Below are 72,089 nucleotides of genomic sequence, written 5' to 3'. Positions count from 1 at the left end.
AGGCTGGAAAACAATTCTACAGGCAAACGGCTCCAATAAAAAAGCTGGGGTAGCCATCCTTATATCAGACCACATCGATTTCAGAGTGAGGAAGGTCATAAGAGACAGTGAAGGCCATTTCTTATTGATCAGAGGATCTGTACAACAGGAAGAACTTACAATAATAAATGTATATGCACCTAATGAGAGACCAGCAAAGTACTTAAAATAACTACTCATAGATTTGGAAAAAGACATCAATAGCAACACAATACTAGTGGGAGACTTCAACACTGCTTTGTCACCTCTTGATAGATCAACCAGACTCAAGCTTAGCAAGGACATACTTCATTTGAGGGAAACAATGGAAGAAAGGGACTTAGTAGATATATACAGGACACTTCATCCACAAAAAGCTGAATACACATTCTTCTCAAGCGTACATGGAACATTCTCCAAGATAGACCACATGCTGAGCCACAAAACATGCCTCCATAAAATTAAGAAGGTAGAGATTGTATCAACAATCTTCTCAGACCATAATGCGCTGAAATTAGAAGTAAATCACACACAAAAACAGAAAACTAAATCAAACACCTGGAAATTAAACAGTGCACTATTGAACAACGAGTGGATTAGACAGGAAATCAAAGAGGAAATCAAAAGATTCCTAGAAACGAATGAAAATGAGAACACGAGTTACCAAAACTTATGGGACACAGCAAAGGCTGTGTTAAGAGGAAAGTTTATAGCTCTACAAGCATTCCTTAGGAAGGAGGAGCGAGCACACATAAGTAACCTAACCTCACAGCTTAAGAACTTGGAGAAGGACCAAAAAAAGGAGCACAACCCGGACAGGAGAAAGGAAATAATAAAACTCAGAGCAGAGATTAACGAGATGGAAACCCATAAAACAATCCGAAAGATCAATGAAACCAAGAGCTGGTTCTTTGAGAAAATTAACAAGATCGATAAGCCTCTAGCAAAACTCACAAAGAAAGGGAGAGAGAAAACCCTAATAAACCGAATCAGAAATGAAAAGGGGGTCATTACAACAGAAACCACAGAAATTCAGAGGATCCTCAGGGAGTACTTTGAGAAGATTTATGCCACGGAACATCAAAACCTCGAGGAAATGGATAAATTCCTAGACTCCTACAGACTCCCAAGGCTGAACCAAGAAGACCTGGAATACCTGAACAGACCTATCACCATCAAGGAAATTGAAATCGTAATAAAAAGTCTCCCCAAGCACAAAAGTCCTGGCCCGGATGGATTCACTAGTGAATTCTTCCAAATCTTTAAAGAGGACTTACTCCCAATGCTCTTTAAGCTTTTCCACGAAATTGAAATATCAAAAACACTTCCAAACAGTTTCTACGAAGCAAATATCACACTGATACCAAAAGCAGACAGAGATTCCACAAAGAAAGAGAATTACAGGCCGATATCCCTGATGAACACAGATGCAAAGATCCTCAACAAACTACTAGCAAATAGAATCCAACTACTCATTAAAAAGATCATACACCATGACCAAGTAGGATTCGTCCCAGGGATGCAAGGATGGTTTAACATTCGGAAATCAATCAACATAATCCACCATATTAACAAAAGAAAAGATAAAAAGCATATGATCATATCAATAGATGCAGAGAAAGCATTTGATAAGATCCAGCACCCCTTTATGATGAAAACCTTAGCCAAAATGGGTATAGAGGGGACCTTCCTCAACATAATTAAAGCCATCTACCACAAGCCTACAGCAAGCATCATCCTCAATGGGGAAAAACTGAGAGCCTTCCCTCTAAGATCAGGGACGAGACAGGGATGCCCACTCTCTCCACTGCTGTTCAATATAGTACTGGAAGTACTTGCAATAGCGATTAGGCAGGAAAAAGATATTAAGGGCATTCAGGTAGGAAAGGAAGAAATCAAGCTCTCACTATTCGCAGATGATATGATACTCTACTTAGAGAACCCAATAACTTCCACCAAAAAACTCCTAGAAACAATAGACTCGTATAGTAAAGTTGCAGGTTATAAAATCAATACCCAAAAGTCCATGGCTTTCCTATACGCAAACAGTGAGAGAGAAGAAAGCAACATGAAAAAAACAATCCCATTCACAATTGTGCCCCAGAAAATCAAGTACCTAGGAATCAGCTTAACTAAGGAAGTAAAGGACCTGTACAAAGAAAACTACAAAACGCTACTTCAGGAAATAAAAGAGGACATGAGGAAATGGAAAGATATCCCCTGCTCATGGGTCGGGAGACTTAACATTGTCAAAATGGCAATACTACCGAAAGCATTGTATAAATTCAATGCAATCCCTATAAGGATACCCATGACATTCTTCAAAGAAATGGAGCAAACACTCTTGAAATTTATATGGAACAATAAGCCCCCACGAATAGCTAAAGCAATTCTTGGGAAAAAGAAAATGGGAGGAATCAACCTCCCGAACTTCAAACTGTACTACAAAGCAGTAATAATTAAAACAGCATGGTACTGGAACAAAGGCAGAACTGCAGACCAATGGAACAGGGTTGAATACACTGACATCTCTCCTCAATCATATGCTCATCTAATCTTTGATAAAGGTGCAAGTAATGTGAAGTGGAGTAAGGAAAGCCTCTTTAATAAATTGTGTTGGCATCACTGGACGGCTACATGCAAAAAAATAGGCTCAGAACTCTGCCTAACACCATGTACAAAAGTAAGATCAAAATGGATTAAAGACCTCAACATCAGACCAGAAACCATAAGGTACATTGAAGATAAAGTTGGCAAAACCCTCCATGACATTGAAGCTAATGGTATCTTCAAAGATGCCACGCCACTGGCCGAGCAAGTGAAAACAGAGATAGATAAATGGGACTATCTTAAACTAAGAAGCTTCTGCACCTCCAAAGAAACAGTGACCAAAATACAAAGACAGTCTACAGAATGGGAAAGGATATTCGCCGAATACACATCTGACAAGGGGTTGATATCCAGGATATACAAAATACTGGTTAAACTCCACAAGAAGAAAACATCCAACCCCATCCAAAAATGGGGCAATGAAATGAACAGAAACTTTCTCAAAGAAGAAATCCGAATGGCAAAAAAGCACATGAGAAAATGCTCTACATCATTAATCATCAGGGAGATGCAGATCAAAACCACAATGAGATACCATCTCACACCTCAGAGACTGGCCCACATTCAAAAGAACAAAAGCAACCGATGCTGGCGTGGATGTGGCGAGAAAGGGACACTCCTTCACTGTTGGTGGGAATGTCCATTGGTTCAGCCCTTCTGGAAAACAGTATGGACGATTCTTAAAAAATTAGAAATTGAGCTCCCATTTGAGCCAGCAATACCACTCCTAGGAATATATCCCAGAGAGGCAAAAATGTATAGTCGAAGTGACATCTGCACTTGTTTGTTCATTGCAGCACTCTTTACAATAGCCAGAAACTGGAAGAAACCTGAATGCCCAAGAACAGATGACTGGTTAAAGAAACTTTGGTACATCTACACAATGGAGTACTATGTAGCTCTTAGAAAAGATGAAGTCATGAAATTTGCATACAAGTGGTACAATATGGAAAGTATCATGCTAAGTGAAATGAGTCAGAAAGAGAGGGATAGACATAGAAAGATTGCATTCATCTGGGGGATATAAAGTAACAAAGTATGAGATTAATACCCAAGAATAGCTGAGATCAGCACCAGGAGGATTACTCCATAACTTAGAGGCCAGCCGGGTATCCTAGAGGAAAGGGCAGTTCAGATAGAGAAGGGAGCACCAAATAAAGGGTGTTTGGAGGATCCTCCCAGGAGGGGAGATGCATGTCGAAAGTAGACTATGGACTGAACATGTTTGCCACTCAATGCCTCTTTTGCAGACCACAACACCCAAAAGGAGAGAGAGAACACAGGGGATTGCCCTGCCACAGAGACAGTGGGGAGGGAGGGATGGGGGTGGGAGGGATATTATCCATGGTGGTGGAAAATGGGCACTGGTGGAGGGATGGGTATCTGATCATTGTATAATTGAATCCAAAGCACAAAAAATTGTAAACCTACAACTTTAAAAAAAATAAAATAAAGGGGAAAAAAAAAAAGAATGAACCCAAGGAAAACTTGAAAAAAAAAATGATTCTGTGGGGATTTTAGAAAGAATAATCAACTGATATAATAAAATACTTATAACATTTTTTCAAAAAAAAATCTAGCATTGTTTTCTGTTATACTTTTATCACAACAATTCACCAAAATAAATAATTCCCCCAAACAAATAAAAAAAAAAAAAGAAAATAGAGATAGACAAATGGGACTATCTTAAACTAAGAACTTCAAAAGAAACAGTGACCAAAATACAAATACACTCTACAGAATGGGAAAGGATATTAGCCAATACACATCCAACATGGGTTTGATATCAAGGATATACAAAGTACTGGTTGAACTCCACAAGAAGAAAGCATCCAACCCCATCAAAAAAATGGGGCAATAAAATGAACAGAAACTTCCTCAAAGAAGAAATCCGAATGGCAAAAAGGCACATGAAAAAATGCTCTACATCATTAATCATCAGGCAGATGGAGATCAAAACCACAATGAGATATCATTTCACACCACAGAGACTGGCCCACATCCATAATAACAAAAGTAACCAGTGTTGGCACCAATGTGGCGAGAAAGGGACGCTCCTTCACTGCTGATGGGAATGCCAACATGTTAAACCCTTTTGGAAAACAGTGTGGACGATTCTCCAAAAACTAGAAATTGAGCTCCCATTTGACCCACCAGTACCATTCCTGGGAATATATCCCAGAGAGACAAAAAAGTATAGTCAAAGTGACATCTGCACTTGTTTGTTCATTGCAGCACTCTTTACAATAGCCAGAATCTGGAAAAAACCTGAGTGCCAGAAAACAGATGACTGGGTAAAGAAACTTTGGTACATCTACAGAGTGGAGTACTATGTAGCTTTTAGGAAAGATGAAGTCATAAAATTTACATACAAGTGTTACTCTATGGAAAGTATCATGCTAAGTGAAATAAGTGAGAAAGAGAGGGACAGGCATAGAAAGATTGCATTCATCTAGGGAACATAAAGAAACAAAATAGGAGACTAACATCCAAGAATAGCCGAGATGAGTACTAGGAGGTTTACTCCATAGTTGGAGCCCACCACACATGCTAGGGGAAAAGGCAGCTCAGATAGAGAAAGGAGCACCAAATAAAGGATGTTGGGAGGATCCTCCCAGGAAGGGAGATGCATGCTGAAAGTAGACTATAGACTGAACATGATTGCCACTCAATGCCTCTTTTGCAAAACACAGCACCCAAAAGGAGAGAGAACAAAAGAAAATGCCCTGCCACAGAGGCTGTGTGGGATGGGGGTGGGGGGGAGTTGGAAGGGATACTGGGATCCGTGAAGGTGGAAAATGGGCACTGGTGGAGGAATGAGTACTTTATCATTGAATAATTGAAACCCAAGCACAAAATTTTATAAGTCTACAATTATACCTCATGGTGTTTCACTATTAAAAATTTAAACAATTAATAAATAAAATTGGGGCTGGAGCAATAGCACAGTGGTAGGGCGTTTGCCTTGCACGCAGCCAACATGGCCGACCCAAGTTCGATTCCTCCGCCCCTCTCGGAGAGCCCGGCAAGCTACCGAGAGTATCTCACCCAGACGGCAGAGCCTGGCAAGCTACCCGTGATGTATTTGATATGCCAAACACAGTAACAATAAAGTCTCCAATGGAGACGTTACTGGGCCCGCTCGAGCAAATCAATGAACAAAGGGAGGACCGTGATCGTAATAAGTAAAATTACGAGAGCTGGAACAGAAGGGTTGTTGTACTTTTAATTAATTTAATACCTTTAATTTATTCTTAACCCAACTTTAAAATTTTGATATAATTTGCTGCTATACAACTCTAATAGTATAGACAATGACATTTCTTCATACAATACTTCTATTACCCATTAATTGGGCAGTGGGAAGTGAGCATTGAGTGTTGAGCATTCAGCAATGACTTTGCATACACAAGATATTAGAAAACATCTAATAACTTCTTAGATTCTTAGAGTGTCTCTCTCTTTCTCGCACACATTTAATCATGTAATTGAAGATTATTTTATTGCTTAAATTAAAAATTGATTCTAGTCTAATTGTTGTTTCTAGACCTAGAGAAATGTAGAATATTTTTTCGTCCTTAACTAGAATATGCTGAGGCTTTTCTTAGCCACCCTCTTTCTATCCATTCTGTAATAGTCATTCTAAGTTTATTTATTTTTCTTTGTATGCATTCCAAGCATATACACTATATATTTTTCTGTTTTATCTTTCAACCTCAAACTTTTCTCCTATTTTGTTGTCAGAATGCCAGTCTGGATATTATATGAATGTGAAACCCCTGTTGAATGCATTTATGTAAAGTAGAGTTATTTGAACACATTATATATTCATTTAAAACAAGACTTTCTTTGTCATTTATGATTGCAACAATATAGACTGAATAAAGTTTGGGTATTAAAATTTAGTTTTAAAATTTCTTATTTGCTAATAATTTTGTTGATATTTGATGACTGCTATATTCTTGCTCATATAAGTGAAAGCTTAGAGACCACAGTTTAAATTACAAAAAGATTTAAGTGTAATGATTCTAATAGCTTAAAACATAGTTATTCAGTATGTTATTTTTGTTAAAAAATTTAAAAACTTATTATTAATGATGGATGCATCCGATGACACCATAAAAATCACTTAACTTCCCGTTAGTCGTCGATTTGCTCAAGCGGGCGCCAGTAACGTCTCCATTTGTCCCTGTCACGTGCTAGTGTAGCCCAATGGCATCTCTTCGCTCCGGGAACATGGAGGGCCTCAAACCGATCGTTCATGATCTTGACAAAGAAGTCTGACCATCTGGTGGGTGGGCGGCCACGCGGTCTCTTGACATCCCGTGGAATCCAATCAGTAACAGCTCTAGTCCAACGGTCGTCTTTAAATCTCATTACGTGACCAGCCCATCTGATTTTTGACACCTTGGCAAATGAGACAGCGTCCCTGATCCTTGATCGTCGACGGATGTCAGAACTCCGGATTCGTTCTCTCATTTGAGTGAAACGTGATATTCCAAGCATAGCTCTTTCTATTCTTCTCTGGGAGACCTGAATGGCGTTCTCATCTTGTTTGCATAGGGCCCAGGTCTCTGAGGCATATGTTAATGCAGGAAGAACAGTGGAATCAAAGAGATGTGCCCGGAGCCGGAGGTTCTTCGTCCTCTTAGCTATTTCTTCGACGTTCTTGAAGGCGTTCCAAGCCGCTCTCTTCCTCCTGCGCAGCTCGGGTGCCAGGTCATTTGTCATGTTGACCTCTCGACCTAGGTACACATAGCTGTTGCATTCGGAGATGGTCGTTCCATTGAGAGCGAATGGGGCGTCAGGAACAAGGCTGTTTCTCATAAACATTGTCTTCGTAAGATTCAGCTGTAGTCCTACATTTCCACACTCACGGTCAAAGTCGGCCAGCATTTGTGCAGCTTGGCTGATGTTTGGTGTTATTAAAACAATGTCATCAGCAAAGCGGAGGTGGTGTAGTTGCCGACCATCTATCTTCACTCCCATTCCTTCCCATTCCAGTCGTCGCATGATGACACCATAAGTGCATTGAAAGTACAAACAATCATTTTTGTCCTTCTTCATTTTGGCAGACTAGTTCGGTCTTGAGATTTCATCAACCTCTCCTTTTTCATCCTTCTTAATGCTGCCATATTGGTGGCTCTTTCAGGGTCAGGGGAATTATACCCATTGTATTTATTGGATTTGGCATATGGAATATGCCACAAATAGCTTGCCAGTCTCTGCTGTGCAGGAGAAATATTCACGGCCGCATGCCAGGTTGTCCGAGAGGGATAGAGGTTTTTAGGGCGGCCTCGGATTGCCCTTGCAGGTTTTCCCATGGTTCAAGCCATATTTAACCCTATCAAATATGGTGCAATAATCTTGGAACATGGGTATTGAGTGTCTTATGATGTGTTGGTCTGGAAAGCATCAAGGAGCGTGGTGGCAACAGGGTAGAGGAGGTAGTGGGGGTAGTGGAGGTCTGCTGATGATCTATTTATCTGGTACCAGTAGGGTGAGTCTTCTGTGTGTAATCCCTGGTCACCAGAGGTTGGTGAAAGCACATAGTGCAGGGTAAGGTGGGGCTTCTGGTTTTAATCTCTTGGTCATTGGAGATGGTGGAGAAGGCAGAAGATCTCTGTTCCTGGGTCCATTGAGCCTGGAGTCCAAGGTCACAGAGTTCTGCTTACCTGTTCCTTGATGCATCCATTGAGGATGGTACAAGCAAGAAAGCTCAAGTATGACACCATTGTTCTGACTGAGGTGAGAAGGCATCAATCACATCATGCCATTTTCAACACTGGAGAAGAACTGTACCTCTGAACATGTGGCAAAAGAAGCATCAGTGATGGTGTCTTTGTCAACACGAACTTGGCCATAAAGATTTATCCATTCAAATGGCTAACAACCCGAATCAGATGATTACACTTGAATAGATGTGGCTCACTGCTGGAAAATTCTATCTTCATTGTGTATGTACCATCATCCAACTATGATCAAGGAGAAATTGAGAAGTTCTACATGGAGCTGGAGAAGTTCTATAAAAAGGCCACAACTTCTACAAGATCATTGTTGGTAATTTTAATGCCACGATAAGACCTAGAAGATCAGCCGAAGAACTCCATATCAGGACCCATGGCCTAGACTGGAACAAACAGGGTGAGAGACTGTCTGAGTTCATCCTGTCAACCAAGAACATCCATGGTAACTTACAGTTACAGAAGGCCGAATCTAAACGTTGGACATGGGAGTCTCCCAGTGGATGGTTCCACAATGAAATTGACAACATCATATTCAATGGATGGTTTTGCCTGACCGATGATACTGTTGTCCCAAAAATCCAAAGGGGATCAGAGCACCATCTCCTTCATGCAAAATTCTACTTCATGGAGTGGGGAGAAAGGGCTGCAAAGTTTAAGAAGAGAACTCCCAGAACGAGGACCAATTGGAAGCTCTTTGGCACTGTTACAACAAAGTGAGAAGATGCCATCATCGACAACATTGACAAGGGATACAATTGACTGGTTCAGCACCTCCATGATGGTGCAAGGACACCGAATGAGAAATAGCCACAAAAAGACACCATTCTTCAAAAACTCTCGAGCTCATTTGCAACATGGCTTGGCTCAAGCCTCAGGCAACTGCAAACGAACATTCGAGCTCACAAAGCAGTGCAGAGAAGTGGTAACAGAAGAACTTAACGAGAGAAGAGCAGCAGTGCTAGCAGATGTGGCAGAAGCCGGGAAAAACATTCGCAGCAACTGCCTGCCCTTCGCCAACTACTAGACCAAGATGACTGCCCTCCGACATCCTGATGGATCTTTTGTATCTTCGAGACTGGCAATGGAGAAGATTATCCATGACTTCTACTCAGATAGCTTCGATAACCATGTCCACAGTCCCACATACAAATTCCGCAGGATGGATATTTCAACCCCAACATTTTCCCTTCTGAAATCCAACATGCCATTTCATTGGGAGAGAAGTGAACAGCACCCGGCCCAGACAAGGTCAGACCCGAATACCTGAAGAACCTGCCATCAGTACTCAACACTGGCTCGGCAATTCACATGCTGTCTGAATGGAAGGTTCCTCCCCAATGGAAAACTAGCAGGAATCTACTACTGTATAGGGAGGGAGACATCCATGACTTTGGCAACTATCGCCTGATCTGTTTGTTCTCTGTTGTCTACAAACTATTCACACAAGTCATCCTGAATAGGATTAGTAGAACACTAGATGAAGGACAACCATCAGAGAAAGCCACGTTCCACAAAGGATTCAGCACTATCAACCATATGCAAACGATAACCAAGCTCATTGAGGTTGTTCGGGAGTTCACGATGCGGCTTTGTATAATGTTCAAGATTTAAAGAAGACCTTTGATTCTGTTGAGACTGAAGCGGTCATCAAAGCCCTAGCCAAACAGGGCATTCAAACACAATACAACAGGATTCTCTGAGAGATGTATTACGGATTCACTACCAGGAACTCACCATTCTATAAGGAAGTGATCATCCATGTCAAACAAGGGGTTCGTCATGGCAATACAATTTCACCTAAATACTCACTGCCACCCTCGAGAACATCATATGACAAATAAATGGGGAGAAATGAGAGTAAAGGTAGACTTTCAGCAACTACACCACCTCTGCTTCACTGATGACATCGTTCTAATAATACCAAACATTAGCCAAGCGGCACAAATGCTAACCGACTTCTACCATGAATGTGGAAAGTTCGGACTACAGCTGAATCTCACGAAGATAATGTTTATGATAAATGGTCTTATTCATGACATTCCATTCATTCTCAAAGGAATGAACATCTCTGAATGCAACAGTTATGTGTACCTAGGTCGAGAAGTCAGCATGACGAGTGACCTGGCACCCGACTTGTGCAGAAGGAAGAAAGCAGCTTGGAACACCTTCAAGAACATCAAAGAAATAGCTAAGAGGATGAAGAACCTCTGGCTCTGGGCACATCTCTTCGATTCCACCTTTCTTCCTGCATTAAGATATGCCTCAGAGACCTGGGTCCTCTGAAAACAAGATGAGAGAATCATTGGGGTCTCCCAAAGAAGAATCGAAAGAGCTATGCTTGGAGTATCATGCTTCACTCAAATGAGAAAGAGAATCTAGAGTTCTGACCTCCATTGAGGGTCAAGAATCAGGGACACTGTCTTGTTTGCCAATGTGTTGAAAATCAGATGCTGGACACGTAATGGTATTTGGAGACAACTGCTGGACTAGAGCCGTTACCGAGTTACCGACTGGATTCCACAGTATGTCAAAACTTCGCATGGCCACCTACTTACGAGATGGTCAGACTTCTTCTTCAAGACCCCTGAATGATTGTTTTGAAGCTCTTTGTGTTCCTGGAGTGAGCAGACGCCATTGGGCTACTCCATCATACAACAGGGACTAATGGAGACATTACTGGCGCCCACTCAAGCAAATCAATGAGTAGCAGGATGTCAAGTGATCAAGTCATCAAGTTGTTCATGAAATTACAATTTGCCACTTTTTTCCAGGGGACAAGAATATGAAGAAGCAACTACACAGAAAAGTAGAGACGACATTAGCATAGTAGTTATAGAAAGTAGAAGACGCCCTTGCATTGTGTTCCCTCTGACTCTGGCCATAGATCCAGTGTTTGGGCTGCAGTCTCAGAGGTTTATCTTACAAACCTTGAGAAAGCAGCCCTTTGCCTTCACTTAATAGAAATGGTTACAGATAAGGCATTTGAGAATTATTAAAAAGAAGAAAGTATAGGAGAATAACAGGAAGGGGAGTAAGAGGGAGGAAGGGAAGAAAAGAAGAAAGAAATAACAAAGAGCAAAGCGTGGAAGGTGAATATGAAAAAAATGTCAGTATCCTCATGGTTTTCAAATCTGTCAGAACATGCTGCTTAACTCTTATGTGAGTTAATTAATAACATATAGATATAACGTATAGACAACGTATAGATTTCAATCAAGGTTTGAAATCACAAAGAAGAGTAGAATGATTTCATGGGTGAAAGAAACAGGAACATTCAATTAGGCTAAGAATAGGGATGAGATTCTGCAGCTGAACCTCATATAAAAGACTCAGCAGATATTATAGAAAAAAATAATGCATAAATCTGGAGGACATTCTGATCTCGCATTTAGTGGTAGCACTGTAGTACTCTCCTCTGGTGTTCATCAATTTGTTCGAGCGGGCACCAGTAGCATCATACAACAAATTGTGAGACTTATTATTGTTTTGGCATATTGAATATGTCATGGGGAGCTTGCCAGGCTTTGCTATGAGGGCAAGATACTCTCGGTAGCTTGCCGAGAGGGGCAGAGAAATAGAACCTGTGTCGGTCACGTGTAAGGCAAATGCCCTAGCTTCTGTACTATTGCTCCCACCCAATTTAGTGGTATTTAAATATATATATATTTATATATACATATATAATTTCTGGATCAACAGGTAGTATCAGGGTTAAGGCGCTTGCCTTGCGTGTGCCCAAATGTGGTTCTATCCCCAAATAAACTGTGTGTGAACATTAGTGCACTATAACCAAATCTATGACCCCGGGTACCACAACAGCAACAATAAATAAATAATATACATGTAAATACTTATGGAAACTTCTTTCTGATTCTTTAACAGCCTGAAGTGCAATTTAGACATTCAGTTTTGAAATTGTTTATGAAACAAACTATTATGTAAACTGTATTGCAAATAGGAGTTCTACTCCACATAGCATATAATGATGTACTACTTAACCTATTTTATATTTTATATAGAAAATGGTAAATAATGACTTTTCTATTATTGTAAATTTTCTACTGATAGTATCACACTCTGACAAAATGTGCTCAACCCAAAAAAATCAAGAAAATTCTGGAAGTGCTTCTCTGGTAAACTTGTTGTAGATTTATACCCTTTAGTGGTAATGATATGGGAATGCTGAAATCACTTAGATTGAAAAGTATATTTAATGCTCGTAGTTAATTTTCTAAATTAAGGCTCAAATTCATAAATATAAATAGTGAAGTGCCTAGAGATACAGCGTAAAATGTTTTAAATGGAAGCACATCTTTTGGTCTCTATTTGCATTATGTTGTATATTTATGCATATATATTTAAATATAGCTTCATAATCAGAGACTCATTCCTTTTCTACTATTTTGCACTGAATTTATAGGTATAATTTCTCACTGCTATGGCTTTCAGAAAAGCATTAACTTCTTGCAGGCTGCTATTCAGTAATATCAGGAAGTCAAATCATTCTCAGTTAAATTTCCAGTAGAGGTAATCCTCCCTCATTTATCTGAGTAGTAAATTGGAAAGAAAAAAAATCCTATAACCTAACAGCATGAAGATGAAGTATAATGAAAATTTGCCAGACATTTGTATAAAATGACAAATGTTGGTTTTCAGATGCTTGGTTCCCATTAACTTTAATATAAATTACACAAGACAAATGGCAACATTTGGCATGTTTATCACTACAAATCGAGGAGTTTGGTGTGTCCTTATTCTAGAAAATTTTATTACTCTGGGTAGGACAAAAGTATTCTATTTACTCAATAAATTTTCTATTTCTAACAGGAAACATTAGCTTTCTTTCTGTACATGCTATTAATGAGACATTTTATTCTCGGGTCAAAATTTGGGGAGGAAATAATTCAAATTTTATTATTTCATGCACAGTTTATTTTTTATTTAGCAAATGGTATGAATAAAATTTAAATGGTTATAGAAAATTGTTCTAAATCTTTCTGTCATACCAAATTTTAAATGCATTAAACTGCCAAGAACACTGCAACAATTACATTTTCATGTGTTTGAAGTACACCTATATACCAGAAGCAATTAACAGAACATGCAAGAACAAATGTTCATAAATTTTAGTTCACATACATTTCAAATGTAACTTGAAATCTATGACATCAGTAATGCAGATTGCCATTTTAAATATTTTTAATTGAAATCATAATTTATAACTGTCACTGTCACTGTCCTCCCATTGTTCGTTGATTTGCTCGAGCGGGCCCAGTAATGTCTCTATTGTGACAATTGTTACTGTGTTTGGCATATTGACTATGTCACAGGTAGCTTGCCAGGCTCTGCCGTGAGGAGGAGATACTCTCGGTAGCTTGCCGGGCTCTCCGAGAGGGGCGGAGGAATCGAACTCGGGTCAGCCACATTGGCTGCATGTAAGGCAAACGCCCTTCCCACTGTGCTAACATTCCAGCCCAATTTATAACTGAATGCTTTTATAATATTAAAACAAATACTTTTCAAATATTGTCTGTAACAAATTATTACAACTATTTTTTCCTTATGCCTGGACAATCCAACTTCAGTATTCATTAAAAATTTGCCATAGTTTAATGATGACAGAAATCATTGGGATCTATTAAATATCAATATATTTCTCAAGTTTATAGTGGAATAGGAATATGTGTTCATATTCCATATTGCAGTTCTTATATGAGTTTAATCAGCGTTGTTTAGTAAATTGATGATTTAAAATACTCTCAGCTGGTGTTTTCGAAAAATATAACTTAATCATTGTAGCTACACAGGCTCTTCTTAGTCTTTTTCCTATGCCACTGTATCCTTTATATTCTAATATCTACAGTGAACTCTCCAAATTTGGGTGTTAAAATGTTATACTCAGTGAAGCTTTCCTAATGTACTAATCCCTTAATATATTTTATTTTACTTGAGATTTTACTCTAGTTCATAATCTAAACAGAGATGACACATAATAAAAATATAGCAACTCAAATACAACAGAAATGTATATGTTCATTCAACTGAAAGTATGAAAGCAAATGTAGCCTTTATGCTTAAAGAAATTTGAATTAGGGAGCCAGAGACATAGCACAGGGGGTTAAAGTATTTACCTTGAGCACTGGTTTACCTGGATTTAACCTTCAGCACTGAAATAAATCCCTTGATCACCACAAGGAGGATTACTGGGTAGTCTCACATATTAGCCAAAAGCCCAAATGTGTATTAATTTTAAAATAAAATAAAGTGAGCATAACTGAAATTTTGGAACTAGGGAAATCGATTCATAGAAAGAAGTGGTGGATTTGCTCTCTGTACCAAATGGTTTCCAAATAAGTTATAGAGAAAAACAAAGCAATGTAAAGGGAGTACCCCCGGGTACTTAGGTGTGTATCCTTTATATTCTAATATCTACATTTTTTATCTACAATAAAAAATGATAGAGAAAAGTTACATCTTATAGAACTACAGAAGTTCTAGTGAATTTGTCAATTGAAAAATGCTAATACAAAATTTAATTTATATATATAAAATATCATTTTTTAAACGTTGAAAATATGACAGTACCATTTAAAATTGCATTTAGAAAGTTAAAATTACTATACATGAAAACTGTAAGACTATATTAACACAATACGAGCAAAAGTAGACATTTTATGTTTATAAATTGAAAAATAAAACATTATTGAAATGTCCATCTTACCTAACACAAGCTGCAGATTCAATTTGAATGCCTATCAAAATACCAATGGCATTTGTTTCAAGGAGATAGAATAACAATTCCAGAAGGAGTATGGAAAACTAAGGAACTCTAAGAGCCAAATACAAACAACTGAGAACAGAACAAAATTGGAGACATCTTCTGCCAATGTCAATTATATGATGATGCAACAGAAAATATTATAGAATTAGAATTAATATATACTGACTAATGATATTTATTAGTTAGTCATAAGAAAATAGCATTAGATATGAATATTGATGTATATGGATTTCTAATATATGATAAAGAAAACAAGAGAGTATGATGAAGAAATTATTTTTAATAAATGATGTTTGGAATATATATTATTGCTTGCAAATAAAATAAATTTAGATATTTATTTTATACAGTTTATATCTATAGTTTAAATTTGAATGAATTAAAGAATCAGTTATTAGACTTGAAACCTTTAAACACAGAAGAAAATATCAGTGATATGCTAAAAGAACTCAACTTTAGACACATATTTGGACATATTTGGAACTCAACTCCAAATTCAAAGGAAACAAAACCAGTAACTAACAAATGAGCCTGCATAAAACAAAATGCTTTTCACCACAAAAGAAAAATACTAGTGAAACAAACACACAAACAAAAATTAGCCTAACAATTAGAAGACATCTGCATATCATACAACCAATAAAAGATCAGGAAATGTTAGAACTCACAAAGAGCAAGCACCCAATAAAACCATATAAAAGACGTGATTAAATATTTTTTTCTAATAAAAGGCATAGATGGTACAGAACTTATAAAATATTTACCTTTATTATTAAGGAGGTTCTAATCAAAATCACAATGAGATAACCTCATTACTGTCTAAGAGGCTAATAACAAGGAATGCTGGTAAGCCATAGATGGTAATGTAAAAGGGTATAGCCTTGATTCTAAATGTTATGGGAATTATTTAAGAAAAAATTGTAAATCCAATATCTCTCAATAATGTTTACCTTAAAAACATACAATCATAAATTTTAAAGTACACATATATCTTTATATTCATAGTAGTATAATTGCAATAAATCAAAGAAGCATTGTCAAATGAATTCTATTTTAAATTTTTATGGTCAGGGGGCCATCCAACTGAGCACAGGACTTACCCTTAGCTCTGTGCTCAGGGAGTTCTCTTGGTGGACCTCTGGGGATTATATGTGATACAAGGAATAGAATCAGGATTGGCCAGATTCTAGACAAACCCCCTACCCATTATGCTATCTCTATGACTCTTACGAATACATTTTAATTATATAATAGAAACCAATAACACAATAAATGTCCCTAAATAACTTTTCTGTCAAACCTTTGCTAACTGAAAAGGTATTGTAAACCAAGCTGCATAAAAATGAACAGATTTTCTCTTAAGTAGTAGTTACAGCCATTAAAAATGGCAGCATCAGTTTGAATGTGAGAACCATTCAATATCACACATTTACCTATGACTTATTTTCATATATGAAGTTAGTGATCCTATTAGCAGCAGTTTCAAGATATTTCCTAAACAAAAAAAAGTCTCAGAATAATGGTGAGAACAAAGTCAAACAGTCAACAGATGGTACTTTTTTCAAGCTGGAAACCAGCATCTTTCAGCTTTACCATAGTGCAGGGGGTTTGGTATCTGTTCAGAATCACTTTGAAGGTACTTATATGGCTTTTCACTTCTTCTACCATTACACATATCCCATCAAACAAACCTACAGAGCTGAAGCCCAAAGGAATCTGAACCCTTATATGAAGATTAACATCTGCTCATCTGGAAATTGGAACTTCGTGGCATGCTTTGAAATAGTTCTCCAGCAGTTATTACATGCTGACATCGACACTGACAAAAGCTCAGGAGGAAATTCAACTGGAGTTTGATTGATTTACAAGTGACACTGAGCTCTGATTTGAATGAGGCATAGGTCTTGTAACCATCTGTTCTTGGAATGTTAGACTTGCAACCATAAACCCACCACAATGACCTTTTGATACCTTAGTAGTGCTTTTATTAACATGCATTTTGTTACAGGGAAAGATCATCCAACTGTTGGTAGGAACGATAGTCTCCCAGGGAGTCCTCCTATCCCAAAGTTCCATTTAAAAGTTATTGTTAAATCATTTTATAATGTGTCCTACAACAAAAGCTCTCCAACAAGTTAAGATGTATTTTAGGACAGAGAGCTCCGAAGGGTGTGAGATATGACACCATTAAAGTATACGAAAACATATTTTTTTGTAGTCTATAAGGTTGTCAGATGAAAGTCTTTGAGTTAAAACTCCATTAAGGCTGAGTTTGGTGACAGCATTATCTGAGAGAACAGTTTAGATGCTGTGATCTGCTGTAGGATAGCTGAGTTCAATTTGAGAAGAAGAAATGGGCGCTCTGCAGGACAAGTCAAACACAAGCTGGGATGAGTTCTTCTAGCAGAGGCAACAGGCTAGACTAAAGCCTGGGCTTAGTGTGCAAAGTGGATGGTCTACTAGAAATGGAACATTTTAACCAGTTTATTCCTCAGCAGAGTAATATAGTCTTGGAAAAATTATTACTTCAATTTGAAATGGAACTGAAAGTATTAGCACCTTTTTTCTATTCTGCTATTGATATTCTGAGTTTCTCTTTTTTTCTCTCTCATTTCTATTTTTAGTAGTTCTCCTTGGGAATAAGTAAAATTAACCAAAAAATTACATATGCTATTTACGTTTACTAAGAGAAAGAGGTTTTTTAGCAATTGTGGTATAGTTTTACTCTAAAGACATAAATGGATGGAAAAAATGAATAAATGAGTCAATGAAAGCTTCCCAAAATTCTCATATTTGGGTTCTAAATCTGCTCTATTTATCACTCACTTTACTGATACACTACTTACAGTTTGACAGAGCAACTAATATTCTTCCCCAATGATATACACAGTAGGGAATTTTTGTGTAACAAGTGGTAAATCAATAAGTTTCGATAGGTTTTACAATACCTTTTTTTCTCATTTTATATATACTATTATTGAATGTGTCTTAGACAACACCCTTATGTCACTTTGCCACTCAATTAATCCTTTCTTAAATTTGGTTTACCTAAAGTTTTTATGTTTTTTCTTTCAACAGAGATGTAGTTATTAAAAGTTAAAACAACACTTTAAAATTTATATTGTCATTAAGAAGCATTTTGCTTATGACATAGAACTGTTCTGATAAATTTATATTCAATCAAAGTTAAAAGACAATTCTAAACACACTTGGACATTAATTTGCCTGTTTGTGAACTGTGAATTCCAGACTATTATATTGCTATTTACTCATTTTTTATTTATTTCTTTAGAGGGGCAATAGCCAGCACTAATTAATGCCTCAGTATAGATTTATGACTGGGAATATGCTACAGAGATTCACAACAGGATGAGACCCAGGTGCAGGGCAATGAATTGGCAGATTTCCTCCTGCCCTATATTGAACCTTCATCCTTCTTGTCCAAAAGGGGAGGCTAATAAATTGTAATAGCAGTGACAGTGACTTCTGTTCACTGCTAATCATGTCCTACATTGTTACCTTCTAGCCACATCTTAAAACAACCACATATTTCAAATCTTATAAAATACCAAACAATATACCTTTATTTTCTCCTATGTATTAATTATGACACTTAGAGCAACATTTATTGTGGAAGTGAGTATTATTTGAGTAACTCCAAAGCAGCATTCAATACCAAGATCTCTTCATCATTGACCCTGTCTAAAACTGACAGCTCAATATTCAACTTTAGTTAAGGAACTAAAGATTCAGTATAGGTGATATTGGAAAAGCTTATTATATGAGACATTATCAGTTCTCAATATCTACGCATGATTTATAAGCAAAGACATGTGAGTTTGAGAGGAATGTTAGAGATGAAACAGAGCTGGGCAGATTTCAGTTCTTTTTTTCAACTATTTGTACAATATTAGGGACAACAAGAGCAAATGCCAAATCTATAGTCTCTAAGACAAAAATAAAAGTTAAAGACAAAGTATTTTGAAAAACTATTCTGGGATTAAAATCAGATATCATATGTAAAATTTCTGAATCACAGTTTTCCCATCTATATCCAAAAATAAATTATTTGGTAACTATTGCTAGAGTGGTAGCGCAGTGGTAGAGCGTTTGCCTTGTGCACAGCTGGCTAGGCCGTGCCAGGTTCGATTCCTCCATCCCTCTCGGAGATCGCGGCAAGCTACCGAGAGTATCTAGCCCCATGGCAAAGCCTGGCAAGCTCCCCATGACGTATTTGATTTGCCAAACACAGTAACAACAAGTCTCATAATGGAGACGTTACTGGGCCCGCTAGAGAAAACTGATTAACAATGGGAGGACAGTGCTACAGTGCTATTGCAATTATTAAATAAGTTAATTTAAATGAAGCAGTTTGGAATGGTACAGTGTAAAAATAGAATATATTGGATTTTTATAATTTTTATAGCAATATAATGAAAAATTCAAACGTCCCCATCTTCAATGAATGCACTCTATGGTGTTCTTTTTATTAGTATAGGATTCAACTTTGAAAGTACAGACAGTCATTTTTGTCCTTCTTCATTTTGGCAGCCTACTTCGGCCGTGAGATTTTATCAGCATCTCCATCCTCATCCTTTTTAATGCTGCTGCATTGGTGGTTCTTTCAAGGTCAGGGGAATGAGATCCATTGTATTTACTGGTTCTGGCATATCTAATAAGCCATGGACTGCTTGCCAGGATCTGCAGTGCGGGCAGAACACTCTCAGTAGCTTGCCAGGCTCCTTGAGAGGGAAAAGGTTTTTACGATGGCCTCTAATCATCCTTGCAGGTGTTCTCATGGTACAAAGCATATTTCAAAACTATCAAATATGGTACAGTAATCTTGTATTAAGTGTCTTATGATGTGTCGCATGGCTGCTTTGTGGCCATAAGTTCTGAAAGCGTCCTGGAGCATGGCGTCCACTGGGCAGTGCAGATAGTGGAGGTAGTGAAGGTCTGCCGGGCTGCTGGAAGCAGGCAGAGGATCTCTGCTCCCGGGTCGGCTGAGCCTGGACTCCAAGGTCAGATTATTCCACTTTCCTGACTCTGTATGGCTTCACACATACACTGGGATCAGATACATCCATTGAGGACCTGATGGTGCACGTGCGAAAAATCAAGTACGACATCATTGGTCTAACTGAGATGAGAAGGCATTACTCACATCACATAGTTTTTGACATGGAGAAGAACTATTTCTCAGAACATGTGACAAAAGAGGCATCGGTGGTGTCAGTGCCCTTGTTGACACGAACATGGCCATAAACATTGATTCATTCAAATTGCTAACAACCAAATCAAATGATTACTGTTGGAAAGATGTGGGTCACTGCCGGCAGTTTCTATCTTCCTTGTCTATGCACCAACATCCGATTATGATCAAGGAGAAATTGAGAATTTCTACATGGAACAAAAGAAGTTCTATGAAGAAGACCACGGCTTCTACAAGCTCATTGTCGGTGATTTTAATGTCAAGATAGAACCGCGAAGATCAGCCGGAGAACTCCACATCGGGACCCATGGCTTTGAATGGAATAAACATGGTGAGAGACTGTCTGAGTTCATCATGTTGACCAAGACTATCCATGGTAACCTACAGTTTCACAAGGCTGATCTAAACATTGGACATGGAAGTATCCTGGTGTATGGTTCCACAACGAAATTGACCAAATCATGTTCAATTGAAGGTTTTTTCTGACCAATGACACCCTTGTCCCAAAATTCCAAAAGGAATCGGACCACTGTTTCCTTCGTGCAAAATTCTACTTCACGAAGTGGGGAGAATGGGCTGCAAAGTTTAAGAAGAGAATTCTCAGAATGACCATCAAGTGGGAGCTCTTTGGCACTGTTGCAGCAATATGGGAAGATGTTATCAGTGATAACATTGACGAGGAATACTATCGACTGGTTCAGCACCTCCATGGTTGTGGGAACAACAGAGAGAGAGACAGATAGCCACAAAAAGTGCCTGTCTGAAAAATCTCGAGCTTATTCGCGAATGTGGCTTGGCGCAAGCCTCAGGCAACTGGACGCGAATATCCGAGCTCGCAAAGCAGTGCAGTGAAGCGATAAAAGAAAACCTTAAAGAGAGAAGAGCAGCAGTGCTGGCAGATGTGGCAGAAGCATTTGCAATGCCCGCCTGTCCTTCGCCAACTGTAAGACAAAGATGACTTCCCTGTGACTTCCTGATGGATCGATTACATCTTCAAGAAGGGCATTGGAGAAGACTATACATGACTTATATTCGGATCTCTTCAATAATCGTGTCCACCTGCCCACATACCAATTTCCGCAGGATGGATATGTAATTCCCAACATTCTCCCTTCTGAAATCCAACATGCCATTTTGTCGGTAAAGGAGCAAACAGCACCCGGCACAAACAAGGTCAGACCCGAACACCTGAAGAACCTGCCATTAGTACACATCAATACACTGGCTCGGCTCTTCACATGCTACCTGTCTGCCTGTAAGGTTCTGTCCCGATGGAAATCCAGCCAGGACTGTACTACTGTACAAGAAGGGAGACATCCACAACATTGGTAACTATCGCCCGATCTGCCTGTTGTCTATCATCTACAAGCTGTTCACTTGAGTCATCCTAAATAGGATTGCCAGAACACTAGATGAAGGACAACCATGTGAGAAGCCAGTTTCCAAAAAAAAATTCAGCACAATTGACCATATCAACAGGATAACGAAGCTCATTGAGTTTTCTTGGGAGTTCAAGATGCTGTTCTTTCTAATGTTCATTGATTCAAAGAAGGCCTTTCATCCTGTTGAGATTGAAGCAGTCATTGAAGCCCTAGCCAATCAGGGCATTCAAACTCAATACATCGTGAGCTGTATTGTGGATTCACTACCAGGATCTCACCATTCTACAGGGAGATGATCATTGACTTCAAGAGAGTGGTTCAGCAGGGTGATACCATTTCACCAAAACTCCTCAGTACCACCCTCGAGAATGTCATGCAATGACTGAAATAGGAAGAACTGGGAGTGAAGATATATCGTCGGCAACTACACCACCTCTGCTTCATTGATGACATCATTCTAATAACACCAAACATTAACCAAGCGGCACAAATGCTGGTCGACTTCAACCATAAGTGTGGAGAGGTAAGACTACAGCTGAACCTCATGAAGACAATGTTTATGAGAAACACTCTTATTCCTGACATTTCATTTGCTCTCAACAGAATGAACATCTCTGAATGCAACAGTTATGTGTACCTAGGTAGAGAAGTCAACATGACAAATGAATTGGCTCTTGAGTTGCCCAGGAAGAAGAGAGCGGCTTGGAATGCCTTCAAGAGCGTCAAAGAAATAGCTAAGAGGACAAAGAACCTCCAGCTCCTTGCACATCTCTTCAATTCCACTGTTCTTCCTGCATTAACATATGCCTCAGAAACCTGGGCCCTACAAAAATAGGATGAGAATGCTATTTGTGTCTCCTAAAGAGGAATCGAAAGAGCTATGTTTGGAGTATCATTCTTCACTCAAATGAGAGAAAGAATCCAGAGTTCCAACCTCTGTCGACGATCAAGAATCAGGAACACTGTCTCATTTGCGAAGGCATTGAAAATCAGATGGGCTGAACAAGTAATGAGATTTGGAGACGACTGCTGATCTAGAGCCATTACCGACTGGATTCCACTGGATGTCAAAAGATCGCGCGGCCGCCCACCTATGAGATGGTCAGACTTCTTCATCAGGACCCTAAGTGATCGGTTTGAGAATGTTCGTGTTCCCATATGAGCAGACGCCATTGAGCTACACTAGCATGTGACAGGGACAAATGGAGACGTTGCTGGCGCCCACTAGAGTAAATCAATGAATAAAGGGATTTCAAGTGATCAAGTGATCAAGAATTGAACTTAGCTATATAAAATGCTTCTTTACAAAACAGAATCGCTTTGGTTTGGTAAATTATTTAATATTACTTAAATTAATATTATATGTATAAAAGTAAAAGGTAAAGGCCCTCCCGTTGATCGTCGATTTGCTCGAGTGGGCCCAGTAACGTCTCCATTGGAGACTTTGTTGTTACTGTCTTTGGCATATCGAATACTCTCGGTAGCTTGCCGGGCTCTCTGAGAGGGGCGGAGGAATCGAACTCGAGTCGGCCATGTTGGCCGCGTGTAAGGCGAACGCCCTACCCGCTGTGCTATCACTCTTATTAATTTTAAATATAAAATTTATATCCCTGTTCATTAAGAATAAAATCATATTTTAGTTCTCTCCAGTATTGGTAAAAATTAAATGCTTTTACCAAAAACACAGAAGCCCTAGTACTGTTCCCACTTACTTAAGGCTGATACTTTATTTTTCTTTGTATTCCCTTACTTTACTTTTAAGTAAAGACTTGTTCATTTTGGCCCTGTGATGACGATCAGTTCTCTTTGTTTTAGAAGACTGATTGTGTGCTTATGAGAATAGAATACATTTCCCCCATTTTGTGGGTGCCTGTTGTTTTAGCAAAGACTCCATGTAAAATTTAAAGAATCAAGGTATTATAAATAGCAAAAACATTCCAATAGCATGTGTTACTGTTGAAAGACTTTGGTATGGGTACAATTTGAAATCTCTCAATCATTCTTTATGGATAAAAAAGGCTAGGGTACTGCTAAAAATTAATCTAATACATCATCTAATTTATATTTCATTTCAAGTGTCATCCTGTTTGTAAATATAACTTACTCTAGAAATAAGATTTAACTAGTGTCTTGAGATTTTCCATTTGGGTGTTCACTGGAATACAGAACAGACTTTCCTGAGTGAGATACGTTGCACTAATTTACACAAAAATAATTCATCAAACTCTTATTCATGTAACAAATTATAGCTTTTTGTTTTTTAATGCATAGTACTATTTTGACATTTTTAGCATTAACACTTTTTTACACATATGTGCAACTCTATTTTTTCTGATAAGTAAGAACACAATCACTGTATCACTGTCCTCCCGTTGTTAATCGATTTGCTCAAGCAGGCAAGCCCAGTAACGTCTCCATCATGAGACTTGTTGTTACTGTGTTTGGCATATTGAATACGTCACGGGTAGCTTGCCAGGCTTTGCCTTGTGGGCGAGATACTCTCGGTAGCTTGCCAGGCTCTCCGAGAGGGGCAGAAAAATCGAACTCGGGTTGGCCATGTTAGACGCTTGCAAGGCAAATGTCCTACCTGCTGTGCTATTGCTCCAGCCCTACCTATTTGCATAATTTGTATTATTTTCTAGAACTTGTTATTTCAAGGTAAGTTATTTATGGTTTACATCTAAACTAACTTCTCATTTATGGAGCATAGCTTTACAACAGAAATATCACAGGTTCAAAAGTAATTTGATGACAAAGTTAAAAAAATGTTTTCCATTGTTATTGCTATATTTACCTTATACTGATAAAATTAACACTTATTTTTAAAAAGCCATGTAACTTTCTATATAAAATACATATTTTTTTAAAAAAGTGTTTTTATTCTATATTTTTTTCTATTTGGGTTATACCCAGAGATGCTAAGAACACAATACATACTAAAAAATGTATGCAAATTTTTGAGTGTGTACTTGAGTTGCTTGACAGTATGGGTTAATATTTTCAATTTAACCAACAGATTTAGTTGACTGCTATATATGTTCCTATTATTCTACTAAGACAAAAAGCCCTTATATTATTGTGTTAGACTTTCCTGCAGTAAGAGATTCATTCTAACCTGGTAAACCAATTTTACTGAGACCATGGAGGTCCATTTCCACTTCTGCTCAATTCAGTTAATCAATAAAGAGGCAAGCTAAAGTTTAAAGATTTTCTTATCAACAACAAGCCTGCAGTATAGAGAGTAGTGGCCTCAAGACCTATAGAACCACCTTGTCTGCACAATCACAAGAAGGAGCTTATATTTAATAGAAAAATTTGATTTTTCATGGGAAGTTATGAATTTTGGGAACCAGAATGTTAAATAATTTCACTGTGGTTGGTTCTGAGTCATACTTTAATATATTTACAAATGTAAAGAAAAGTTGATAATTAAGGATGCATTCTACTTGTCTTCTGCTTTTTGTATGCTCTAGACAGAAGAAGATAAGTGTAACATTCTAACATTCTTTATAGTCTCAAAATCCTAAGCCCTGAGGTGTTTGCAGGTTTTAATTCTGAATTCAATTTTTAATTCCTTTTGGACCTATTTAACCACCAACTAATTATGGGAGTTCTAAGAAATGTGCTTTGCTTAATATAGTTAAAAGAAAGGATAAAGTGCATAATGTGAATATGTAACTTTGTACCTGCCAGAGTAGTGAGATTTACTCCCACTTTTTAGAAAAAGAACTAAAATTAAAAAAAAAAACATCTCTTTTATCTATGAAGGAATCATTGCATTGGTACAGGAAGTGAGCATAGTATAGTAATAAAAGCTATGCTAAATAATGCTGAACAAACAATCATTGTTGTTGTATTTGATATGTAAGATGGCATCTGCTTGGGATGTCTCATTTTGCTTGGATGGCAGGCAATGTCCTAATCATTCTCCAAAATTCTATCTGGCCATCAAAATATCAATCAATGTTTGCAGAGTTTCTGCCTTTACTTCCTTCCCAAAATATAGATATCAATTTCCTATAAGCCATAATTTCATACTATGAACATTTATTTTTTATAGTTTCATTGTAAATTTCTCTACATGGAAAAGTTAATAAATATTTGTCTTCTTTTATTTCATAGAGAATATGTTCTAAAATGTAACAAAATACAATAAATACCTGCTTATATTTTTAATTATGAGTTGGGTATAAAGATAACTAATCAACTTTCTGTTTCAATCCAGAGGTTCAGACATATTTTTAGAGAAAACTTTTTCAAAGAATAAAAAATAATATTTTTTCTAGAAAATCAAATCCTATAACAAGATATATGATGATTATACAATGGATGCCACTTATTTACACTGAGAAGACAAAGTTATTTTACCATGATAAGTAGGTACCTCCATGGAGTTTCTTAGACATGCCTTAACTGAAATAAATTTATAAGTGACCATTTTCAATTTAGTGCAGTTCGCTATTACATCTGAAAAAGAAGGTGCAGATTCCACAAAATTAATAATTTTCAAACATTTGGTAAAATTTTTATCCAGTATAAGAATTTGAGAAATGACCCAGAGTTTTTTCAGTTGGTTTTGTCAAAAACTAAAACAAAACAAACTGATTTTCAGTGACAATTATACTAACAAATTTCATATTGATTGTTTTTATGTATTGATTTGTTTATTGCTTTGTATCTCTAGAAATAAAACAAAAGCCCTACAACTAATCCTTACACTTAGCCTAACCCTTTGCTACTGCTGAAATAGAAGAGGCTTCAACTTACCAATAGCCTAAATTTTATAATCTCAAATACTTGATTTGGATTTTGAAATTTTAATATAGTGAAATCAAACCTCTATACAAACCCTAATGAAAACCTAGCTCAAACCCTAACATTGGCCTACTGGATATTAAATAGGTTATTATCCTAGGTTAAAAAAATGACAACTGTTCTATACTTTACTTTTATTTTTAACTTTAAACACAACCGAACCCAACCTAATACCTAACCCCTACACCATCCAACCCCTAACCCTGTCCCTAAAATAATTGTAACATGATCCAAAGATTAGATTGACCCTTACTAGAGTTTAAATTTAAAATTATACTAAATTTAACAATCGCAGTATACTTAACTAGTAGCCTTAATTATAAAAACAGAAAAAAAACTAACAGGAAAAAATATACGAATCCAACCCGTAATCCCATCTTTATCCTAATCTCAATACTAGCACTATATTAACTCTAAACCTAGCTTATGTTTAACTCAACATATTAGCCTTCATTCAAACAATCACTTTATGTTTTGTTTTTATATTTAAACTGCAACATAGCCATACCTAGCCCTTAATCCCTATGCATTCCTAACCCTAATGCCTGACCCTAGTCTTTATAACCATAACCCTATAGTGACCTTGAGCCACCTTTGCCTAAATCTTCCAATTAGCCTAAGTTGAACAACAACCCTATTCTATACTTTTGATATGAACTTTAAACAAATCTAGATATAACTCTTAACCCCCACATATCCTCTATCATTCTAATCCTAATCTCATCCTAGACCTAGCGTATAATAAATCTGACCTGTTAGCCTAAATTTAGTAATAACCTTATATTTTAGTTTTGTTTTTATCTTTAAACACTGCTAAACCTATAACCTAATACCAATACATGGCTAAACTAAATTGAGGTCTTATGTTATTCCTAATCCTAACCGTAACTCTTCTCTCACCCTGACCCTAGCCTCCTGAAATCTACAAGTAAAACACAATTTAACAATAACCATAGACTTTACTTTCAATTTTAACTTTTAACACAGCCACACCTAATAGTAACCTATACAGAATCCTAACACTAACCCGAATTCTAACCATATACTAAATCTTACCCTAGTTTATTTAAATTAGCCAATTAATTTAAATATAATAATCATCCCACAAATTATTTTCACTTAATCACTTAATCACTTAACTTCCCGTTAATCGTCGATTTGCTCGAGCAAGTGCCAGTAACGTCTCCATTTGTCCCTGCCCCGTGCTAGTGTAGCCCAATGGAGTCTGTTCACTCTAGGAACATGAAGAGCCTCAAACCGATCGTTCATGATCTTGATGAAGAAGTCTGACCATCTTGTAGGTGGGCGGCCACGCGGTCTTTTGACATCCCGTGGAATCCAGTTGGTAACAGCTCTAGTCCAGTGGTCATCTTTAAATCTCATTATGTGACCAGCCCATCTGATTTTCGACACCTTGGCAAATGAGACAGTGTCCCTGATTCTTGATCATCGAAGGAGGTCAGAACTCCGGATTTTTTCTCTCATTTGAGTGAAACGTGATATTCCAAGCATAGCTCTTTCTATTCTTCTTTGGGAGACCTGAATAGCGTTCTCATCTTGTTTGCGTAGGGCCCAGGTCTCTGAGGCATATGTTAATGCAGGAAGAACAGTGGAATCAAAGAGATGTGCCCGGAGCCGGAGGTTCTTCATCCTCTTAGCTATTTCTTCGACGTTCTTGAAGGCGTTCCAAGCTGCTCTCTTCCTCCTGCGCAGCTCGGGTGCCAGGTCATTTGTCATATTGACTTCTCGACCTAGGTACATAGTGTTGCATTCAGAGATGGTCATTCTGTTGAGAGCGATTGGGGCGTCAGGAACGAGGCTGTTTCTCATAAACATTGTCTTCATAAGATTCAGCTGTAGTCCTACCTTTCCACACTCACGGTCAAAGTCGGCCAGCATTTGTGCCACTTGGCTGATGTTTGGTGTTATTAAAACAATGTCATCAGCAAAGCGGAGGTGGTATAGTTGCCAACCATCTATCTTCACTCCCATTCCTTCCCATTCCAGTGGTCGCATGATGTTCTCCAGGGTGGCACTGAAGAGTTTCGGTGAAATGGTGTCACCCTGCTGAATCCCTCTCTTGACATCAATGATTACTTCTTTGTAGAATGGTGAGATCCTGGTAGTGAATCCGCAATATAGCTCACAGAGGATCTTGATGTATTGGGCTTGAATGCCCTGATTGGCTAGGGCTTCAATGACCGCTTCTGTCTCAACAGAATCAAAGGCCTTCTTTAAATCAAGGAACGTTAGACAGAGAGGCATCTTGAACTCCTGAGAAACCTCAATGAACTTGGTTATCGTGTGGATATGATTGATGGTGCTGAATCCTTTGCGGAACCCGGCTTGCTCGCATGGTTGTTCTTCATCTAGTGTTCTGCCAATCCTATTTAGGATGACTCGAGTGAACATCTTGTAGATGACAAACAATAGGCAGATCGGGAGATAGTTGCCAATGTCATGGATGTCTCCCTTCTTGAACAGTAGTACGGTCCTGCTGGTTTTCCATTGGGACGGAACCTTGCATTCAGACAGGTAGCGTATGAAGAGCCAAGCCAGTGTATTGATGAGTACTGACGGCAGGTTCTTCAGGTATTCAGGTCTGACCTTGTCTGGGCCAGGTACTGTTCATTTCTTTACGGACGAAATGTCGTGTCGGATTTCAGAAGGGAGAATGTTGGGAATGACATATCCGTCCTGTGGAATTTGATATGTTGTCAAGTAGACATGGCTATTGAAGAGACTTGAGTAGAAGTCATTGATAATCTTACACACAATATGTACACAAACATCATTTGATCCCTAGGTCTATACTTTATATTCTATCAATTTATAATTTACTTTCATTCCTCATTTTAATCACAGTCAAACCTAAGCCCTACAGAATCCTAAACCCAAACCTAGCCTTAGCCCTAATACTTATACTCATCTTAAATCTATTCTAAGCCTGACTCTAATCTAGGTCTAAATCTACAAATTACTCTGTATTTAAGAATGTCACAATACTTTACTGTCACTGTCCACTGTCTTCCTTATGTTCATCAATTTGCTCGAGTAGGCACAGTAACATCTCCATTGCGACACTTGGTGTTACTGTGTTTAGCATATCAAATATGTCATGGGTAGTTTTCCAGGCTTTGCTGTGTGGGCGAGATACTCTCACTATCTTGCTAGGCTCTCCAAGAGGGGTGGAGGAATTGAACCTGGATTGACCAGATCAGCCGCATTCAAGGCCAATGCCCTACTCACTCTGCTCTCGCTCAGAGTCTGATAGCCTAATTCTCACATAAACCCTAATGCTAACCCTAATCTGAACCATAAGCCTACTAACACTGACCCTATACTATGACTAAAACTACCAATTTGTCCATGGTAATTTCTTATAGCAGTCCCAGATGACAAAGATAGAACTAGTTAGCTCTAAAAATACAGGAATTGTGTGACTTTTACAAACATTTAGTATATATGATTAAACACCAAAATCCATCATAGTTAGTGGATTTTTCAAAATTTCATTTAGTCTACTTCATTCTTTGGAAAGATGCACATCAGTACCTGTATCTGCAAATCAAACGTAATCTGGAAAACATTTTCACTTTTATATGAAAGATGAAAAACAAAATGGTATTTAATTTGCAGCTGCTATGAATCTACCAGTTTGAAGTAGTGTATTAGGATTTGCAGCAGTGAATATCTTTTATTCACTAGTCTGAACTTCATCCTCAAAAAGTATTTTGCATAATTGTATGCATAGCATATTATACATGATTCTTCTATTTTATTTTAATGTTATTTACACTTTATTTGATATTTTTTAACTTTATAAATTATTCTGATATACGGTTCTTTAAAATTTTTTCTATAGATTAATTGGAATTGTTCTTTTGTTTCCATACATTTCATGAGCAAATTAACTTTCAGATAATGGTAGAAACCAGTATGTTTTTCTTTTAGTTAGGTGGAGATTGAAGATGTGTTAATGCTTTTGTGTGTTTTGAAAGAAACAGATAGGACACATGTTAGGATCATAAATCCATTTGTATATATAAGAATATCAAAATCAAACAAGGGCTGATCAAGAACCCCAGCTAGCTTTGTGTCTAGCTCAATAATTTTGCAATCTTATTTTGGGGGTCTTGAAACACTGGAACTGTCATGTAAAGAATATAAAGTGACCTGAGACAGTATCTTGACCTTTAATTCAGTGGCTAGCAGTGCCTTCCATAACATCTCCAAAACTGAGTTTCATAGCCATGATCAAACTGGACTCCTCCAAATCCCAGATGTTGCCCTGTGAATCAGAATCACCTTACTCTACAGCACTAATAGATTGATAATATTTCAGTTTTATGTATATGGGAATTAAGTGACTTATACAAACATTTAGTATATTTGCTTGAACAATGAAGTCCATTATGAGTAGTCCATTCTTCAAAATTTTATTTTAGTCAACTTCAGATTTTTGCTCCTATTCACAACACTTTTATACCAGACCAGAATGTTTCAACAGTGATTAAAATCTTAATGACTTACTTGTATTGATTTTTAATTATTAATAAAATACAATGTATTGTATATGGTATTTGAAATATGATACACTTATATAGGTTATATATTGTATTTCTCTATTTTTGCTTTAATTTTACCCTTTTTTATTAAATCATATATAGATATGTAAGAAAACAATTAGTAGGTTAGTACACCACCACAGTCCAGGTCACTTTCCAGACCGTGCGGCCAGAAAGCGGTTGTGCAACATATTATAAGACACTTCCTACCCGTTTATGCCTCTCAGACAGCCCAGCACTCTACAAAGATTACACTTCCTGCATGGGCAGAACCTGGCAAGCTCCCCGTGGCATATTCGATATGCCAAATACAGTAACAACAATAAGTCTCATTCCGCTGACTCTGAAAGAGCCTAAAATCTTTGAGAAAAGACTAGTAAGTAGAGGCTGCTAAAATCTCAGGGTTGGAAGGAATAGAGAGGTCACTGCTCCCTGCTAGAGTAAATCAAAGATCAAGGGGCTGACCGTGATACAGTGATAATCTATAGTTTTAATTGCAAAACTGATCTTACCTGTCACCACCTCTCATTAGCCTCCATTGTATTGTTTACACACCATTATATTGTTCTTAAATTCACCAAATGTAAGTGAATAAAAAATAGACACATCTATCTATATGTATACTTATGTGTACAAGTTTCTGTTCATATAATGAGGACATGTGGTATTGTAACTTTATATTGGTGAAAATTTTGGGAGGAAAGTGTTTGGGCCTCACCTGGCAGTGATAAAGATATTCCTGGATTTGTGCTCAGGAGTGAATTCTTGCATGCTCTGAGACAATAGCAAGTGCTAGATTTACCCCTGGTCAGCTGTGGTGAATGTGTTTTAAACTTCTTTACATACCATGGAATGTAATGGTTAGTATATGTATAATTTGCATAGTTTGATGTATGCTGTTCCAGAATTAATTTAGTTTTGGAAAACACCCACTGGGTGTTTTCATTGCTTCCAATATAAGTAACATGTTGATAGACAATAAGATTCATTTGCATTTGTTTTTTTGGTTAATTTTGGCAATGATAACATTCTGTGTTGTGAGTCAGAATAAAGTAATATATTTGCTGATGGAAGTATAAACTAGTATAAATATTTTGAATTATAGTTTAAAATATGTATCAAATTCCTTTAAAATAGATTTATGAACTATTTATCCAATAACAAATTTTTGTAGCAAAAGAATAGAGCAGTAAAATTGCCATATTAAAAATATCTTTTAGGAGCTTGGAGGTTGTAGAGAATTAAGGTATGTCCACCATGGACCAGCATAGGGTCCATTTCCTGAGAATACCTGGTCTCTTGAGGATCACTGAGGAGGTCTCCAGCTAACTGGCATGGATCTGGAAACTTCCAGCACCACTGCAAAGAGCTGATATTCCGGGCACTGCAGGAACCAGTCAAACTCACATCATTAGATCCTTAAGGAAAACTGAAGGTCAGTTGGCCAAGCATACCCTTGGGGTCCACCAAATAGCACTTTGGGCCCCACCTCCATCCCCATTAATATTTGTTTCAGTGAAGCTAAATCATTTTGACTGAAAAAGATATAAGAAAATTATGGAAGAGAAAGTATGTAATCATTCTGCAGTAAGTTTCTGGGGGAATCTCCTTAGACTTAAACTTATACATTGCAATGAGATTCACATTTATTTCTACTCCTTATTGTATTGTTTTTAAAAATTCCAATACATCTCAATTTCTCAAAGTATTCACTTCTTGCTGTCTAACATACATAATTATCTGGAATCATAAAGTTACAGTATACAAATATTTTACGTTTTTAAAAATAAACGCTGTTGCCACTTCGGCAACACTGAACTTCACATAGTGGTGCATCAAAAGCAGAGCTCACTAGCTGTACTTCTCTATGGAAGAGAAGGCAGAGTCTCCTGCCTCCACGCCTGGCTGTCCTCACCAGGGCCCCTTGGAGGGAGGCGGGTTGAGTTCCCTCCCGCCCCCGCGCAGAGCCCCAGCAGCCGAAGACCTCCAGAACCAGCCACAGCCATGCTGAGACCACTGTCGACCCGTCCGGACTAGCCTCATGCATAAAGGAACTGGCAGAGGAACCCAGGCATGTGGGTGCCAGGGCTGAGATCTCCAAGCCTGCTTGGATTGGGACTGGACCTTCTCCACCCAGATCCCCCATCTTCCAGTAGGTAGTCATCACACCCACCAGCTGCTGCCAGCGCCAGGTTGGTCCCATCAATGGCCAAGATGCAGAGACTATAAAACCCAGCTCCCTGAAGCATGGAGATGCATTTGCGGCCATGAGACATCTCATTATCTCATTTTTCCTTTGGAGAACCCGGCAGGCTACCGAAATTATCCTGCCCGCATGGCGGAGTCTGGCAAACTTCCTGTGTTGTATTCAATATGCCAAATACCAGTAACAATCATGGGTCTCATTCTCCTAACCCTGAAAGAGCACTGAATATGGCTCTTTTAAAATCTCAGGGCTAGGAAGAAGGAGATGTTACTGGTGCCTGCTTGAGGCAATCGTCGAACAACATGATGATCGTGATCGTGATCATGATGGAAGAGAAAGAGAATTATGTGTTCAAGAGAGAATATGGGCTTCACTAGAGGGGGAAAATCCCCACACTATATATTTAATTTATATATGTACTAAAGTCTAATTATATTAAAATTCACCTGATAATAATAACATTTCTGAATGATCATATTTTATTTCTATATTCAGTAGTTTGTACATCAATGCTTAATACTTGCAATGTTTGTTTATAATATAGCTTTATTTAGGAATCTCTTACTTTTATGTCAGATTATAGAAAATAACATATAAGGAAAACATTATAGGGTAACAGAAATAGTCCAGTAGGTAGAAAGTTTATCATACACACAGATGATCCAGATTTGAGCCTCACAATCACATATGTTTCCCTGAACCTTCCATGAGTGAAAATGAGCTCAGAATCAGGAGTATGCCTTGAGCATTATCAAGTGGAGTCCCAAAACAAACCAACAAAACAAAACATTATTTTTGAAATATGCTTTTCAGTACCCTCATTGTAAGAACATAATATTTAACTAGGAGAAGTTTGAGTATTCTTGATCCAACTTTGAAAAGCTGTATCTGTCATGGAAATCATAATATTAGAATGAGGGCTGGAGCGATAGCACAGCGGTAGGGCATTTGCCTTGCACGCAACCAACATGGCCGGCCCGAGTTCGATTCCTCTGCCCCTCTTGGAGAGCCCGGCAAGCTACGGAGAGTATCTCGCCCGCATGGCAAAGCCTGGCAAGCTCCACGTGACTTATTCGATATGCCAGACACAGTAACAACAAAGTCTCCAATGGAGACGTTACTGGGCCCGCTCGAGCCTTTACTTTAGGGCTTGAGCGATAGCACAGCGGGTAGGGCGTTTGCCTTACAAACGGCCAACATGGCCAACCCGAGTTCGATTCCTCCACCCCTCTTGGAGAGCCCGGCAAGCTACCGAGAGTATTCGATATGCCAGACACAGTAACAACAAAGTCTCCAATGGAGACGTTACTGGGCCCGCTTGAGCAAATCGACGATCAACGGGAGGGCCTTTTTTTTTGATTTGTAATCATACTTTAATTTATAAAAATATTATGTAAACCCTTATTAGTTAAAATCTTGTAATACCTAAAATAATTCCAGTGAAACAATTAACAATTTTACTTTTTATACTATTGTGATTGTGTGATGTGAATCACAATAGTATAAAAAGTAAAATCTGAGCAAGCCGGGTTCCGCAAAGGATTCAGCACCATCGACCATATCCACACAATAACCAAACTCATTGAGGTTTCTCGGGAGTTGGAGATGCTGCTCTGTTTAACGTTCATTGATTTAAAGAAGGCCTTTGATTCTGTTGAGACAGAAGCGGTCATTGAAGCTCTAGCCAATCAGGGCATTCAAGCCCAATACATCAAGATCCTCTGTGACCTGTATTGCGGATTCACTACCAGGATCTCATCATTCTACAAAGAAGTGATCGTTGATGTCAAGAGAGGGGTTCGGCAGGGTGATACCATTTCACCGAAACTCTTCAGTGCCACCCTGGAGAACATTATGCGGCCACTGGAATGGGAAGGAATGGGAATGAAGATAGATGGTCGGCAATTACACCACCTCCGCTTTGCTGATGACATTGTTTTAATAACACCAAACATCAGCCAAGCGGCACAAATGCTGGACGACTTTGACCATGAATGTGGAAAGGTAGGACTACAGCTGAAACTTACGAAGACAATGTTTATGAGAAACAGCCTCGTTCCTGATGTCCCATTTGCTCTCAATGGAATGACCATCTCCGAATGCAACAGCTGTGTACCTAGGTCGAGAAGTCAACATGACAAATGATCTGGCACCCGAGCTGCGCAGGAGGAAGAGAGCAGCTTGGAATGCCTTCAAGAACGTCGAAGAAATAGCTAAGAGGACGAAGAACCTCCGGCTCCGGGCACATCTCTTTGATTCCACTGTTCTTCCTGCATTAACATATGCCTCAGAGACCTGGGCTCTACGCAAACAAGATGAGAACGCTATTCAGGTCTCCCAAAGAAGAATAGAAAGAGCTATGCTTGAATATCTCGTTTCACTCAAATGAGAGAAAAAATCCGGAGTTCCAACCTCCGTCGACGATCAAGAATCAGGGATGCTGTCTCATTTGCCAAGGTGTCAAAAATCAGATGGGCTGGTCACGTAATGAGATTTAAAAACGACCGCTGGACTAGAGCTGTTACTGACTGGATTCCACAAGTTGTCAAAAGACTGCGTGTCCTCCCACCTACCAGATGGTCAGACTTCTTCGTCAAGATCATGAACGATCGGTTTGAGGCTCTTCATGTGCCATTGGGCTACACTAGCATGCGACAGGGACAAATGGAGACGTTATTGGCGCCCGCTCGAACAAATCGACGACTAATGGGAAGTTAAGTGATTAAGTGATTAAGTGTGATTCACATATTAATATTAATAGTTTTACCAAAACATAAGATATTCATTGATAAAAATAAATATTACTAATAACTCATTTAACAAAATCACAGTATAGAAATCCATTCAGTTAATGGAGGCCAAAGAGACAGTGCAGCTAATAAGGCATTATCTGCATCTCGTAAGGTCTTCTGAACACTTCCAAAAGTGATCCCTGCACAGAAAGCCAGGGGTAAGCCCTGATCAGCGTCAGATCTGGAAAGGAACACCGAAAACAATAAAGGAAGGGAGGGAAGAAGAAGCACATGGAGAAGGAGGAGAAGGAGAAGAAGGAGAATAAGAACCATAAGGAAAAGGAGGAGGAGAAGGAGAAGGAGAAGGAGGAGAAGGAGAAGGAGAAGGAGAAGGAGAAGGAGAAGCAGAAGCAGCAGAAGCAGAAGCAGAAGCAGAAGAAGAAGAAGAAGAAGAAGAAGAAGAAGAAGAAGAAGAAGAAGAAGAAGAAGAAGAAGAAGAAGAAGAAGAAGAAGAAGAAGAAGAAGAAGAAGAAGAAGAAGAAGAAGAAGAAGAAGAAGAAGAAGAAGAGTAGAAGGAGGAGGAGGAAGAGGAAGAAATAGAAAAAGGAGAAGAAAAAGAGGAATAAGAAGGAGAAGAAGAAGAAGGAGAAGAAGAAGAAGAAGAAGAAGAAGAAGAAGAAGAAGAAGAAGAAGAAGAAGAAGAAGAAGAAGAAGAAGAAGAAGGAAAAGAAGAAGAAGAAGGAGAAGGAGAAGAAGAAGAAGAAGAAGAAGAAGAAGAAGAAGAAGAAGAAGAAGAAGAAGAAGAAGAAGAAGAAGAAGAAGAAGAAGGAAAAGGAAGAGGAGGAGGAGTAGGAGGAGGAGGAGGAGGAAGAAGAGGACGACGATGACGACGAGATCAAGGATGAGGATGAGGACAAGAACACGGAGGATGAGGAGGAAAAGAAGGAAAAGAAGGACGAGAAGGAGAGGAAGAGGAGGAGAAAGGAAGGAAGAAAGGAAGGAAGGAAGGAAGGAAGGAAGGAAGGAAGGGAAGTGGATGCTCAACATTTAATATTAATGTTATGAATTCTGAATATATGTGATGTGTATAAAAGCAGAGTGTGAGAATTGTAATAAAAAGTGCATTAACTATATGATATAAATGTAATATTGTGATATTTCTAATTCAGTTTTAAAGTCATTTGCACTTTGTATGATATGATGATAAGTAAACATATGTACAGGATGATTATTCATGATTACTGGGCATATCTAGGTAGCACTGTAGTACTGCAACACTGCCCTCCTGTTGTTCATAGATTTGCTCAAGCAGGCACTAAGCTTTATTAGCAAATTTTAATGTGACATTTGGAAATGAAATTTTCAAAATGAATTATTTGAAATACTTGTTGCTTAATGTTTGTGTATTTCATAACCACATATCCCTACACTATGTCCTCAATAATTATGTTACCATATCAAAGGGTTCTTTTTAATTGGTTCTTAAATTAAAAAATTGAAATACATAATTTTAAATATAAATTAGCCACTCCAAACACAAAATAATAATAATAATAAAAGCAAGGAATTAAAAATATTAGGAAGAAATTATTTCTTTTAAAAGAGTAACCAAAGGATTCTAATATAGATCATATGCTTATTAATAAATATAAATATAGCCAAAACATGAAAACTAAAGCAATGAAATATGGACAGATATTCAAATTTGGTAATTTTCAGATGACTGTAAGCTAAGTTAATAAAAATCAGATAGTTTTTGGTTTTTCTTTTTGGTCTCACAGATAACAATGCTCAATGCCTATTCTTGGCTCTGCACTTAGGGATCACTCCTTGAGGAACTTGCAGAACCATATGCAGGACCAGAAGGCAAATGCCCTACCTGCTATAATATCTATCCCTATCCTTGACAGTTTCTATATCCTTAACAAATATTTAATACAATCCAAGCTTTACAAAATCCTAGATAAGAAGAAACTTTTAGACACAATGAGTGGGAACATGAAAAACTTCATACAATATTTTAAAGTAATGACAGTTTTGTCATGAAATAAATGTTATTTTAAAAATACTACATTAGCTATTTACTGGCAGAGGGACAAAGCCACGCGAGTTCCGGGGCAGAGACCTCCAAGCCTACTGGGTTTGGAGTCGAGCATCTTCCATCCAGATCCTCCAAATTCCAGCAGGCGGGGGTCACACCCACCACCTGGCCCCCTGGCGCCGTGTAATCCCATCAGCGGCCAAGACTCAGAGACTATAAAATCCACATCCTGGAACCGCGCGGCTGCATTCGCGGCCGCGCGACATCTTATCAGAACTTTTTTTTTTATGACATCTTATTATCTCATTCCTACTTTGGACATACTTGCAGTCTATCGAAAGTAGCCTGCCCACAGGGCAGAGTCTGGCAAACTCCCCGTGGCGTACCAAATATGCCAAATACCAGTAACAATGATGGGTCTCATTCTCCTAAAGAGCCGTGAATATAATCTCAGGGCTAGGATGAAAGAGACGTTACTGGGGCCTGCTCGAGGCAATCGACGATTAACAGGATGATGAAATGAAATGAAATGAAATGAAATTTATTCATTTTGTCACATAGAGAATAAATTCAAAAAATAGTAAAAATATATAAACTGGTAAGATTATGCAGGAAAATAATATGAAAGGTAGATAAGAAATTGTGTACTGAATCGTCAACAAAACTCTCCTTTTGATTCAAAATAGATATAGCATCCCACAAATGAATGCAATCATTTTATACTTTATAGTATAAAAAAACATACTATGAGATCATATCCAAGGACAGTAGAAACAAGGGCCTGGGGATTGGTCCGTGGTTGGGAGCCTACCTCAGGTGCTGGGGGAGAAGGCAGCTGGGACAGAAAAGGAACCAGTATGTCAATGATAGTTGGAAATTATCACTCTAAATAACAAGTGAATACTAAAAATAGGTAAAGGAACAAACATGATAACCTCTCAGTATTTGTGTTGCAAACCATAATACCGAGAGAGAGAGAGAGAGAGAGAGAGAGAGAGAGAGAGAGAGAGAGAGAGAGAAATGGGGAATTATGGAAGGGGATACTGGTCAGCTGTGGTGAATGTGTTTTAAACTTCTTTATATATCATGGAATGGATTGGTTTATATATGTATAAACCATAAATATATGGAGACTTTGATGGTGGGATATGTACACTGCTGAAGGGATGGGCTTTAGAATATTGTATTACTGAAAAATAACTATGAACAGCTTTGTAACTGTGTTTCTCACGGTGACTCAAATAAATAAATAAATAAATAAATAAAATGAATATTGCATATTACATATCACTTTGGGACTAAAAGAATAATTTTAGAATTTAAACTGTCACTTAAAGATTTGATGATGAATTATACATACTGAGTAAAAAGTAGAACTAGCCAAAATTCTAATGAACCATTACAGTATAGATAAGTGATCATGTTTTTCTCTGACAGGGTCTTCCGTTTTTAATAATATCACACTATCCTAAGGCATTTTGTTTTAGATTAGAATTTGCCTGATGTTTATTACCACAAGATAACCACGTCATAGTATTAAAAAATCAAAGTAGTTCCCTAATAATACTTCTGATCAACTTAGATATAGCAACACATTAACAGGATGTAGACTTGAATTTCCATATCTAAAGATAACAGTTCTATTATTCTCTTCCTTGTCATGATAATAACAGAAATTAATTTGTCAGAAACTAGGAAAATTTTCAGAAGTATTTAGAAAAAGAGCAAATTCTTATTTGAATAGTAAGAAATATAAAAATAAGATAAAAGAAGATGATTACAAAGCAGAAAATCTGTTTCTCATTATCAATGCTAGAGAATTAAAATGAAGGAATTTCAGAAAAAACTTTTCAAAGGAGAATTTAAAATAGTATAGCAGATAGAGCACTGGAAATAGTGTATCAAGTAGAGCAGTAGTGCAGTGGGTAGGGTGCTGGCTGAGCAGGGAGTTGACTTATGTGCAGTCTCCTGTACTCCATTTGGTCCCCTGAGCATTGCCAGGAGCAATCCCTGAATACAGGCCCAAGAATAAGCCCTGAACACAGCAGACTGTAACCCCAAACCCAAAAATATTATAGATAGATTTTTAAAAGTAGATGGTTTTAAATAATTAGTTTTTATTTATATTGTTACTGATTTATGTATCATTTATGTATTATTTATAATTTATGTATTTGTTTATCATTCACAAACAAACAAACCTACAACTAAAAACATTGAAGCAAACTTTATTGTAAATGTTTAAAAAAAACTATGCTTAAGAACAAGTAAAAATTTCACTTTGTCACTGCACTTACATTTCTTTGAAAAATCCTTTGCTATCATTCTCAGAAACTGACATTTTCATGATGTATTTAAGAGAGAACATTAATAATGAATACTCCATGGTTCTCTTCTACTTGTATTTATATTCCCTTATTTCCCTTATTTATTCTGTCAAGAGAGGAGTTCAGCAGGGTGATACTATTTCACCGAAACTCTTCAGTACCACCCTCAAGAACATCATGCGATGACTGGAATGGGAAAGCATGGGAGTGAAGATAGATGGTCAGCAACTATACCACCTCCACTTTGCTGATGACATCGTTCTAATAACACCAAACATCAGCCAAGCGGCATAAACGCTGACCGACTTCGACCGTAAGTGTGGAAAGGTCGGACTACAGCTGAATCTTACGAAGACAATGTTTATGAGAAACAGCCTCGTTCCTGACGCCCCATTCGCTCTCAACGGAACGACCATCTCCGAATGCAACATTTATATATACCTAGGTGGAGAAATCAACATGATGAATGACCTGGCACCTGAGTTGCACAGGAGGAAGAGAGTAGCTTGGAATGCCTTCAAAAGCGTTGAAGAAATAAGAGGACAAAAAACCTCCAGCTATGAGCACATCTCTTCGATTCCACTGTTCTTCCTGCATTAACATATGCCTCAGAGACCTGGGCCCTACGAAAACAGAATGAGAATGCTATTCGGGTCTCTCAAAGAGGAATCGAAAGAGCTATGCTTGGAATGTCACACTTTACTCAAATGAGAGATAGAATGTGGAGTTCTGATCTCCGTCAATGCTCAAGAATCAGGGGCACTGTCTCATTTGCCAAGGCATCAAAAATCAGATGGGCTGGACACGTAATGAGGTTTACAGACAACCGCTGGACTAGAGCCATTACTGACTGGATTCCATGGGACATGAAAAGATCGCATGGACGTCCACCTACAAGATGATCAGACTTCTTCTTCAAGACCCTGAACGATCGGTTTGAGACTCTGCATGTTCCTAGAACAAACAGATGCCATTGGGCTATGCTAGCACTTAACAGGGATGAATGGAGATGTTACTGGCACCTGCTCGAGTAAATGAATGAATAATGGGGGATCAAGTAATCAAATGATTTCTGATCGCAAAGAAATAGGCATCCTTCATGTGTTGAATGCAGCTAATCACCTAAACTCACTAGACTCCAACTTTAATAACCCAAATAAAAAGATGGCAGACTGGGGTTGGGGAGGTAATTGAGGGAAATCTAGATACATTGGTGGAGGGAAGTTGACACTGGCGAGATAGAACACTGTATGCCAAAACCTCAATTATGAGTAGCTTTATAATTCATGATGCTTTAGTGAAATAAAATTTTTAAAAAATCACCAGTTTGCCTACATTCCAGATGTACTAGGGGATTATACATTTGGATGATGACCCTCTTCATTCTTCATTTATTGAGTTAACTAAAGTTTAAATCTGAGCACATGAGCCATGGACTGCACACACGTTAATAAAGTTCTATTCTTGAGACTCTTGGCTAATAAATATTTAGGCAAATAGTTGAGAGTGATTTCAGATCAAACAGAAAAGTGGAATGTAAGCTTCCTTCACAAGGATTTATCAGTACTATCAAAGGCATCGCTTCCTCTAAAATGTTCTTTTCAAAGATAACCTTAGTATTTTGTATATCATGTGTTTCTCCAGGTATAACTATTTAATGGAGGTTAGTTCACTTTTTAGGCTAGTAGCAATAACATTTTAATACAGAAAGTGCAGTTAATACAAGCAAGTGATAATATAAGTAGCGCCATAGCACTGTAGCACTGTCCTCCCTTTGTTCATCGATTTGCTTGAGCGGGTACCAGTAGCATCTCACAACAAATTTTGAGACTTGTTGTTACTGTTTTTGGCATATTGAATATGTCACATATAGCTTGCCAGGCTTTGCTGTGCAGACGGGATACTCTCGGTAGCTTGCCGAGCTCTCCGAGAGGGGTAGAAGAATCGAACCTGGATCGCCAGCATGCAAGGCAAATGCACTCCTTGCTGTGCTATCGATCCAGCCCAATGATCTAAGTAAATAATATTATATTTTTATCAACATAGAGTCCATCAGTGATGTGATATGTCCAGTCTTGGTGATGATAATAAATCATCTTGCAAACAGTGAATTTAAATCTTGCTTAATGCAAAATATAGACTTGGAATACTTTTAAATGTATAATTTTGCACCGAAATTACTAACATATTTACCTTGATATAACCAATTTACCTTTTAGAAAAAGTATATGAACTTTACAGCTTGAATTTGAAACCTATTTAATATGACGATGCAATAGAATCATTTATATTATACTTTAATTTATTCAAATTAAATAAAAATTTAGTACATTCTAAAGTATTTATCAATATATTATTTGTCTTTGCATTTTAAACTGTTATTTTAAGTACTTTCTACCAATATTTTAGCTCTGTGATACTAATATAGGTTTAGGAAATAAGTATAGCACATGAAGTGATCCCTTACCATAATCCAGAAATTTAAATTAGTTTAAATTTCTCCAATATTTATGAACAATATTTTGACAAGTCATTAGCCTTTTCATGATTTTTTTCACAATGCTATGTAAGTTCTAAATGTCTATTACTTACATTATAATGGTTAAATTTTCATTTTACATAATGTATTTTATTTGAAACTTACTAGATTTTTCATAGGTTTTTAAAGCTAAACATGGTATGGTCTGAAAGTGATGTTAACTATAGGCATAGCATTATATTTTTTTTCTTTTTTCTTTTTATATTATATTAGACTTTTAAAAAGTATTATAATATATTTTTGCAAGAAAACTATTTTTCTTTCTAAATATAAATGTAAAATTCTGCAGAGACACAACTTTTAGAAGACTGGGTCATTGTGAACAAATTTAAAGATGCTACTTTGGTTAGTTAATTTTTATTTACATTAATGGTAGACATAATTTATAGTTTTTATACTTGCTTTTTGTTTCACACTATCATATTGCAGCAGCCATTATTTTCTAACATATGCACAGCTTCCATCTCTTGCTGACTCAAAAAAGCCATGAGTTTATTAATGACTCTGAGTAATCATATGAGATATATTATTTAACTAGTATTTTCAATATTTTTTTCTTATGTAAAATCCTCTCATTGTGGAACCGTCCATCGGGAGACTCCCATGTCCAACGTTTAGATTCAGCCTTTTGGAATTGTGAGTTACCATGGAAGGTTTTGGTTGACATGATGAACTCAGACAGTCTGTCACCCTGTTCGTTCCATTCCAGGCCATGGGTTCCGATGTGGAGTTCATCGACTGATCTTCTTGGTCCTATCTTGGCATTAAAATCACCGACAATGATCTTGTAGAAGGTGTGATCTTCTTTATAGAATTTCTCCAGCTCCATGTAGAATTTCTCAGTTTCTTTTTCATCATAACTGGATGTTGGTGCATAGACAACAAAGATAGAAACTGCCGGTAGTGAGCCACATTTATTCAAGTGTAATCGTCCGATTCGGGTTGTTAGGCATTCAAATGAATCAATGCTCGTGACTAAGTTTGTGTTGACAAGGATACCAACACCACCGACGCCTCTTTTATCACATGTTCCAAGGAACAGTTCTTCTCCAGTGTCGAAAACAGCATGATGGGATTGATGTCTTCTCGTTTCGGTCAGACCAATGATGTCGTACTTGATCTTTCGTGCTTGTACCATAAGGTCTTCAATGGATGCAGCAGATGGCAGCGTACGAGCATTAAAAGTACAGACAATCATTTTTGTTTTTCTGCGTTTTGGCAGCCTATGTCTGCCTTGGTGTTTTATCAGCTTCTCCTTCCATATCCTTCTCGACTCTGCATATTCAGGGTTAGGGGAATGAGATCCATTTATTACTGGATTTGGCATATCAATTTGGTCTATTTGGCATAGATCACGGATAGCTTCCCAGGCTCTGCCGTGCGGGTTGGATATTTAAGGATATTTAAAAGTAAAGTAAAGGCCCTCCCCTTGATCGTCGATTTGCTCGAGCGGGCCCAGTAACGTCTCCATTGGAGACTTTGTTGTTACTGTGTCTGGCATATCGAATACTCTCGGTAGCTTGCCGGGCTCTCCGAGAGGGGCGGAGGAATCGAACTCGGGTCGGCCATGTTGGCTGCGTGCAAGGCAAACGCCCTACCCGCTGTGCTATCGCTCCAGCCCAAGGATATTTGCGTAAGGATATTTAAGGTACCCTGAAAATTTAGAGATAATTAAATAAATAGTCACGCGGCCGTGAATGCGGCCGCGCGCTCCCGGGAGCTTGTTGTGATAATCTCTGGATCCTGGCCTTTGTTGGGGTTACACGGCAGTTGGAAGGTGTAACTGTCTAGCTACTGACAGGTCCGGTCCCAAACCGTGCAGGCTTGGAGATCTCAGCCCCGGGTCCCACACACCTGGGTTCCTCTGCCAGTTCTGTTATGTCTGAGGCTTATCCAAGTGTGTGGAGAGTGGCTCCAGTAAGGCCTTGGTTGGGGCCTGGAGGTCTTCAGCTGTTGGGCCCTGGCGAGGATAGTCTGATACAGGGTAGGAGACTCTGCCTTGTGCTCTCCCGGGAGCTTGTTGTGATAATCTCTGGATCCTGGCCTTTGTTGGGTTTACACTGCAGTTGGAAGGTGTAACTGTCTAGCTACTGACAGGTCCAGTCCCAAACCGTGCAGGCTTGGAGATCTCTGCCCCGGGTCCCACACACCTGGGTTCCTCTGCCAGTTCCACAATGAAATAGACCACATCATATTCAATCGGCGGTTTTGCCTAACCGATGTTGCTGTTGTCCCAAAATTCCAAACGGGATCAGACCACCGTCTTCTTTGTGCAAAATTCTACCTCACAGAACGAGGAGAAAAGAATGCAAGGTTTAAGAAGAGGACTCCCAGAACAACCACCAACTGGGAAATCTTTGGCTCTGTTGCGGCAACATGGGAAGATGCTGTCATTGACAACATTGATGAGGAATATGATCGAATGATTCAGCACCTCCATGATTGTGCAAGGAATGCCAAGAGAGAGATAACCACAAAAAAACGTCTTTCTTCGAACACTCTTGAACTTATTCGCCAACGTGGCTTGGCACGTGCCTCAGGCAACCACAAGCAAACGTCCGAACTGGCAAAACAGTGCAGAAAAGCCATCAAGGATGACCTCAAAAACAGGAGAGCAGCAGTACTGGTAGATGCAGCAGAAGCTGGGAAAAACATTCGTAATGCCCGCCTGTCCTTCACCAACTACAAAACCAAGATGACTGCCCTCCGACATCATGATGGATCTATCACATCTTCCAGAAGGGCAATGGAGAAGATTATTCATGACTTCTACTCAGATCTCTTTAATAGCCACATCCACTTGCCCACATACCACATACCACATGATGGATATGTCGTTCCCAATGTTCTCCCTTCCGAAATCCAACATGCCATCTCGTCGGTAAAGAAACAAAGAGCACCTGGCCCAGACAAGATCAGACCTGAACACCTGAAGAACTTACCATCAGTACTCATCAATACATTGGCTCGACTCTTCACACGCTACCTGTCTGAATGCAAGGTTCCATCCCAATGGAAAACCAGCAAGACTGTACTACTATACAAGAAAGGAGACATCCACGACATTGGCAACTATCGCCCAATCTGCCTATTGTCTGTCATCTACAAACTATTCACTCGAGTCATCCTGAATAGGATTAGCAGAACACTAGATGAAGGACAACCATGTGAACAAGCTGGATTCCGAAAAGGATTCAGTACCATTCAGTACACAATAACCAAGCTCATTGAGGTATCTCGGGAGTTCAAGATGCCGCTCTGTCTAACGTTCATTGATTTAAAGAAGGCCTTTGATTCTGTTGAGACGGAAACGGTCATGGAAGCCCTAGCCAATCAGGGCGTACAAACTCAATACATCAGGATCCTTCATGAGCTCTATTGCGGATTCACTACCAAGATCTCACCATTCTACAAAGAAGTAATCATCCATATCAAGAGAGGGGTTCGACAGGGTGATACCATTTCACCAAAACTCTTCAGTGCCACCCTCGAGAACATCATGCGACGACTGGAATGGGAAAACATGGGAGTGAAGATAGATGGTTGGCAACTACACCACCTCCGCTTTGCTGATGACATCGTTCTAATAACACCAAACATCAACCAAGCGGCACAAATGCTGAACGACCTTGCCCGTGAATGTGGAAAGGTCGGACTACAGCTGAATCTTACGAAGACGATGTTTATGAGAAACAGCCTTGTTCCTGATGCTCCATTCGCTCTCAACGGAACCACCATCTCCGAATGCAACAGTTATATATACCTAGGTCAAGAAATCAACATGATGAATGATCTGGTACCTGAGTTGTGCAGGAGGAAGAGAGCGGCTTAGAATGCCTTCAAGAGCATTGAAGAAATAACTAAAAGGACAAAGAACCTCCAGCTACGAGCACATCTCTTTGATTCCACTATTCTTCCTGCATTAACATATGCCTCAGAGACCTGGACCCTACGAAAACAGGATGAGAACACTATTCGGGTCTCTCAAAGAGGAATCGAAAGAACTATGCTTGGAATATCACGATTCACTCAAATGAGAGATAGAATCCGGAGTTCTGATCTTCGTCAATGCTCAAGAATCAGGGACGCTGTCTCATTTGCCAAGACATCAAAAATCAGATGGGCTGGACACGTAATGAGGTTTACAGACAACCGCTGGACTAGAGCCATTACTGATTGGATTCCACGAGACATCAAAAGATCACGTGGACGCCCACCTATAAGATGGTCAGACTTCTTCGTCAAGACCCTAAGTGATCGGTTTGAGGCTCTACATGTTCCTAAAACGAACAGATACCATTGGGCTACGCTAGCACGCAACCGGGATGAATGGAGACGTTACTGGCACCCGCTCGAATAAATCGATGAATAACGGGGATTAAGTGATTAAGTGATTAAGTGATTAAATATAATCCTCTCAAAATTTCAGAAAATGTTCTCTCATAGAATTTTAACACTGGCATTTGCCACAAACTCTTAATGAAGTTGTGCTTGGTGTTTGTGTGAAGCAAATTTTAAGATTAACTCAGGGGAAAAGAGATGTAATATTGGGGAGAATGAAATTATTGAGAAGTAACAATGAAATACATGGCAACCTTTGTGAACTTAAAAAATGAATAGAGTACATTTCTGTTGCTTTCCGGGTGTCCCCTGGAGTATTTGGTTCCAATCAACATGCTCTATCAGGCCAAAAGTGGATAAATGAAGGAATGAGGGTCAACAGGTTGGTTGGTAGTCAGTGGCCATTTACTCAAGTCTCAAAGCATTACTTATTGAGAAATCATGAAGGATTGGGTATAGCAATTACACATAGATGTGGTTGAACATTATTATAAACAATGAACAGATATAAAGCCCTTCCTTCAAGGGAAGTTCTTCTAGAGATACACCCAAGGGCAGAATCTCATTTAGGGGCTTAACACTCTAGATTCCTGCTGGCGGATCCACCCAAGGGACAAAGTCCATCTAAGGGAGTATTGCTTTCTCCTGTCCTTAGCAATCCATTTAAACAGTCATCTTAAATTTACTTCTTAATAATATTTCTAATCATTTTGTATGAACATTGTAAGAGATATATTAAGCTTAAATAGTGGCTCTGCCTAGGACATCTCACTATATATAGACTACAGTCCTCAGGCCAGGTAATCTTTCATAACTCCAGCAGTATCCTTATTCTGTCACTACTTTTTTGGGGCGATATAACAGTTTGTTCCATGAACGTGCTTTTCACTTATTATATTTCTTATTGTGCTTAGTCTGTTCCTTTTTGATGCTAGGGTAGCTTATGGTTTACCCTGAATCCATACATGTTCCTCACTAAGAAATCCATTTTGGGCTGTTAGGAAATAAGGGCAACTGAGGCTTAAGTCAAGTAAATATGATGGATGCCCAGTAGTAAATATTTGGAGTAAAAAAATTGTACTCATAGAGTGAAATTCCTGGTACTAATCTCGACCATTCTTGGGTGTTAGTCTACTATTTTGTTACTTTATGTTCTCCAGATGAATGCAATTTTTCTATGTCTATCCCTTTCTTTCTGAGTCATTTAGCTTAACATGAAACTTTCCATGTAGTACCACTTGTATGTGAATTTCATAACTTCTTATTTTCTAACAGCTACATAATACGCCATTGTGTAAATGTACCAAGTTTCCTCATCTGTTCTCGGGCACCATGGCTTGGAGGCCAACCACACATGCTAGGGGGAAAGGGAGCTCAGATAGAGAAGGGAACACCAAATAAAGGGTGTTGGGAGGATCCTCCCAGGATGGGAGAAGCATGTTGAAAGTAGACTATAGACCAAACATGATTGTCACCCATTGTCTCTTTTGAAAACCACAACACCCAATAAAAGAGAGCGAACAAAAGGGAATGCCCTGCCACAGAGGCAGGGTTGGATGGGGGGATGAGGGCTGGGAGGGATACTGGGACCCATGGTGGTGGAAAATGGGCACTGGTGGAGGGATGGGTACTTGATCATTGTATAACTGAAACCCAAGCACAAAAATTTGTAAGTCTATAACTGTACCTCATGATGTCTCACTAATAAAAATTAAAAAAAAATAAAATGTCATTTTTAAAATTAAAAAGAAATTGTACTCAATTAACTCCCAAGTTACAAAAGTTTCAATGCCATGGAGGTTTATAGCTACATTTCCTGCCATACCTTATGGATTCAGGCCCGGTATTGAGATTGTTGATCCATTTTGATCTGACATTTTTGCATGGCATTCAATAGAGGTGTGAGTTCATTTTTTAAATGAACTCCAGTTTGATGAGCACCACTTATTAAAGAAGTTTTCCTTTCGCCACTTCATATTTCTTGCTCCCTTATCAGAGATTAAATGAACATATATTTGAGGGTGTGTGTCAGCTTATTCAACTTTATTCCATTGGTTTGCCACTCTGTCTTTATTCAAATGCCATGCTGTTGTAATCACTACCACCTGGTAGTACAGTTTGAAGTTGAAGAAGGTGATGACATTCAAATGATTGCTTTACAGATTAGTGAGGGTTTATAAATTTCAGGAGCACTCAATCTATTTCTTTGAAAAATGTCATGGGTATTCTTACAGAGACTGCATTGAATCTGTATAATGCTTTGGAGAGTATTGCCATTTTGACAATGTCAATTCACACAATCTATGAGCAGGAGATTTGTCTCCATTTATCTCCATTTCCTAATATTCTTTTGATTTCTTGACATAGGATTTAGCAGTTTTCTTTGTACAGGTCTTTTACCTCCTTAGTTAAGTTGATTCAGAGGTACTTGACTAATTTGAGGTACAGATATGAACGTGGTAGATTTTGCTTTTAAATATTGCTTTCTTCTCTTTTATTACTTGCATAAAGGAAAGCCATGGACTTTTGAATATTGATTTTGCAATTTTTCACTGCACTATACAAATTTATTGTTTCTAGGAGTTTTTTGGTAGAGGCTGTAGGATTTTATAATTATAGTATCATGTCATATTCAAATAGCGAAAGCTTAAATTCTTCCTTCCTCTTTATATCTTTTTATTACCTAACTGCATGGCAAGTTCTTCCAGTACTATATTGAATAGAAGTGGCGAGAGTAGGCAACCTTGTCATTTCCAGGATCTCAGAGACTTAATTTTTCTCCACTGAGAATAAGGCTTGTGGTAGATGACTTTGACTATGTTAAGGAAAGTTCCTTCATCTTAGAATTTGTTGAGACTTTTTATCATGAATGGGTGCTGAATCTTGTCAATTGCTCTCAGCATCTAATGATTTGATCGAATCGTTTTTATTTTTTTTATTGGTATGATATTTTGCTCGAGTGGGCCCAGTAACGTCTCCATTGGAGTCTTTGTTGTTACTGTGTCTGGCATATCGAATACTCTCGGTAGCTTGCCGGGCTCTCCGAGAGGGGCAGAGGAATCGAACTTTATGTTGATTGACTTGTGAATGTTAAACCATCCTTTCATCACTAGGATGAATTTTATGTGATCATATTGTATGATCTTGTTGATGAGTCATTGAATTCTATTTACTATTATTTTGTTGAGGGTCTTTGCATCTGTGTTTATTGGGGATATTGACCTGTAATTTTCTTTTTTGTGCTGCTTCTGTTTCTGTTTGTCTTTAGTATAAGGGTGAGGTAGAGTTCATGGAACCTGTTTTGCTGTATTTCTGTTTCTTCAATTTTCTCAAAAAGCTTGGAAAGTACTGGCAATAGGTCCTCTTCCAGGGTTTGAAAGAATTCTATAGTGTATCCATCTGGACCTGGGATTTTGTGTGATTATCAGTTCAGTTTTCTCGATATTGATAAGTCTGTTCAGGTGTTTCACGTCTTCTTGTTTCAGCCTTGGGAGGTTATAGGAATCCAGAAGTTTACTCATTTCTTCTAGGTACTCTTGTTTCCTAGTATACAGACTCTCAGAGCAATCTCTGATAATATTTTGAATATCTGTGGTTTCTCTGAAAATGTTCTTTTAATTTGTGGTTCAGTTTATAAGGATTCTCTTTCTTTGTGAGTCTTGCTCATAGTTTATCGGTCGTGTTCATTTTTTTCAAGGAACCAGCTCTTGGTTTCTTTGATCTTTGGATTTTTTTTAGAGTGCCGGCTAGTTGATTTCTGCTCTAAGTTTTATTATTTTCTTCTTCTAGTCAAGTTTAGACTCCTTTTGTTGGTAATTTTCTAATATCTTAAGCTGTGGAGTTAATTTATTTATATGGTCCCTTTCTTCCTTCCTGATGAACACTTGAAAAGCTACAAATTTTCACCTTAACACTGAGATGTCTGTTTCCACAAGTTCTGCCAGCTTGTGTCCTCATTCTCATTTATTTCCCGTAATCATTTGGTTTCTTCTTTGATTTCCTCTCTAACCCACTGGTCGTTCAGCGGTGAGCTGTTTAATTTTCAGGTATTTTAGATGATTTTTTGTTTCTGTATGTGATTTACTTCTATTTTCAGTGAATCATGGAGTGCAACTCATCTTCAAGCTCACTGATTATGTCTTTGAACATGGTCATTCTACTGTTGAGGACATCCATTGTGTTTGCCATTTCATTTACCAAAAAAAATTATTTCTAGCACTTCTGTTTGTAATTGTCTTATTTTTGCTCGCATTTCTTCCTGTATTTTATTGGCTTACCGTTTCACTGTTTCTGTCGTATCTCCCTGTATTTTATTGGATGACTGTTCCACTGCTTCTTTTCCATCATTAAACTTCCTCGCTATTTTAACTCGGAATTCTTTATCAGAGAGACTATGAATGTGGGTATTCCTTTTTAAGATATTAGGACTCTTTTCTTCATCCACTCCTGATAGCAGGGACTGACACTCTTTTCCCATGATACCAGATTAGTCTGGAGGTGGATACTTCCAGTACAATATCAGTGTGCCCCTCTCACTGGCAAGAAGAAGTCTGGGGGAGTTCAGTAGATGGTGTTCTTTCTTTCCCTTTCAGGGTTATTACCTTCTTTGTTGCTCCTGTGTGACTCTTGTAGGGTCTCAAGTACTGATTCAAGGGATGTGTCCTTTGGCCTGAATTTATTGTTACTTTTAGATTGGGGTTATATTTATTTTTGTGCTCACCATTATTTTTGTGAATTTTGGAATTTTGTGAATTTCTGCTCTAAGTTTTATTATTTTCTTTTTATTATTGAAATAGGCTAAAGGACCATTGGTTTTATGTAGTTGGAGTGGGCTGGAGGGATAGCACAGCAATAGGGCACTTCCCTTGCAAACGACCAGTCCGGTGGAGTCCTGCGGAGTTAGGTTTACTTCCTCTGCCCTTCTTGGAGAGCCCAGCAAGCTATCAAGATTATGTCGCCCACACGGCAACAACTGTCAAGCTACCCATGACATATTCGATATACCAAACACTGTAGCAAGTCTCACAATGAAGACGTTACTGGGCCCACTCAAGCAACTTGATGAACAACGGGAGGACAGTGCTACGGTGCTACAATAGTGGTTGGAGTAACTAGGCTTCCCTTGTGGAAGCTCGATATAAGAAGCCAAGATATTGGTATGATGCAGTACAGGAGGGGAGATTAATGGATGGTGAATGCCCACCACCTGGAGAAGACACAGACCCCACCACCAGTCTACCTGTGGAGAGAGAGGCTATGCATTGGCGCATATCCTGAAATCAGTTTTGAGTCCTGTTTCAGCTTTCCACACTTCTGAAATGCTGATGTCTCTCTCACTTAGGTGTATATCTGGACACCCCCATTTGTAGAGGGGGCCTCTCTGCTGTTGAGTCACATGCACGACCTAGGAAGTGATGCTCCTCACTGCTGGTATCAACAAAATAATGCAATTTACACGGATCTTTAGAAAATCAGACTGCATTAAATACATCAGTCCCATAGTTTCTATATGATTTGACATCAATTATATAGAATTCATTTTTTAAACTTTGGTCATAGGGGCTGGAGCGATAGCACAGCTGGTAGGGCGTTTGCCTTGCACACGGTCGACCCAGGTTCGATTCCCAGCATCTCAGCCTGGTCCCCCGAGCACCACCAGAAGTAATTCCTGAATATATGAACCAGGAGTAACCCCTGTGCATTGTCTGGTACAACCCAAAAGAAAATAAAAATGGTCATAAATTTCATGTGTGATATTTTAAAGATAAAAGTATATAAAAATGTGAGAGGTGATTACATTGGTCATGGTTTTGGTGTTAAATGATGTGAAATCATTGTTAAGGGTACTGTAAATCACAGATCTCAATAAAAAAATTTACACATAGAAAATTTACATATGTGGCCAGAGTGATCATAGTACAGCGGGTAGGGCGTTTTGCCTTGCACACAGCCCACCAGGATTCAATCCCTTGTATCCCATGTGGTTTCCTAAGTACTGCCAGGTGTTATTCCTAAGTGCAGAGCCAGGGGTAATCCCAGAGTATCACTGCGTGTTACCCAAAAAGAAAAAAAATGTTTACATAAATATCTAAACATATATACATATATTTGAGATATAACTTCCCCATACAACTGACTTGAATGAATTTGCAAAGTTTTCTATCAAAAGTAATGTCCCCCAAACAAACCAAAAAAAAATAGAATTCAATTAATCAATTATTTTTATTGATTATGTACCAGAATCTAAGCAAGGTGCTATTTATAGGATTCAAATTGCAATGTCTTTAAATTTAAGGTGATATTCATAGAAAATTCTAACATTTTTTTCTTGCTTATGACTTCAAATTACTTTTAGATCAATAACCACATGTCTCCCCAAATGTAAGTAGATTGGCTGGACATTGCAGAGAGTTGTCCTTAGTAAATATATATATATATATATATATATATATATATATATATATATATATGTGTGTGTGTGTGTGTGTGTGGAATAAAAGCTAATTAAACAGTTTTGTCACAAATTTTATGCTTGTCTCTTTATGCTTTACCTTCAGAATTTGTCAACTTCTACCATCATATTTCTATAATATTAATATTACATTTTTATTCTGTCACATCAAACATAAAACTGAGACCAAAATTTCCTTTCATAAGGTAAGTGATGTTGTACTCTAAACTAATTTTTATTGTAGTAATTTATTGTGTGGAAGGCAGAAAGGGGGAGGAGTGATGGAGTAGAGGGCCAGACCCAATGATACTCAGGGCTTCCTCCTGTCTCTGCACTTAGGAATTACCCAGTGTGTTAATAAAGACCATATGAGATGCCAGGGATCAAATGGAGTCAACTGTAAACAAGGTAAGCACCTTACCTGCGGTACTATTGTTCCAACCCCTCTGAAGTTTTTATTCTTTTCAAAAAGAAAAACAGTTTGCAAGTTTAAAAAGCAAAGTAGAAACGTGATATTCCTCTGTAAAATACTTATAATGCAAAGACAATAGATGATACTAAATACATGCACAAGCATTTAAATTTAAAATTATTTTAATTTAACCAGGAAAGAAAACTCATTATACGTGATTACCTTGTAAAGCATATAATATATGAAAATTTTAATTCTATAATAATACTGAGAATATATTCAGATACAGGAAACCAAAATGCACGTGACAGTTTACTGGGGTTTTTTTATTTAGTATGTATTATGAAAACTTAATGTAAGATTTTGAATTCAATGTGTCTTTTTCAATGAGTATCTAGTATTTCACGTTTATTTTTGCTTGTTTGTTTGTTTAAGTGTTTAGTTTTGGAGCCATACCTGGTGTACTTAGTTCTCATCCCTGTGTTTTTGCTCAGGGATCACTACGTTAGTGTTCAGGGAACTATTTTAAAATGCCAGGGATAAACCCAGGTCAGAGATGTGCAAGATAGCACCTCACTTGCACTATATCTCCAGAACCTCCTATTGTTATTTGAAATACAAAGTACGTAATTCCAATTTTTGCATTAACTGAAACAGCACATCTTCTCTTTCAAAAAGACTAAGTCTATTCCATTATTTCCATGTAAAAATATATTTTCCTTAGCAAGAGTTTTATATAAAAGTTTCTACACAGCTGATCACCCATCTCCCTTGGAGTCAATTATTTTAAAATTTTCAATCTGGGCTTAGGACTAGTCATTGTGCCAAAGGGATTTTCAATAGAGCTTATAATGACTTGTTACTTGTACTGAGATTTCTCAGACAACTTTGATTCTGCTTGATCTATTGTTGCATTTGCTTTTATAGATCACTGAGGACTTCACAAACACTTCTATAGCCATGTGTAACTTTTGAATTCTAACTGCCTTTGCCCAAAGTTTGAGTTTGACATAGAGATTAGAAGAACATTTGTTCCTCTTAGGGTTCCAAATGTCTACCCTATTTAACATATAGAAATAAAGATACTTTGTCTAAATAAATTTATATTTAGAACGAATTAGGATAGTATTGTTTAGAGGATATAATTGTTGCTTCTTGCCTATAACTTCTTTGCCAGCTGTTGGACTACTGCCTAGACTATGCTTGGTTGGCAAATAAATTGCTGTTGTTTTCACAGCAAAGTCCTAGAGGTTATGTTAGATCACATTTATACAATTCACCTTAATGCAAAACATCTGTTTCATAATCGACTCTCAATCACCAGAGGTGTAAAATATACTGTTAAATTTGCTTCTTTCTGACTCATTATCTTATTGATGAAAGCAGTTATGTATAACTGTAGCCTTACAGTGAGAAATATAGATCTAAGCAATGTGGAGGCAATAAAACAGAACAAAACAAACAAAAGTAGCTTACAAACAGGGAGCATTGGTTTCACAATAGCCCTTATGTGCATTGTTCAGTATCTTCTCTCTTGGCTAAGTATTTAATACCTTCTTTCATATTGGTTGTTACCCTTTGCTTTGTGCGCACCCCATGAAGACAAAGAGCTGTTCCTATCACTGTGCAAAAGGAAGTGTTTAGTAGCATGAAGACATTATTATGCATCAAGTTTTCAAACATTTATCAATGTGCGTGCATATTGACTTGGATTTTCCTATGTCTTTTTCAGTCTAGTAACTCTCCTTGTACCGTTTAAAGTCAGACTTAAGAGCATGACTGAAGAGGATAGTCGAAGTCTAATATTTTACTAATGACCCTATCCCACTTGCTTTAACTTATATCTTATTACATACTATAGAAAAACTAAGCTATAGTTTTGTTTAAAATTTTTTCTGGGAATATACTATTTTTGTGTACATATTTATGCTGTCTCTTGGACATTTGTATTGCATTAGATCAACTTATGAGAACTTCAGATATAATAAAAAACATAATAAATACAGCAACAGCTCATATGGTACTAAAACAAGCATATTTGTCTCCTGAGAATGCAAAATAAATTTTCAAAGCAAAGGTGTAATTTTTCCTAGCTGATAACTTAGTTTCAAATAAATGACACTAATAGCTATTTTAAAATATCATTGTGTGACTTAAATATCTATAATTAGGACATCATTTTTTTTCCCCATTGAGCAGGGTGACAAGACTCAGCTCTGCTCAGAATTTATTCCTGGTTCTGTGCTCACGGACCACTCATATTTGCATTTATTAGGCCATAGTTGGTGCCAATGACTTAACTGTATGCAAAGCAAGAGCTTGGTTATTCTACTATGGCTCTGTTCATTTAACGATCTTCAATAGCATATTGCTTACAGATTTCAAGAAAGGATAGAAATTTTATTTTTTTTATTTTTTTTTTTAATTTATTTATTGAATCACTGTGGGAAAGGTTACAAAGCTTTCAGGTTTATGTCTCAGTCATGCAAATATTAAACACATTTCCCTTTACCAATACTTATTTTTTCCCATGAAGAACCCCAATAAAACCCCACCCCCCACCCCTCCCCGTCCCTGTGAGGCAGATGAATTCTAGTTAACACTCTATCCGCTTTGATTAGATTCATTGTTTCAATAAAAGATTCACCACTATTATTTAGAGTTTACCCCCCCCCCCAAATCAGACATGCTGAAAAAGCATTGTGAAGTGATTTGCTTTCTACAGCTGGGTTCAAGAATTAAATGTTGGTTTTGGATTTCTGCTATTTTACCTATTGACCCTGGAAGTATTTCTACTGAAAGTCAGATAGTTAAGAAATTGGTTTCTGTGTTCTGGAGTCGTGGCCGTGCTGGAGAGCCGCTCGTGGGGGGCAACTGGTGGCCTCGGTAGGGCGTGAAGGGCGGAGCGAAACGCCCCCCCTTCCCATGAGGTTTTAGTCGCCCCCACACTCCCGGCTCATACCTGCTGTCCACAAGGCTCCCATGTGGCCGCCATCTTTCTTTCCAGAGAGGAGAGGGCGAATGGGGCAACACCTTTTCCCCTCCGGCAGACTTGATGGGCTGGATCAACGCATAGTCCGTTCACTTTTCTGCTCCAAGCTGCTGGGTTCTGCATTAAGTCCTTGTGCTTCTGGGGCCATGGCCGTGCTGGAGAGCCGCTCGCGGGGGGCAACTGGTGACCTCGGTAGGGCGTGAAGGACGAACCGGAACGACCCCCGACCCATGAGGTTTTAGTCGCCCCCACTCCCCCGGCTCATACCTGCTGTCCACAAGGCTCCCATGTGGCCGCCATCTTTCTTTCCAGAGAGGAGAGGGCGAATGGGGCAACACCCTTTCCCCTCCGGCAGACTGGATGGCCTGGATCAATGCATAGTCCGTTCACTTTTCTGCTCCAAGCTGCTGGGTTCTGCATTAAGTCCTTGTGCTTCTGGGGCCGTGGCTGTGCTGGAGAGCCGTTCCTGGGGGGCAACTGGTGACCTCGGTAGGGCGTGAAGGACGGACCGGAACGCCCCCCTTCCCATGAGGTTTTAGTCGCCCCCACACCCCCGGCTCATACCTGCTGTCCACAAGGCTCCCATGTGGCCGCCATCTTTCTTTCCAGAGGGAGGAGGGCGGAAGGGAGCAACACCCTTTCCCCTCTGGGCAGAAATGATTGTCTGGATTAACGCATAGTCCTTTCACTTTTCTGCTCCAAGCTGCTGGGTTCTGCATTAAGCCCTTGTGCTTCTGGGGCTGTGGCCGTGCTGGAGAGCCGCTCGTGGGGGGCAACTGGTGACCTCGGTAGGGCGTGAAGGACGGACCGGAACGCCCCCCTTCCAAGGATAGAAATTTTAGTTCTGAAACAATGCTAAGAAAGAAATATTCAACCACAAGAAGCTCTAAATCACAGAAATTTCAACAGAACCATTTCATTTTGCATTTAATCATATTTGCCTTATCAAAGTCAAGGATTCTATAGTTACTTCCTCTTTATTGAACATCATTCAATTCTTTCTCACGGTGAGGCTATTCTCATCAGTAAATAACTTATAATAACACATTCTTGAGTACCTCTGGTCCACCCTTTTTTACTTATTGACTCATTAATTTCCTCCTCTATACAGGTATCTCTTGCACATTTTCCCATCTTTCATTAGCTTGTGCCTTTAACCTGCCAAGCCTGTTATCTTCATCTGGTCAGACCACACTCATGGACTCATGGTTTTGATTAGTTACTAGTAGTAACTGCTGTTTTCACAACCACTTAGTCAGCCAAAGAAAATAAGGAAAATTTTCTTAATCCAAATATTTTGTAAATCCAGTCCACCAACTGCCCATGCTATTATGTAAACCCTTGCTTTTTCATACCTTTCAGATTTAAAAGAGTTTAGAAGACTAATAACAAAAGAAAACATAATCATGTGTAGCATTGATGAAACCCCTATATTGCTTTTGTTCTTGAAAATACGGAAGAGATAAATATCTTCCAATAACACTTCTTGACAAAGGAATTCACACTACTTTTTCTAAGTTTATATATCAAATTTCCTGGTTTTCTAGTGAAACATCAACTATTAATCTATATAAAAACATACATATATTCAGTTTTATCATTTAGTATATATGACATATAGTATATATATATATATATATACTACTTTCTTTTTCTAGTTTCTCACTATATCAATCTTTGATATTAAAGAAACATGTTTTTATTATATGTTTAAATATTAAATGGGAAATTAAAAATTCTATCCTACTTCCATTATTGAATCATCTTAATATAATTGGCTATTTTTATTGTTTTATTTTGAGGACTCACCAGCACAACAAAGGATGTACTTTTGGCTCTTTTCAGAGGGATCATTCCTTAGAGGTAATTGAGGGCATATATACAGTGGCAGAAATAAAATTTGATCAACATTATGCAACACAAGTGCCTTAATATCTTGTGATATCTCTCAAGCCAAACATGCCATTTATATATATATAAAACCAGATACCATAAAATATTTACACTTATATATAAAGAATATAATTTATCATAAAAGTGTATGCATATTCAAGTTTTCTATGCCTAATAATCATGTTTTTTCCCCTTAATAACCTGGGAAATTGAAGTAACATTCCCTCATGCAGATCTACTACTCTATCAAAAACATACCTTACATAAGCTAATGTACTTTTTAACATATTCTATAATTTTATCAATTCTACCTGATTATCACTGAAACAATAATTCCTATACAAATAAAGAGTTAAGAACAGGATGGAAATAGACTTGCTGAAATAATATCACAAACCAATATGACAAATCTTACTTTATATAAATTACAGCAGTTTTTCCTCAAAAGCAGACATATTTTAAACTACAGTTACTCATGTTGATGAATATCTGGTGAAGTTTTAAATGAAAATATCAATTTAGTGTTTCATGATATAATAGACTAATACCAATATATTAAATGGTGTGATTTAAATAATTTTAATCTTACATTCTACTTCTTAGAGAAATTTTATTGAGAAGATATCAAAGTTTTATCCCAATTGTCTGAAAAGTATGAATTATTCTCAGGATGGAGTGAATTAATGTCTTTAATCCATTTTAAAATTATAATATTTGATTATGTTATATTTGTATTAAAACTTTACAATCAATGGAAAACCTAATGTAAGACAAAATATTGATTTTAATAGATAATTGGAAAAATAAAAAACAATATATTTTGGTTAATAACTCAAAAAATAAGGACTCAAAAATAAGTATAACTTCATAATAATTTGTTTATTAAAAACTGAAAATAAATTCTATAAATCCCAGAAGAGCCACATAGACTGTATCTGTCCCCATTATCTCATGTACCATGTCAACTTAATATATCATGAAGAGCATAATCTGGGAAACATAGAATATTAATCCTCTTACTAAAAAGATCTAAAGCTGTCCAGACATGAAAATTCTATAGATCATTTTAATTCACACATGACAATTAAATTTTAAAATTTGTAAAACATGTATAAGCCAAAAGATTGTATTTATATTATGGAGAAGAGTCAACCCATATTGGTTATAAGGTAATGGATTTTCAGGATTTAAAGTTTGGAAATTTATCATTCTCACTCTTCTCTCCAAAAGATATTGCTTGTGTTTGTCAACACTTTAGGAGAAGAAATTATGTCACTTAATGGCTAATCAGACAATTAAGCCTTTTAAATAAAGGAGGTTTTGTGTATCCAATAATCAAAATCACAAAACTCACTCATGTAACTTTCAACTAGCACCACTTGATATAACAGATAAGTATATCACAAAAGTTTTATAAAATGAACCAACCACACTTTGGAAATTACTAACACTGAAACTAATGCCTTATTTAATAATTACACAAAAGTTGAAAAAAGTAAAATTGTTCTTATTGAACTTTTCATAAACAACATTTTAATATTTTCAACATGGGATATTTGTTGAATAATACAGTGATTTTCACTAGAAAACAATGGACACTGTATCAAGGTTACCAAAATATGAAAGCTCATGATACTTATATCACTGCAGTTACAACTTTATATCCCTAAAGATCTATTATTAACATGTTTGTTGATCATGTGACCTAACTGGAAAGGAGAGAGAGAGAGAGAGGGAGAAAGAGAGAGAGAGAAGGTGTAAGGAAAGTAAAAATTGATGTCAGTTTTTGGGTCCTTACAATCCTATATATATTGTTAACATATATTTCAGCAGTCATGTTTTTCAGTATTTAACCAAAGACCTTGAAAATTTATGTTTATACTTAAACATTCTCATACTGAGAATTGAGATTTCTTCTTGGGATTTCCTTTTATGGTCTAAAAGACCTGACTTGACTAAAATCAGAATTAGTCTTCCTCTATTCTGTGAAGAAGTCAGGCAGAGAAATACATAGGCCTGTGAGGAAATGAAATCAACAACTACTCGACATTTGTTGCTGACCAGAGAGCAGTTACAGAAATATCAAGCAAATACCCAACCAAGAATCTCTTGAGCAGAGCTATAATAAAGTTTAACAACCCTGATATTTTGTGCGCCTCAAAATATGAATAATGTTATCTAAGTCAGAACAATTTGGAAAATTTGACACCTCAAAACCTATAAACAAAAGCAAAAAAATTACTTAAAATATATGTAGTATTTTAATCACCTTACTATTTGAGATAAAATAATCAGTATCCCCTTTCTTTTCTAAAATATGTGATACTTTAGAAAATATAATACACTCAAACATTTAACTTAGAATAGACCCTATCAGATTATTTCCACACCAAAATCCTTACCTGTAATATACAATGATGTTTTCTCTAATTTTACATAAGACCTTTCAGCAGTTGAATGAATAGATTGGTATATTCCGGTGAGAAAAAATTATTGGGTTCACGCATGCAGGCACACATGCACAAACACACACACACACACACACACACACACACACACACACACACACACACACCCCTATCAGGTCTTGAAAAGACAAAAGGTATGAAGTAATCTTAAATATATGAACGCATATTGTCAAGTAAAATCATTAATTAGTAAAAATACATACTATATGACTTCCAGCAAAGGCATAAATATAGATATAGTGAAAAGATCACTGATTTGGAGGAAAGATGTACTGTAATATATTTTTAGGCTAGTAGCAGTGCTCTGGGCTGGAGTGATACCACAGCTGGCAGGGCATTTGCCTTGCACGTGGCCTAGTTCGGTTTGATTCCTCTGTCCCCCTTGGAGAACCCAGCAAGCTACCGAGCGTATCCCTCCCGCACAACAGAGCCTGGCAAGCTCCCCGTGATGTATTCAATATGCCAAAACAGTAACAACAATTCTCCTCACAATTTGTTGTGAGACATAACTGGTACCCGCTCAAGTAAATCAATGAACAGTGGAGGACAGTGATAGTGACAGTGGCAGGAATGTTCTATTAATATTTAATGAAATGATTATGTGAATTTGTAATACTCGGGTTTGTATAAGTTTCCAATGTATTTGAATTTATTTTGATCTAAAGTGAACTTAAATAGGGGGCTGGAGCGATAGCACAGTGGGTAGGGCATTTGCCTTGCACGTGGACGACCTGGGTTCGATTCCCAGCATCCCATATGGTCCCCTGGGCACTGCCAGGAGTAATTCCTGAGTTCAGAGCCAGGAGTAATCCCTGTGAATTGCCAGATGTGACTCAAAAAGCAAACAAAAACAAACAAACTAAAGTGAACCTAAATATTTTAATTTTCACATTGACTTTATATATCAACAACATTTGCTAATTAATTTTTCTTCCATCAATCTGTGAGTTGGAATCACTATAAATTTAAAAATTAATTTCAATAATTATCCAAAGTAATTTTATGCATCAATATAGTCAATTTGCACTTTTTATTGCTAGTAGGTTTATATACATATATTCATGCATATATATACATATGTAAATATACATGTGTGAAAGGATATACACATATACATGCAGCACAGTGTTTTATGTGTGGTTTTCTTTTGTATTTCATTACAAGTACTATGTGCCTACTTTATTTTATTTCAGATAAAATCACATACCTCAGTGGTACTTTTTCCAGATGGTCTTGTGCTTGGCAGATTTGATGTGCCATGTCACATAAAAGCCTCATGAAACTGAAGTGGCAGTGGCCTCATACAATGTTTTTATTATCAGCATATAAACAGCACATGACATAGAGCTACTCTGCCAACAAATTAGCACCTAATGTTTCTACCATACAAGTTCAGTTCGACAATTATCTCTGTAATCCTTCATAATTTATGCTGCTGTTCCATGAACTCCAGTTTAATGTATTTTAAAAAAAACTACCAGGAAGCAAAAACCAAAAAATGACAAATTGTAGATTTTAAACAAAAAAAAAAAAACCTCATTGATGTATAGATAATTTTATAAGAGTTACTCATTTAAGGGAATATTTTTTAACTTAATGTACTTAAATTGCTAATTAAAGAGATATGTAGGATTTGAAAGAGATGTGGAATGTAGCTAAAATATTTTGCCTATTTACTTTAAAAGCTTTGGGGATATTTGTAAGATAGCCACATTTTAGTAACCCATATCTTTTGTGAGATTAAATCTGTCTGCTGGGAATATTCCTGCACAAATAGAATAGAGAACTGAAAACTTTGGTGAGGAACAAGCTATCTTTATTAAAGTATTTATCATTTTTACAGCAGGAATTGGTATTAATATTTCAACAAACAATACCAGTAAGCCTTATCGTCTCTCTGTTGACTTCAGTTAAGCACTGTCAGCAGTAGGTTGTTCAGAACAGCTTGGCCTATTCAAGCAGAATAATTCATTTTAGGATTTTTTTTTAAATAAGCTCACTTTTAATATGCAGTTGGAGCACACCAAATCGGAAATACAAACTTAAGACGATGGGATGTAAAGCTAGGGAAATGTGATTGACAGCTTTCTTTTCCAGTTTTTGTGAAAACATTCCAAACTGAGGATGGAATATTAAACCCATTGACACTTTTTAAACAAACAGTTTAAGTTTATAAATTTTTCTCTGAATCATCATGTAGTTTATTGCACATGAATAAATGAGAATTCATATGGTAATACTTCAACACAATGTAGAAAAAAGATATCAAAGAAACAGAGATGTGAATCCACTGAAATCAGTGAATGCCACAGTAAGTTTTGTATTTTAAATTATGTATTATATGGACAAACTCAAATCCAATGTCAGTGTTGAAAAACAAGAATGACTATGAGATTTGAAAGTCTTAATGACTAACCATTTGAATTTGCGTTTTCCAAAGTTTATTGTATAGCTAAATAATTATTTTAAAATTATTTTTATGAGACTTAGTTTCAGAATGGCATATAGATCATTCACATAAAACACATGAAAAAAACAATGATTAAAGAATAACAACTATCTAAAACTTATTCAAGTCTTGTTTCATGCACAAACAGGTGAACAATGATGGAAATGAAATATTTTATTTAGTTAAACAGCAAACATACTAACTCTGATACATTTATGTAAATAGTCATATTTTAAAGGAAAGACCCTATATTTTTTTTGAAAAATGCACATTGTGCTGTACGTTATCAGAGCCTCAGCTCTATTTCATTTTTATAGTCTTCTTTATAATGAGTCATTGACTTGAAAGTAATTTATTAGCAGCATGGGCACTAACTAATCCTACAAAATGCTTAGGGGAACAACACCCAGAGACCAGCTGTTATTTGGGTTGGTCCCATTTACTTACACAATCTCAGTTCAACCACGATTATGAAATCACATATTGGTGAGGGAAGCAGAGATCATTTCTTCTGATGGAATATGTAGCTAGGTTGTTTACATGACTTTCACACTTATTTTTTTTTAGTTACTGTGTATGTGTCCTACAGAAACATTCACAAATAAAAAATATACAAAAAAAATCACCAAAAAGTGAAAATACCAATGAAAAGCACTAGTCTAGAGAGAGTACTGCCAACATCTTGGAAGTTTCCACCTACCTACTATTAATACTTCTGTTATAATTGCTATACTTATTTTTAATTTTAAATTGTATATAAATATGCATATGCTGACTTTTCTCTGATACAGCATTTTGTGAGAAATATTCTTATTTTCTATGAGAAGTGATTTTTCATATTAACTATTTTTTTTCTATTTTTTTCCCTTTATTTTATTTTATTTTTTTTAAAGTTGTAGATTTACAATTTTTTGTGCTTTGGTTTCAATTATACAATGATCAGATACCCATCCCTCCACCAGTGCCCATTTTCCACCACCATGGATAATATCCCTCCCACCCCCATCCCCCCATCCCCCCTGTCTCTGTGGCAGGGCAATCCCCTGTGTTCTCTCTCTCCTTTTGGGTGTTGTGGTCTGCAAAAGAGGCATTGAGTGGCAAACATGTTCAGTCCATAGTCTACTTTCGACATGCATCTCCCCTCCTGGGAGGATCCTCCAAACATCCTTTATTTGGTGCTCCCTTCTCTATCTGAACAGCCCTTTCCTCTAGGATACCCGGCTGGCCTCTAAGTTATGGAGTAATCCTCCTGGTGCTGATCTCAGCTATTCTTGGGTATTAATCTCATACTTTGTTACTTTATATCCCCCAGATGAATGCAATCTTTCTATGTCTATCCCTCTCTTTCTGACTCATTTCGCTTAGCATGATACTTTCCATATTGTACCACTTGTATGTAAATTTCATGACTTCATCTTTTCTAAGAGCTACATAGTACTCCATTGTGTAGATGTACCAAAGTTTCTTTAACCAGTCATCTGTTCTTGGGCATTCAGGTTTCTTCCAGTTTCTGGCTATTGTAAAGAGTGCTGCAATGAACAAACAAGTGCAGATGTCACTTCAACTATACATTTTTGCCTCTCTGGGATATATTCCCAGGAGTGGTATTGCTGGGTCAAATGGGAGCTCAATTTCTAATTTTTTGAGAATCGTCCATACTGTTTTCCAGAAGGGCTGAACCAGTGGACATTCCCACCAACAGTGAAGGAGTGTCCCTTTCTCGCCACATCCACGCCAGCATCAGTTGCTTTTGTTCTTTTGAATGTGGGCCAGTCTCTGAGGTGTGAGATGGTATCTCATTGTGGTTTTGATCTGCATCTCCCTGATGATTAATGATGTAGAGCATTTTCTCATGTGCTTTTTTACCATTCGGATTTCTTCTTTGAGAAAGTTTCTGTTCATTTCATTGCCCCATTTTTGGATGGGGTTGGATGTTTTCTTCTTGTGGAGTTTAACCAGTATTTTGTATATCCTGGATATCAACCCCTTGTCAGATGTGTATTCGGTGAATATCCTTTCCCATTCTGTAGACTGTCTTTGTATTTTGGTCACTGTTTCTTTGGAGGTGCAGAAGCTTCTTAGTTTAAGATAGTCCCATTTATCTATCTCTGTTTTCACTTGCTCGGCCAGTGGCGTGGCATCTTTGAAGATACCATTAGCTTCAATGTCATGGAGGGTTTTGCCAACTTTATCTTCAATGTACCTTATGGTTTCTGGTCTGATGTTGAGGTCTTTAATCCATTTTGATCTTACTTTTGTACATGGTGTTAGGCAGAGTTCTGAGCCTATTTTTTTGCATGTAGCCGTCCAGTGATGCCAACACAATTTATTAAAGAGGCTTTCCTTACTCCACTTCACATTACTTGCACCTTTATCAAAGATTAGATGAGCATATGATTGAGGAGAGATGTCAGTGTATTCAACCCTGTTCCATTGGTCTGCAGTTCTGCCCTTTGTTCCAGTACCATGCTGTTTTAATTATTACTGCTTTGTAGTACAGTTTGAATTTCGGGAGGTTGATTCCTCCCATTTTCTTTTTCCCAAGAATTCCTTTAGCTATTCGTGGGGGCTTATTGTTCCATATAAATTTCAGGAGTGTTTGCTCCATTTCTTTGAAGAATGTCATGGGTATCCTTATAGGGATTGCATTGAATTTATACAATGCTTTCGGTAGTATTGCCATTTTGACAATGTTAAGTCTCCCGACCCATGAGCAGGGGATAGCTTTCCATTTCCTCATGTCCTCTTTTATTTCCTGAAGTAGCGTTTTGTAGTTTTCTTTGTACAGGTCCTTTACTTCCTTAGTTAAGGTGATTCCTAGGTACTTGATTTTCTGGGGCACAATTGTGAATGGGATTGTTTTTTTCATGTTGCTTTCTTCTCTCTCACTGTTTGCGTATAGGAAAGCCATGGACTTTTGGGTATTGATTTTATAACCTGCAACTTTACTATACGAGTCTATTGTTTCTAGGAGTTTTTTGGTGGAAGTTATTGGGTTCTCTAAGTAGAGTATCATATCATCTGCGAATAGTGAGAGCTTGATTTCTTCCTTTCCTACCTGAATGCCCTTAATATCTTTTTCCTGCCTAATCGCTATTGCAAGTACTTCCAGTACTATATTGAACAGCAGTGGAGAGAGTGGGCATCCCTGTCTCGTCCCTGATCTTAGAGGGAAGGCTCTTAGGTTTTCCCCATTGAGGATGATGCTTGCTGTAGGCTTGTGGTAGATGGCTTTAATTATGTTGAGGAAGGTCCCCTCTATACCCATTTTGGCTAGGGTTTTCATCATAAAGGGGTGCTGGATCTTATCAAATGCTTTCTCTGCATCTATTGATATGATCATATGCTTTTTATCTTTTCTTTTGTTGATATGGTGGGTTCTGTTGATTGATTTCCGAATGTTGAACCATCCTTGCATCCCTGGGATGAATCCTACTTGGTCATGGTGTATGATCTTTTTAATGAGTAGTTGGATTCTATTTGCTAGTAGTTTGTTGAGGATCTTTGCATCTGTGTTCATCAGGGATATCGGCCTGTAATTCTCTTTCTTTGTGGTATCTCTGTCTGCTTTTGGTATCAGTGTGATATTTGCTTCGTAGAAACTGTTTGGAAGTGTTTTTGATATTTCAATTTCGTGGAAAAGCTTAAAGAGCATTGGGAGTAAGTCCTCTTTAAAGATTTGGAAGAATTCATTAGTGAATCCATCCGGGCCAGGACTTTTGTGCTTGGGGAGACTTTTTATTACCATTTCAATTTCCTTGATGGTGATAGGTCTGTTCAGGTATTCCAGGTCTTCTTGGTTCAGCCTTGGGAGTCTGTAGGAGTCTAGGAATTTATCCATTTTCTCGAGGTTTTGATGTTCCGTGGCATAAAGCTTCTCAAAGTACTCCCTGAGGATCCTCTGAATTTCTGTGGTTTCTGTTGTAATGACCCCCTTTTCATTTCTGATTCGGTTTATTAGGGTTTTCTCTCTCCCTTTCTTTGTGAGTTTTGCTAGAGGCTTATCGATCTTGTTAATTTTCTCAAAGAACCAGCTCTTGGTTTCATTGATCTTTCGGATTGTTTTTTGGGTTTCCATCTCGTTAATCTCTGCTCTGAGTTTTATTATTTCCTTTCTCCTGTTCGGGTTGTGCTCCTTTTTCTGGTCCTTCTCCAAGCTCTTAAGCTGTGAGGTTAGGTTACTTATGTGTGCTCGCTCCTCCTTCCTGAGGAATGCTTGTAGAGCTATAAACTTTCCTCTTAACACAGCCTTTGCTGTGTCCCATAAGTTTTGGTAACTCGTGTTCTCATTTTCATTCGTTTCTAGGAATCTTTTGATTTCCTCTTTGATTTCCTGTCTAATCCACTCGTTGTTCAATAGTGCACTGTTTAATTTCCAGGTGTTTGATTTAGTTTTGTGTTTTTGTGTGTGATTTACTTCTAATTTCAGCGCATTATGGTCTGAGAAGATTGTTGATACAATCTCTACTTTCTTAATTTTATGGAGGCATGTTTTGTGGCTCAGCATGTGGTCTATCTTGGAGAATGTTCCATGTACGCTTGAGAAGAATGTGTATTCAGCTTTTTGTGGATGAAGTGTCCTGTATATATCTACTAAGTCCCTTTCTTCCATTGTTTCCCTCAAATGAAGTATGTCCTTGCTAAGCTTGAGTCTGGTTGATCTATCAAGAGGTGACAAAGCAGTGTTGAAGTCGCCCACTAGTATTGTGTTGCTATTGATGTCTTTTTCCAAATCTATGAGTAGTTGTTTTAAGTACTTTGCTGGTCTCTCATTAGGTGCATATACATTTATTATTGTAAGTTCTTCCTGTTGTACAGATCCTCTGATCAATAAGTAATGGCCTTCACTGTCTCTTATGACCTTCCTCACTCTGAAATCGATGTGGTCTGATATAAGGATGGCTACCCCAGCTTTTTTATGGGAGCTGTTTGCCTGTAGGATTGTTTTCCAGCCTTTGACTCTGAGTCTGTGTTTGCTTTGACTATTGAGATGCGTTTCTTGCAGGCAGCAGAATGTTGGGTTCAATTTTCTAATCCATCCTGCCACTCTATGTCTTTTAATTGGTGCGTTTAGCCCATTGACATTGAGAGAGATTATTGTTATGGGATTTTGTCCCATTGTTATGTTAAAATTGGGTGTATTTGAGGGGCCTTTCTTGCCTTAAAGTAGCCCATTTCGTTGTTCTTGTAACCATGGTTTTGAGTCTATGAAGTTCCTGAGCTGTTGTTTGTCTGTGAAACTGTGTGTTGTTCCTTCTATTATGAATGAGAGTCTTGCTGGGAAAAGTATTTTGGGGGAGGCATTTATTTCATTGAGTTTTTTTACTATGTCCCACCACTGTTTTCGGGCCATGAGGGTTTCATCAGAAAAATCAGCTGTGAATTTTAAGGATGCTCCTTTGTAAGAGATTTCTTTCTTCGATCTTGCTGCTTTCAGAATTTTGTCTCTGTCTGAGGTTTTGGTCATTTTGATCAGAATGTGTCTTGGGGTATTTTTATTCGGATTTCTTCTAGCTGGTACCCTTCGGGCCTCCTGAATGTGGTCACAAGTTTTCTTCAGCTCTGGAAATGTTGTAGCAATGATGTCTTTGACAGTTTCTTCTTCATCGAGGTTTTCTTCCTGTCCCTCTGGGACTTCAATAATTCTTATGTTACCCCTCTTGGCTTCACCACGATCTTCTCTTGCCATCTGTTCCCGAATTGTGAGTCTCTTTTCCATTTTCTGCTCTTTTCTGGAGAGTCTCTGAACTTCATCTTCGAGCTCACTGATTCTGTTCTCAGCCGCTCTTACTCTGCTGCTGAGGCCTTCCACTGAGCTTTTCAATTCGCCTACGAGATTTTTCAGGTCTGACATTTCTGATTGCATTTTCCTCATTTCTGCCTTCAGATCCTCTTGTATTCTATTGGCATTGCTTTCCATTGTTTCTTTTAATTCCCTAAGCATCCTAAGTAGCTCCCTTCTGAATTCCTTGTCAGAGAGGTTGTCTAACATTACAGTACTGTTGGTGTCATCTGGGCTAGACTCTTCAATATGAATGTTTGGTGGGCTTTCGCGTTGCTTTACCATTGTGAGAGGTGTGGTTTAGTCCTTCACGTTCAGTGTTACTATTCTGCTTTATATGTAGTGTGAGTTAAGATAGGCTTATGAGTTATTGGCAACTGTGTTTCTAGTGGCTGAGCTAAAATAGAGAAGTTTTCATCTAAGAAGTTAGCTTATGGTTCCTATGGCATATGTAGTGGGAAAATATTTCGCGGCCACGTTAGCGGCCGTGGCTCCGGAAAGAGTCCCTGGCACTGGGCGAGGAGTTGGGAATGTCTCCTGTTTGGAATTGGAGCCGTTCAGCTTTGTTGTCTAGGGGCTGTTTCTAGCTGCGCGTGCCCAGAGAGGAACCCAGGCCCTTGGGGGCGGGCTGTACCTGTTGGAATTGGAGCCGTTCAGCTTTGTTGCCCAGAGCTGGGCCTCTGTGCCCGTCCCACGCAGATCAGGGGTTGAAAACCGGCTGTCTAGGGTCTGTTTCTAGCTGCGCATGCCCAGAGAGGAACCCAGGCCCTTCCATATTAACTATTACAGAGTTTCATTTCATAGACTTGTAGATATTTCTAATGTTTCAATTGTTATTTTTCCTCTCAACATTTTATTTGGATATTTTGCCTTCATAGTTTTTGATTATGACACTGTATTTATTACTCTTATTTCTATATTGAAAATTTGTATTATTTTTTAGTTACAGATTCCAAGATTTCCCCAATCATATTTGGAATTCACTGTTTCACTGTATCACTGTCATTCCCTTGGTCGTCAAATTACTCGATCGGGCGCCAATAACGTCTCCATTTCTCCCAGCCCAGAGATTTTAGCAGTTTCTTCTAACTCATCTTTTCCCAATGATTGGAGGCTCTTTCAGGGTCAGGGGAATAAGACGTACTGTAATTAGTGTATTATAGTTTTTGCCGTTACTGCATATTTGGAATTATGCAGTTTTAATGTTATTTTGCTTACATATAGATTTTTTAGATTATTTAAATTTCTCGGAGTTCTTTATTTTTTCTGTATCAAAGTTTTAGTGTTTATCATAATTTTGAAAATCAATCCATTGTTACTCCAATCTTTCTTCTGTGCTCATGTCTCATTGTACTCTGAATTGGGCACAATGCATCCCTTGTATTTTGTTTATTTTCCCCTTTGCCTTTCACTTTATCATTTTGAGGGGTAGGTTGAAGGCCACACTCTGTGTTCCTTAGGGGTTACCTTTGGCTCAGTGCTCATTGATGATTCCTGGCAGGGGTCTGGTAGATGGAGATGGTATGTGGGTAAGCCATACAAAGTAAGTGTCCAACATGCTGTACTATGTCTCTGGCCCTGAATTTTATATTGATATGTTTTATCAATACTATTTTTGGCATATCCAATTTCCTGAGGCTATTTCAAAATTTTCATTAGAGATTTTTCATTTATAGGAGTTTTTTTGTATGTTTTACTTATAGTTTCCCTTAATTATGCTTCTGTGATCCCATGTACTATAATATTCCAAATTTTGCTCATATTTACTTATAAAGCTATTATTTGAAAATACACTTACATACTTGCTCTGATGACTCCATAGTTCTGCTATATTTGAATCTGGTTTTGATGATGTTTGTTTTATGTCTTCATGTTGTGTTTTTACTTGTATTTCAGCAGTTCTTAAAGTTTTTATGAAATTGGATATATATATATATATCACTTGATCACTTGATCCCCCTTTATTCATTGATTGACTCTAGTGGGTGCCACTAACGTTCTCCATTCATCCCTGTTGCGTGCTAGCATAGCCCAATGGCATCTGTTCGTTCTAGGAACATGCAGAGCCTCAAACCGATCATTCAGGGTCTTGACGAAGAAGTCTGAGCATCTTGTCGGTGGCCATCCACACGATCTTTTGATGTCCCGTGGAATCCAGTCAGTAATGGTTCTCGTCCAGCGGTCGTCTGTAAACATCATTACATGTCCATCCTATCTGATTTTTGATGCTTTGGCAAATGAGACAGCGTCCCTGACTCTTGAGTGTTGACGGAGATCAGAACACCGGATTCTATCTCTCATTTGAGTGAAGCGTGATATTCCA

The sequence above is a fragment of the Sorex fumeus genome, unplaced genomic scaffold (genome assembly GCF_029834395.1).
Source record: "Sorex fumeus unplaced genomic scaffold, SorFum_2.1 ptg000008l, whole genome shotgun sequence".
Classification (NCBI taxonomy): domain Eukaryota; kingdom Metazoa; phylum Chordata; class Mammalia; order Eulipotyphla; family Soricidae; genus Sorex; species Sorex fumeus.
This window is presented reverse-complemented; position numbering follows the sequence as displayed.